Source organism: Mercenaria mercenaria, unplaced genomic scaffold (assembly GCF_021730395.1).
Source record: "Mercenaria mercenaria strain notata unplaced genomic scaffold, MADL_Memer_1 contig_4911, whole genome shotgun sequence".
Lineage (NCBI taxonomy): Eukaryota > Metazoa > Mollusca > Bivalvia > Venerida > Veneridae > Mercenaria > Mercenaria mercenaria.
This window is the reverse complement of record NW_026463179.1, coordinates 1-72,089: the sequence shown is the minus strand read 5'-3', so window position 1 is coordinate 72,089 and position 72,089 is coordinate 1. Positions and strand designations below refer to the sequence as shown.

General features: G+C 35.3%; 3 protein-coding genes across 4 annotated transcripts; all 3 read left to right on the top strand.

Annotated features, from left to right (window-relative positions):
* Positions 1-25,801: 25,801 nt before the first annotated feature.
* On the top strand, positions 25,802-29,347 carry LOC128554294 (calmodulin-like). The gene is made up of 4 exons (XM_053535551.1): positions 25,802-25,919; positions 26,925-27,100; positions 27,906-27,969; positions 28,156-29,347. Exons 1-4 carry the CDS (start codon positions 25,820-25,822, stop codon positions 28,182-28,184), a joined length of 369 nt encoding a protein of 122 aa, XP_053391526.1. The 5' UTR covers positions 25,802-25,819; the 3' UTR covers positions 28,185-29,347.
* Positions 29,348-36,418: 7,071 nt separating this feature from the next.
* Positions 36,419-57,336, top strand: LOC128554295 (uncharacterized). Of its 2 annotated transcripts, XM_053535552.1 has the most exons (7): positions 36,421-37,159; positions 43,360-43,491; positions 44,619-44,750; positions 45,381-45,713; positions 46,052-47,140; positions 47,624-47,882; positions 55,418-57,336. In XM_053535552.1, the coding sequence occupies exons 1-7, from the start codon at positions 36,883-36,885 to the stop codon at positions 55,611-55,613; spliced, it is 2,418 nt and encodes an 805-aa protein (XP_053391527.1). In that variant the 5' UTR covers positions 36,421-36,882; the 3' UTR covers positions 55,614-57,336. The 2 variants fall into 2 exon arrangements, with proteins under 2 accessions (XP_053391528.1, XP_053391527.1); XM_053535553.1 differs by lacking the exon at positions 44,619-44,750 and having other exon boundaries at positions 36,419-37,159.
* A 13,222-nt stretch (positions 57,337-70,558) lies between these two features.
* LOC128554296 (uncharacterized) lies at positions 70,559-72,083 on the top strand. Its single transcript, XM_053535554.1, has 2 exons — positions 70,559-70,852; positions 71,349-72,083. Exons 1-2 carry the CDS (start codon positions 70,675-70,677, stop codon positions 71,648-71,650), a joined length of 480 nt encoding a protein of 159 aa, XP_053391529.1. The 5' UTR covers positions 70,559-70,674; the 3' UTR covers positions 71,651-72,083.
* Positions 72,084-72,089: the final 6 nt, after the last annotated feature.

Sequence of the window (72,089 nt, the reverse complement as noted above, 5' to 3'; positions counted from 1 at the left end):
AATTTGAGCCGTGCCATGGGAAAACCAACATAGTGGGTTTGCGACCAGCATGGATCCAGACCAGCCTGCGCAGTCTGGTCAGGATCCATGCTGTTCGCTTTTAAAGCCTACTGCAATTAGAGAAACTGTTAGCGAACAACATGGATCCTGACCAGACTGCGCGGATGCGCAGGCTGGTCTGGATCCATGGTGGTCGCAGAGCCACTATGTTGGTTTTCTCATGGCACGGCTCATTTAGTAATAAATACCTGCTACACTTGTATTTATGTTTCTGTATGTACAAGTTAAACATATTTACAAACTTGCTGTATAGTCAGACAGTTGGCTTGACAATCAACTGTTTTGTTTGTACTATGTTGTTATATGTTGACATCAGTGATCTGTACATTTGAAGCTCACAATCTATACTGTTCTGTCTAACAGTTAATGCTTAATGCTATATCATGTGTTGCACTTTAACCTTTACCCTGCTACATTTCTAAAATGGCCTAGTCCATCATTCAATTTGGGCAGTACCACTTATTATCCAAAGGGGTGTTCAGTGAAAATTATTGACTGAATAGTGAACAGTGCAGACTGATCATGGTCTGCATTGGTCGCAAAGGCGGAATCACTTGCCACCAGCAGGCTAAAGGTTAAATTCTCTATAGTATTTTTGAGTGTATTTCCCGGTTGAGTTATTTTAAACATAATATCTGCTATATTTATCATAACATCAAGTTGTATTGTTTTTGTTTATTTTATTCATTTGTTAATGCATTTTTATCAGAAAATTTGTAAATTTTCATTTTGACTTATTTATTAATCTCTTTGTGTGATGATGAAGAAAATAAATTATTGATATATGCACATTTTTAAATTATTAGAGGTTGCTGTGGCAAAAAAACTGACAAGAATATGACAGAAAAATGGATCCTTTGGTGTTTTAAAGGGAATTCCTATAGTTTTTAATGCGCATCTTTCTGCGCAGCCGACACTTTCTATGGAAACTGAACTGAAGTCAACATTTGTTGAAACATGTTACAGACAATCTTAAATATGAGGAATCTTGAATAAAATAACATTTTTGATAAGTTATATCAGTAATCAAATGTTGATACTGGTTTATGTTGTACTGACAAGTATCATGCCTGACAGGTATCTTGCTATTTTTGTGGTTGTGTTTTCACATCTCATTTTAGTATAAAGACAGTGTTGTTCATATAATGTAAGATAATTGACTTAGTACTGATAAGACAATATCACCTTTCAGATTATTTAGTATGCAATTATAGAAAGAATTAAGAATTTTTAAAACTTTTTTTAAACTTTTAGCAGACATACATGTAATCAGTTTGGGCAGGTTCGTGCCATTTCCGTCCGAACAGGTGTTTGTATTCTAGCGGTCTTAACATAAAATTTAGCCTGGTAACCCATACATTTTTAGCCATTTTTATGCTGACAATACAATTATCTATACACAAGAAAAAAAAGAAAAAATTCTATGAAAGAGTTTTTTACAAATTTAAAAACATATTCTTCACTATGGGTTTTTTTCATTGAAAAAAGTTCACAAAAGTAAATATGAAACAATATTTTTTTTTCATTTGTACCCATCATTGTAAGGATAGAGTATTACAAATATGACTATGATATCAAGTAAGTATATGATAAAATCTGTAATAAGAAAAAAACCGTATTGTGCTGCCTGGATGTATATTTTGGTTGGTATTTATAAAAAAGCAGAAAATTATGAAAATGTTCAAAAATCGCTGGCAGTTTCAGCAAGTGGGTGTGTTCAAAGCAATTTTTCACAAAAACAAGCCTGGTGACCTATTATTTTTATTTGTTCATTGTTTTCAGCACACATTTTCCTATCATATACATGAATTTGAAAAAATTCTATGAAAGGAAAAAAATTATCGGAATTCTCTTTAATGAGTACAAGAGATTGTTTGATAAATGGTATATAGATAGAAGAAATGTAAAGAATGTACACATTACATTTTTTGACTGTTTTCCATTTATCTGTCTGTCTGTCCATTCATCAATCACAAAAGGAGGATTCTTTAATATCTATAGAAGAACAAGAAGTTTTTACATGAAACTTTGTTAGTAGACAGAAGAATATAGGAAGAATATGCGCATTATTTTGACTGACAGACAAATGATCAAAATATTAGCTCAAAGAACAAAGGATTTCATTTCATGAAACTAGGTTCACACATTGAAAAGAACATGCACCTTATTTCATTTTATTGATACACCTACAGAGTTGGTGAAATTGATTGTCCAACTTGCACAGCTGGTTCGGTCCCAGAGCACGTATGGTCAAGTAGAATTCACATATTTAAAAAATTCACATATTTTACCATATATCCACGGACAAGTAGAAAGTAGCCCATGGATTTTGCCAGCCCTGGCTTATTCATTCATCAGTCTGTCTGTCTGTCTGTTTAACCTTCAGTCACAAATAGATTTTGTGCAAGAGTTTAATTAACAAAAGTTAGATTGCATTGAGTAGGGAGAATAATTTTACTGCTAAATTTAAGTTGTGGGTGCTATAGCAACCAAACTTATTTGTGTAGAGGTGTTTGATTCCTGCACAATAGCCTTGTTTTGATTGTTTTGAGTTATGAAGATTTTATAGAATCTCAGATTGGATGTGGGTATTTGTTTCGTTTCCATGTCCAGCATGTCCAAAATTTAACAGATTTACTATCACTTTATCTACAAGCTTCATATAGATTGTACATCCATTTTTCTATACACTACAATCATAATGGTTTAATGTCAGAACAAGATGTCTTTCATTTTAATACCACTTTATTTTTTCTTTTCTTGTGTATAATACATAAAGGTGGCTATAAACTTGATAGTACACATGTAAATCATTAAGTATTGTACTAAAGTTCTACGTTTGTTTGACACACAGTGCATGCACATGTTATGTAAATGTACAGTTGATGTCAAACACATATATTGTATATATATATATATACTTTATGTGATTACTATCTATATTTTTATCTGATAATCAAATGATCTGGCTTCCATGATATATTTTCCTCAAATTGAGCAAGTATTTTGTTAAGGTTTATTTTTATTTTAAGACTAATGTAAGTATCATGTTTATGTATTGATGAACATATTTACATTGTAGAACCATATATGAGCCGTGCCATGAGAAAACCGACATAGTGGGTTTGCGACCAGCATGGATCCTGACCAGACTGCGCGGATGCGCAGGCTGGTCTGGATCCATGCTGGTCGCCAACCCACTATGTTGGTTTTCCCATGGCACGGCTCATATTTATATATGTTTATCAACTGCGATATCTGAAGTCCATCAATATAGTGTTTGACCTTAATGTTTTTAAGAAGTGTAATATGCATATGTTATGTTTGGTAACTTTTGTTGTAAACTGTGCAAATAATTTATGTTGCCTTGGTTACATAAAAGCTACGAATGATGTTTTCAGTGCTTTAACTATTGTTAATAAAAGTTTACAAACAGAGTATTGTCTTTCATAATCCAGGTAGAATGCATTGTAAAATACTGTTTGTTTTTATATAGTCACTATTTTTCATGCATTTTAAGTTTCTGTGATTTAAATAAAATCTTACACAGCTTGCTTAGTTGGCAATTTATATTACATTACAAAAAAATTAATGTGTCAGGGAAAAGTGTAAACAGAATACAGCCCCATGACAGATAATTTTAAAGGAAATAGGGTCAGCATAAACAAAAAGTGCATTTTATGATGTTTATCGATTTAGCTTTTAAACACCCATTGTGCATGTAATAGCACGTATTCATTTCATGTTCTAACATCGACAGAATCCCGCAGGATAAGTTGGTACCCTTGCCCAAACAGGCTTTGGCACAAATCAATCCCTTGAGATTTTGCAGATGTTATTACGTGGTATCCATACAACATCATTTGAAAAATGCAGCATTTTAATCACTGCTTGATGTAGCAGTAGTGTTATGGAGTAGATGGTACCCCTGGTTATATTGTGTATGTATTATTCAAAGCTTTGTATGACATTGCTACAATTTGGGTTCAGGGTTTTGGAATGTCATTAGTTTAGATTGTTATAATTTAGATATATCTCTTTGTTGGTTTTGTGTTTTTTATGTTTTTGTTTATTGCTAGAGTGTTTGAACAAAATATTAAAACTTTAAAATTTGTAGGTGTGCATGTGTGAACTTGGCTTTTTTTAAAAATATATAAATGATCTGGAAATTTTGTTTTTGAGTTTTATTGCTCTTATCTCAATACTAGGTCATACTACATTAACTTTACAACAATCTATTAAATGAAAATATTTCCGGTCAAAAACAGTTATTGTATATATTTAATTGTTATGATCTGATAAATGTTGTTTATGTACAATAAATATCTGTAAAAGTTCTTCTTTTTCATTATTTATGTAAGAAGTAGTTGTTAACTTACCAGTAGTGGTCATGAATTCATTGTTTACGTAATTTGGAAGTTATTACGAGAATCTTAAATAAGCAAAAGAAAAATGACAATTATTTCGGAACAAAATTCTTTCATTCCTGTAGCTTCTTTGCAAACTATTCTAGAATAATCAGAGGAACAGGTACATGCCTGTAGTATAAATGAGCTTTAAAACATATGCCGGTAGCCTGATGGAGCTTCATAGCAACTTTAGTACATAAAATTTTAGCTTGACTATTCAGTAGGTAGAGCTATTGGGTAGAGCTATTAACTCACCAGTGCGTCAGCGTCGGTGTCCCTGTTTGGTTTTTGTATGTAAGCTTGTTTCTCAGTTAACTCTTCTGGGAATGAACTGAAACCTCACACACTTATTCCCTGTGATAAACATACTCACATGCACAGATTCCATAACTCTATTTTGCTTTTTAACAAAATTATTCCCCTTTTTTCAACTTAAAAATTTTTGGTTAAGTTTTTGTATGTGAGCTGGTATCTCAGTATCCACTATGAATGGGAATACACTGACACTTCACACACTTGTTCACTGTGATAATCTCATATGCATTGTACAGGTTCCGTAACTCCGGTTTGCATTTTTACAAAATTATGCCCCTTTTTCGACTTGCATTCATTCAATTGACGAGGCTGTTGAATCGTCGAGCGTTACTGTCCTCTGACAGCTTTTTAATCCCCCGCCGTGGCGGAGGGATTATAGGAATGGTCTCCTTCCGTCCTTCCGTCCGTCTTTCCGTCCGTCCTTCCGTCCGTAACAAAATCGTGTCCGGTCCATATCTCCTAAACCCCTTGAAGGATTTTCATGAAACTTGGGTCAAATGATCACCTCATCAAGACGATGTGCAGAACCCATGAGTCAGCCTTGTCGGTTCAAGGTCAAGGTCACAACTCAAGGTCAAAGGTTTGAGCCTGCCATTTTGTGTCCGCTCTATATCTCCTAAACCCCTTGAAAGAATTTTATAAAACTTGGGTCAAATGATCACCTCATCAAGACGATGTGCAGAACCCATGAGTCAGCCATGCCGGCTCAAGGTCAAGGTCACAACTCAAGGTCAAAGGTTTGAGCCTTCCATTTTGTGTCCGCTCTATATCTCTTAAATCCCTTGAAGGAATTTTATAAAACTTAGGTCAAATGATCACCTCATCAAGATGATGTGCAGAACGTATGAGTCAGTCATGCCGGCTCAAGGTCAAGGTCACAACTTAGGGTCAAAGGTTTGAACCTTCCATTTTGTGTCCGCTCTATATCTCCTAAACCCCTTGAAGGATTTTCATCAAACTTGGGTCAAACGATCACCTCATCAAGGCGATGTGCAGAACTTATAAGTCAGCCTTGTTGGCTCAAGGTCAAGGTCACAACTGAAGGTCAAAGGTTTGAGCCTTCCATTTCGTGTCCACTCTATATCTCCTAAACCCCTTGAAGGAATTTTATAAAACTTGGGTCAAATGATTACCTCATCAGAACGATGTGCAGAAATAATGAGTCAACCATGCCAGCTCAAGGTCAAGGTCACAACTAAGGGTCGAAGGTTTGAGCCTTCCATTTGGTGTCCACTCTGTATCTCCTTAACCCCTTGAAGGATTTTCATCAAACTTGGGTCAAATGATCACCTCATCAAGAACTCATGAGTCAGCCATGTCAACTCAAGGTCAAGGTCACAACTGAAGGTCAAAGGTTTCAGCTCTGTATCTCCTAAACCCCTTGAAGGAATTTCATGAAACTTTGGTCAAATGATCACCTCATCAAGACGTTGTGCAGAATTCATGAGTCAGCCATGTCAGTTCATGGTCAAGGTCACAACTGAAGGTCAAAGGTTTCAGCTCTGTATCTCCTAAACCCCTTGAAGGATTTTCATCAAACTTGGGTCATATGATCACCTCATCAAGAACTCATGAGTCAGCCATGTCAACTCAAGGTCAAGGTCACAACTGAAGGTCAAAGGTTTCAGCTCTGTATCTCCTAAACCCCTTGAAGGATTTTTATGAAACTTTGGTCAAATGATCACCTCATCAAGACGTTGTGCAGAATTCATGAGTCAGCCATGTCAGTTCAAGGTCAAGGTCACGGCTAAAATCAAAGCTTTTACCCTTTCACGATCCATAGCAGTGGCGGGGGATTTAGCTGTCTTTCAGACTGCCTTGTATTTGAATAAAACAGGAAGTTTAGATTAAAACTTTTATGTCCTTCACACTTAGTTACAATTTTTATTGGCACAATATCTCGAACAAATTTTATAACCATCAGAATTATCCTTGAATTACTTAGAATTTCAAAAATTGACAATTTCCATGTTATAACTAAGGCAGTTGTTATCCAATGTTCACCAAACTTAGTGATTATTGGCATATTATCTTAGCCAAGTTTGATAAACAGCCAGATAGTGTATTTGGCTCAGGAGTTCTGGGTCTTGTATTATTTGAAATTGAGAGAATTTAAAAGTAATCTGCTCAGTAAGTAGAGTATTTTAAAAGTGAAAAGTCGTTTGTTGTGTCGGAAATATACTGTGACAGTTTGGCACTGGTGTTTGGTATAGTTTGTCTAGACTGCTTCATAGAATTGAGCAGCATCCACCTACATGCACATTCTTTATGGGTTTTTTGGTTGAATGCTTTTAGTTGAGTTTAGAGGCCTTTGAAATAAAACATATTATATATCTCTATGCTTACACTCCAGCATCATCATATTTTATGAAATCCTATACAAGGGATCGTGTATATTTAATCAGATCTTGTGTAAGATTAATTATGGGCCAAAACAGAGTACTAGTAGTAAGTTCAGAGTTTATTGCCCTTGTTTGATAAAAAATGCAGTATTTTACTGTGTCTACTCCAGCACCTTCATTTCTTAGCCAATTATCATTATATCCAACTAGAGTATGTATACCAGTGAGGTCTCTTTCAAGTTTGATTATGGCCCAAATATTAAGAGTTACATGCCCTTGAATTTTAAAAATGCCATTTACACTCGAGCTCCTCATTTCTAAACAAATCTTTAACATGAATTTGTGCAATGATTGTGTTTACTTGTTAAATCAATGTCAAGTCTAGAGTACTTATGAAGTCAGACCTGTTGATTGCTGAGTTATGTGCTCTTGATTTTAGTAATACTTTTCCATGTAGCATTCAAACGCCTAGATAGCCCAGTGGTAGTGTGTCTGCCTCGATGTCATGGGTTCGATCCTTGGTCGCATCGTACCAAAGACGTGAAAAATGGAACCAGTAGCTCCCTTGCTTGGTGCTAGGCATTAAAAGGGAAACTGGCCTCTCTTCTCTCATACCCTCGTGGCAATGGATTCCATCAGGAATAAGGTGTTGAGAGTGGTTAATATAAGTTGTAGAACTTGATTCAAAATTTACCTAAAATAAATTAGTATAAACTATGTAGCAAGCAATAAATTCATTCATGTTCACACTTCAGGTTGAAAATTTTAATTTGATATAAAATGTATGTCCTGCAATGTGATGAAAACCAGTACTGAATACTAGAGCTGGATTTTGAAAAAAAGTATATGTCTTCCACACAGCTTCAGTTAAAAGGCTGGAATAATTGATGTATACAGTATCTGACCCCAACTCGAAAGCATTTGTTGAGAAAAAATGTTAAGCAGTGAAATGTTTGTGACGCAAGTATTTGGGAAAATAGATATTGAAATCATTAGATATTGTATGCAACCATAATTACTCAACAACATGGTGGCTCTCTATTATTCACCTGAGTACCATTGCTTTTACTTGGGCTACCAAAGTTTAAAATAGAACAGAAAGCCGTGCCGTTACATGACTGAAATACTGTTGAAAAACGGGGTTTAACCCAAAACAAAAGAACAGAAAGCTTAAAACGATTGATTCACATGAACTGCTGGATAGATGTTCACCAAACTTGGTCAGATGCAAGGTCAAAAGGTATGAGTCAGGTGAGAAACTTGGAGCCTCTTGACCTTGGATTTGCAGTAGATTGTTTGTACTTTTCCATAATTTCCATGATTTCCTTATAAAATTGCACATACATACACATTGGAAACATTCAACATATACTGGTCCTATTTTGGAAGGTGGGAAACATTCAACATATACAGGTCCTGTTTTGAAAGGTGGGAAACATTCAACCTATACTGGTCCTGTTTTGGAAGGCGGGAAACATTCAACCTATACTGGTCCTGTTTTGGAAGGTGGGAAACCTTCTGGTCCTGTTTTGGAAGGTGGGAAACATTCAACCTATACTTGTCCTGTTTTGGAAGGCGGGAAACATTCAACATATACTGGTCCTGTTTTGGAAGGTGGGAAACATTCAACCTATACTGGTCCTGTTTTGGAAGGCGGGAAACATTCAACCTATACTGGTCCTGTTTTGGAAGGCGGGTAACATTCAACATAATTAAACTGGTCCTGTTTTGGAAGGTGGGAAACATTCAACATATACTGGTCCTGTTTTGGAAGGCGGGAAACATTCAACCTATACTGGTCCTGTTTTGGAAGGTGGGTAACATTCAACATAATTATACTGGTCCTGTTTTGGAAGGTGGGAAACATTCAACAGATACTGGTCCTGTTTTGGAAGGTGGGAAACATTTTAACATATACTGGTCCTGTTTTGGAAGGCGGGAAACATTCAACCTACACTGGTCCTGTTTTGGAAGGCAGGTAACATTCAACATAATTATACTGGTCCTGTTTTGGAAGGTGGGAAACATTCAAAATATACTGGTCCTGTTTTGGAAGGCGGGAAACATTCAACATATACTGGTCCTGTTTTGGAAGGCTGGAAACATTCAACCTATACTTGTCCTGTTTTGGAAGGCGGGTAACATTCAACATAATTATACTGGTCCTGTTTTGGAAGGCCGGAAACATTCAACATATACTGGTCCTGTTTTGGAAGGTGGGAAACATTCAACCTACACTGGGCCTGTTTTGGAAGGCGGGTAACATTCAACATAATTATACTGGTCCTGTTTTGGAAGGTGGGAAACATTCAACATATACTGGTCCTGTTTTGGAAGGCGGGAAACATTCAACATATACTGGTCCTGTTTTGGAAGGTGGGAAACATTCAACATATACTGGTCCTGTTTTGGAAGGCGGGAAACATTCAACCTACACTGGTCCTGTTTTGGAAGGCGGGTAACATTCAACATAATTATACTGGTCCTGTTTTGGAAGGTGGGAAACATTCAACCTATACTGGTCCTGTTTTGGAAGGCGGGAAACATTCAACATATACTGGTCCTGTTTTGGAAGGTGGGAAACATTCTGGTCCTGTTTTGGAAGGTGGGAAACATTCAACATATACTGGTCCTGTTTTGGAAGGTGGGAAACATTCAACATATACTGGTCCTGTTTTGGAAGGCTGGAAACATTCAACCTATACTGGTCCTGTTTTGGAAGGCGGGTTCATTCAACATAATTATACTGGTCCTGTTTTGGAAGGCGGGAAACATTCAACATATACTGGTCCTGTTTTGGAAGGCTGGAAACATTCAACCTATACTGGTCCTGTTTTGGAAGGCGGGTAACATTCAACATAATTATACTGGTCCTGTTTTGGAAGGCGGGAAACATTCAACATATACTGGTCCTGTTTTGGAAGGCTGGAAACATTCAACCTATACTGGTCCTGTTTTTGAAGGTGGGTAACATTCAACATAATTATACTGGTCCTGTTTTGGAAGGTGGGAAACATTCAACATATACTGGTCCTGTTTTGGAAGGCGGGAAACATTCAACTTATACTGGTCCTGTTTTGGAAGGCTGGAAACATTCAACCTATACTGGTCCTGTTTTGGAAGGCGGGTAACATTCAACATAATTATACTGGTCCTGTTTTGGAAGGTGGGAAACATTCAACCTATACTGGTCCTGCTTTGGAAGGTGGGTAACATTCAACATATACTGGTCCTGTTTTGGAAGGTGGGTAACATTCAACATATACTGGTCCTGTTTTGGAAGATGGGTAACATTCAACATATACTGGTCCTGTTTTGGAAGGTGGGAAACATTCAACATATACTGGTCCTGTTTTGGAAGGTGGAAAACATTCAACATACACTGGTCCTGTTTTGGAAGGTGGGAAACATTGAGCATTTGCTGGTCCTGTTTTTGGAAGGTGGGAAATATTCAACATATACTGGTCCTGTTTTGGAAGGTGGGAAACATTCAACCTATACTGGTCCTGTTTTCGAAGATGGGAAACATTCAACATACACTGGTCCTGTTTTTGAAGGTGGGAAACATTCAACCTATACTGGTCCTGTTTTGGAAGGCGGGAAACATTCAACATATACTGGTCCTGTTTTTGAAGGCGGGAAACATTCAACCTACAGTTGGGAAAGTTAGTCATTAAACATATATTACTGGTCCTGTTTTGGAAGACATATTATACTTGGCCTGTCTTGGAAGGTAGGTTTTTAGTAAAAAATTACACTGGGTATAATTATATTTGTGATATTTAAGAATGTTATTGGTCTTTGTTTGTTTATGATATATGAAAAACAACCTCGTTAGTTATTTGTCTGTTTCTGAAATATGGTCTTTTGTATCAAAAATGTTGTTTTTGCTGTCGTGTAAAATGTGCTTATTGAAAAATAGCTATTTATAATAAATCTTTCTTGTATTTATTAACTGGATGTTTATTTGTTGTCCAAAGAACTGTCTATATGTATGATGAAGTTGAGTACCAAATGAGGCTAAAGTGGTATGATATATTTAAGCAACATGTTTCCTTATTGTAAAAAAAAACAACAAAAAAACAACTGTTTAAAGAGTAGAAACTATTTATATAAACTAGAATTCCAAACGTCGAAGTATGCTAGGGCAAAATAGGTGTTATATTAAAATTTGTTGTTTATCTAAGCAAATTATTTCAAAAACAATACATACACAACGTTACAAACTTTTAATTGCTTGGATGTTACATGCAACTTTATCATAGAATACAAAATGTATTAGACATAGGCTGCAGATGGGATAAATCTATCAGCAGCTTGCACGAAAAGGTGGTACATAGTCAATCAGTTTTAGCTTACGATGTATATAACACCCTGGTCAGTAGTCAAGACTCTTATTCGTATTCATTTTTTGACACAAAAATAATTTCCGAAGTCTCTTAATAAAAAAACATTCAAAAAAAATTTCTTGTTTCCTGTAACATGCTAAAAAAAAATTAGGGTAGGTAGGTCGGAAATTTTTTTTTTTTTGAATGTTTTTTTATTAAGAGACTTCGGAAATTATTTTTGGGGTCAGTAAGTCAAACATCACATGGGTCTGAACCTTGAAAACACTTTCTGTTAAATAACTTGAGAACCACTTGACCCAGTACATTTAAACATGGTAGCAGGATTGGGCTTATGATGTAGATGATCCTACTGTTTTGGAGGTCAGTAAGTCAAAGGTCAATGTCACAGGGGCCTGAAGCTTGTGAAAATGGTTTCTGCTCAATAACCTAGAACCACTTGGCCCAGAACTTTCAAACTTGATATCACGATTGGGCTTGTTATGTTTGTCCCCAACAGTTTTAAGGGTCAAAGGTTAAGGTCTCGGACCAGAACATTGAAAACTGTTTCTGCATGGAAACTTAAGATCCTCTTGACCCAGAACCTTCAAACGTGGTAGGATGATTGGATTTATGAAGTAGATGATCCATATTGCTTTTTAAGGTCAGTAAGTCAAGGGTCAAGGTCATAGGGCCTGAACATTGAAAACGTTTTCGGCTCACTAACTTGAGAACCACTTGACCCAGTATCTTCAAACCTGATATCATGATTGGGCTTGTGATGTTTTTAGGGTCAAAGGTCAAGGTCTCGGGGACCTAAACTTTGAAAACTACTTCTGCATGGTAACTTAATAATAACTTGACCCAGAACCTTCAAACTTGGTAGCATAATTGGACTTATAAAGTAAATGACCTCTTAGTTTTTTGGGGTTAGTAGGTCAAAGGTCAAGGTCACAGGGCCTGAACCTTGAAACAGTTTTCGCTCAATTACTTGAGAACCACTTTACTCAGAACCTTCAAACTGAAAGCATGACTGGGCTTGTGAAGTAAATATCCCCTATAGTTTTTGGGATCGACAGTTGAAAGGTCATGGTCTCAGGGACCTGAACATTGAAAACAACCCGTCATAGGGAGCACATATGTATTACAAACAGCTCTTGTTTTTAAATTTTTGACTTCTATGTGTTCAATGTAGACGGATTACATAGCACAAACTATAGGCTGGTGTTTTATACAAGGAGTCGTGTAATAAAACAAAACATATCAAGATGATATTGAAAACACAGTTGCATAAATCTGTAGAGCTTACAGACATGGGCTGAAACTGAAGTCAATTTAATGTAAAGCAAATAATTTTAGGTTGTCAAGCCATTATAGCGACACGATATGTTCATGTAGGTTGTTCATACAAGGTTACATATTGTTAGTTCGATGTGAGCTATTGAGGGTCAGATCCAGGATTTTGGTTGGGGATGTAAGTTTAAGGGGATCCAGGGGTTTTCCCCTTAGGCAGACTTGTGCCCATTGGTACAATCTGAAGTATGTTTGTGCATACGTATTTGAAACAATGCTCTCTTTTAAATTGTAATTGTTCAAAGTACTTTGACTCAAATAATGTGTCATTCAGTCCCTATACTTAGCAATTATACATATTTGTGATACATGCTTTTAGAGCAAAGCGAGCTGAAAATGCAGTATTGAAAGTGTTACGTTCCTAACCATGTAATTATACATAACACCTATTTGAACAGATGTTTCATCTGATTTTAACATAAAATTTAAAGCCTTTTGGAACTTTAAATATACACTGAAGCACAGCACTTCAAGCGGACATTCCACTGTAATAGATTACCGTACGGTTAATTTGTACAACTGTAGAAGAACATGTACATCGATGCTCTGCTATCAAAAGATAACATTGGCATGTTTGTCTAGTACATAACATGAATGAAATATTTGGCAGATGATTGCTTCACACACTTCAGCCTCAATATTCAGAGTACCAGTCCAGAGATTTCAGAATCTGAGCATGATTAATGTGCTCCGGAAACACCGCGTCTAGAATCATTCGTCCCCCTGTGCACACCCCTCTTCTGTTTTTTTACGGAAGTTGTCAGGAAGACACTGATACCGTACTGAAGACTTCTAACAGAACAAGATATACTATGTTTGTATTTAGGCTTATTTGTACTCTCCGCCGGTAACCCATACGTGCGACTTCCTCCAGAGGGCTATTACTGTGTTAGGCCTAAAAATTTGTCCATTTCCGGTATCCCGACCTACCCTAAAGAATTGACACGACCCTATTAATTAAATGTTTTTATGGCGTTGGATTTTTTTTCGATATCTTTGCTATTTTTTTTATATAGATCTACTTTTCGCTTTGTGTTTCTCTTTTTTCATTGTAAAAAATCCATGTGCATGTTACCGGAAACAAACAATATTTTCTAGGCCTTAGTAATTTAGTAGGAGGATATAGCAAGATACTTAAAGGGTAGTGCAAGGTACCAGAATCGTACTGTATCAGGTGTAAAGACCCATTAACGAGACTATTTTTGTTGGAGGAATGGGAGTTAAAACTCACGACCCCTGGGTTCGTAGTCAGACAGTGTTACTACTAAACAAATTGCGTCGGCTCAAAACGTACAAACAAAACATTTTTATGACATTTTGTATACGTGTATTGTTTTATAATGCCAACAAGTACACCGGCATTTGATTTCATTAACAACAATTAAAACACTGATTTTCTCTCTCTATACTGGTAATGAGCCTATTCGTGTTTCTCTTGGCTCGGGAAATTCTACAGGTATAAACAAAAACGAGGGTTGTTCAATTTACTCGTGTAGATTACACTCCCCTCCGGCAGTAGTATGGAAGTTAGAAGACACAAAATTTCCGTTGCCCGGGCAGCCGGTTGATCTTATCCCTTACCTTAGCAGTTGTGCAAAAAAATAACAAACACATCAAATAGCAAAGGCTCAGTATCCGATAAAAGTGCCAACTTGGCTTATTTCCAGTCTAATCAATCAGCGGCGTTTACGCTCTACCCCAGCATCCAGTATAGGCCGAAACTGCTAGAAACCGAACACTAGTCTTGGACTGAAAATCGAACCTGTTCATTAACACTGAGGTTCAAACTTGATCACACAGTACCACTAGATTCTGGTTTATTTAAGTTATTAAATTTCTTCTTTTGGTTTTTGTCATTACGTGTATTTGAATTATCTACATATTTTCTCTTTACGTCTTTTTTATCATTATCTAGTGTAAACTGAAGGTCTTTGCACTGCCAGTAGTAGAACATGATTTCTTATAAATACAAATTGGCAAGCCTGGAATCTTAGTGAGGTAAAGCATTTTGTAAACGACCCTCTTTCTGTAAACTCAGTTTCACATATGTTTCATGTATAGATAGAGAAAAACTTTATTTCATTATTTATCTTTTTCATATGAAATTCATCATCGAAGTGCTTAGGAGGAGAAATTGTGAGTGTAATTTATAAACTGTCAGGAATTTTTTGTCTGGTGAAAGTAAAACGAAGAGAAGGTTAACAATGATGTGATTACGGATTACAGATTATGTGATTACAGGAGACTTGGAATTGTTCTATGTTTGAAATGGTGAGTCATATACACATTAATTTTGTAGAGATACAGCCACTTACATATTTTATATATATATATTTACAAACTGTAACAAGAACCCTGAGGAGCGAGTTTAATGTTTCATGTTTTTTTGTACATACCAGTCTAGAGGTAAATATAATAAGTAGGGTGTTTGAGTACAAGCAATCCTCTTTTCTTGGGATTTTTTCTCCAGTGTCCCGGGGGCATTTAATGGACCTTAAAGTATCTTGGAATGCAGGGATTTGTTGACATTTATTTGATTATTCTTATAGAGGGATTACGTAAAACCTTCAGAGAGGGACTATATTAATATTTGTATATACAAAGAAAACAGCGCTGTTGCAATGAGAAAGGGGAGAATATTCTTTAAGCCGAATATAGTATTGATTCTAAGAAACAGCGGCACTAAAAAACAAAACGAATGTTAATTTGTTTGTAAGTAAGCTGAATCTAGAACAGATGTAGTAAAAGATCAACTAGAAATAAAAGAGCTGTAAATCGGTTCTATAAATGTTTTCTGATTGATTCTCAGCAAAATAACTACATTTTATAGACGAAAGTATGTATTTGAATTGCTTATCACTGTTTCATATGTCCATAATTTCGTAATAGGCACTTAAAGAATAGGTAGAAAATTTAGGCGGTTTTCCAGACCTATATAAACACAGACGGCACGCAGCCAGACAATATGTATAAACACGATCGTGACCTGAGTTAAAAGCTCTGGAACATGTTTGGAGCAGTAAATAATGATGTATTAATTAATTCTTCGTATTCTAAGAGAAACACTGGATAAGTCGGAATAAGAAATATACCAAATATTATTTAATGCACATGGCAGAGCGCACTGAATTTTAGCCAAGCACTACTAAGTATATCTACCGATCTCGAGGGGTCCTGTTTTGCCACCACTTTACTATTTTAATTCTTTTCAAATTTTAGATTATTTTGAAAGAATTCCTAAATTCAAATTACATACTGTAAAATCATTTAATTTCGTGGGCATGAAATTTCGTGGTTTTGGTCAAAACTACAATTTCGTGGGGATATGAATTCGTGGATTTCAACCTTTGAACATAAAATGAATGGGAATTTTACTTGTTCGTTGGGATTAAATTTCGTGGATTGACTCAACCACGAAATCCACGAAAATTAGTCCCCCACGAATATTAATGATTTTACAGTATCTATTCAGTCCAGTCTGGTACTGTCTGACAGCACATTTAATATGTTTAATATGTAAAGTTCATTTAATGTGTGTAACAGGCTAACAAAAAACATGGAATTGAACGAAAAGGTATATGGTTGAGGGCTTAGTCAGGTAATATAACAAGAACAACGGAAAGACTGGTGCTGACCTATCGGCACTTTTACTGAACAGATTGTTGATGGAAAAATAACACAAAACAAACAGTAGATACTTATCAACATACGGATCGCATTCCAAGAAAAAAATGTTTCTGTGATTGCGGCACATCTGTTCCAGAGGTAGATACATAGTTGTAACCTGCACTACAGAAACATGCATCTGTCAGGGAACAAATCTTCATGCTTTCTTGAATTTGTTCTATTTTAATGTTACTATTGTTTGTATCATTTGTAGTGAGTCCATTTTTGATTACATTTCATACTAGGAGCTAGTCTAGAATATAACATAAGCTAATTGGATAAAATCAAATTATTGTGTTTCAACAAGAATATTAACTTTGTCATTAATAATATCATTTTATTGTGTTCTAGCACACATATCGTTACTACCGTTACGTTTTTTAAATAACATTTTATACACATTTGATACGTAATATATGTTACATTACTTTAATGTATTTCTATAAAGGTAAACCTACTTTAACAACAATATGAATAAATCTTTTTGCTGGGTTTAACGTCACACCGACACTGTTATAGGTCATAGATGATTTCCAGCTTTTCATGGTGAAGGAAGACCCTAGGTGCCCCTTCGTGCATTATTTCATCACGGACGGGTACCTACGGAATTCCGTTAGGGCCATCGCCTTTGAATGTATTGATAAGGAATACGCGATAATACGGTAGTACGATGATGATAATGCGATATACTGTCGCGTTTTCACCATCGTACTGTTATGTTTTCACCATCGTACTATTGTATTATCGCGTTTTCGTTATCGTAGTATCGTGATTTCGCAATATCATTATCGTACTGTCGCGTTATCATCATCGTGCTGTCGCGTTATCACCAACGTACTGTCGCGTTATCATCATCGTACTGTCGCGTTATCACCATCGTACTTTCGCGTTATCATCATCGTACTACCGCCTTCCGGTGCCCATGCGCATAGAAGTATTTCCCCTCCAGTGTTCTGGTTTCTATTTATCTTGTTATTTAAGCACTGTTGAAATTCAAAATGATTTCTATAGCTTGATAATGGGATGCATAACGATTTTCAGCTAAAACAAAATATGTACTTTGGCAAAATCTCTGCAGGTCAATCGCTTTGAGTTTTCTATATAGTATAAGATTAATAACAACAAAAAAGAATGTTATATTGTACCATGATCTGGGCGGGTTTTTTTTTAGGCCTGACATGAATATTTTTATGATTTTACAGGAATGATAAATGCAGTAAAATTATATCTGAACCTGTCCAGCGTTAAATTCGTTTTCTGTAAATGTCTCTTAAATTGACGAAAGATGAAAAAGCATGCAAAATGAATGGTTAATTATGTTTTGCTTTTGACTAACTAGCAGCTGAAGCTATAGGAGGATCATCAATAAAAATCATGATTTTCACACAGGAGCACCCGCGTTCAAATCTACATATCGCCCTATCGCTAGAGCAGGAGCTGTAGTTCTAAAAGCATAACTTCTAATCTTCTCATTTTAGCATGCAAATGCGCACCGGAAGGCGATGGTGCGATAATGATAACACGACAGTACGATGGTGATAACGCGACAGTCCGATGGTGATAACGCGACAGTATGATGATGATAACGCGATAGTACGATGGTGATAACGCGACAGTACGATGATGATAACGCGACAGTACGATAATGATATTGCGAAATCACGATACTACGATAATGAAAACGCGATAATACGATAGTACGATGGTGAAAACGTGACAGTACGATGGTGAAAACGCGACAGGTTATCGCATTATCATCATCGTATTATCGTATTATCGCGTTTTCGTTATCGTAGTATCGCGTTATCATCATCGTTTTGTCGCGTTTTCGTTATCGTAGTTTCGTGATTTCGCGTTTTCATCATCGTACTATCGAGTATCGCGTTTCAGATCAACACATTCAAAGGCGATGGCCCTAACGGAATTCCGAAGGTACCTTGATAGAACCACCAATCTTCCGTAAGCCAGCTGGATGACTTCCTCACTTGAAGAATTCAACGTGCTTCGACGAGAGCCAAGTGATTCAAGGTCAGCGACCTTAACCACTCGGCCACAGAGGTCCTACGTACTATATTTAACATGACTTTGATGTTACCTACTTCACAACTAATGAGAGCAGCTAAAACGTACCTACCAAAATGACGTGTTGCTCTCAGCTAGACCCACGAATCCATTACAAATTCACTCTGGCTTTCAGAATTGAAACAGGTACGAGTTGCTCGTGCACAATACACGTTTACATACATTTATTGGGTCACACAGTACATTGACCTATAACTGATTTTTTGTTTGAACCATGTGTAAAGTAAGGAAATACATATTTATGTGGTTGAAACGTGTCATTTTGCCTTACAGTCTGCGTTCAAACTTTTACGGAAAAAGTTTGCACAACACAGTGATGACGGGACTAAAACTGAACCAAAGCTTCAGAAAGGGCCCAAAGTAGCCCCTAAACCAAAACGTGAGAGCGAAGCGAATCCAGTAACAAACAAAGGAGCAACCGGCAAGGATATGAAAGATAAACCCAAAGAAAACCCCGTTCACAAGGATTTTGTAAATCTAAAACCACCGCCAGTGGAAAAGAAAAGAATTCATGTTACTGAAGAAAAGCATGCATTAAAGGAGACGCCTAAATCACCAACTGATAGAAAATCCAGCCTCCCTGAGGAAAAATTACAAGGTAAAATTTTCATAAGCAATACCTTAAGCAGGACTTGCAAGAAATTTAACAAAGACATTCAAAGATTGTTCGATAAAAAGGAACCGTCATTTCAAAGGGGTTGAGGATACACAGGGGTTTTGGTTTATATTTCTCCATAGAAAGGAGAAGAAAAAAATCGGTATCGCAACAAGAGGGTCAAGATGGCCCTAAGTCGCTCACCTGTGTAACACACCTTAACACTATAAACATGTTTTACCTAGTGTTTTCATTGAGACAAATATTCTGACCAATTTTCATTAAGATTGGACCACAAAACGTGACCTCTTGAGTGTAAACAAGCATTTTCTTTGATTTGACCTAGTGACCTAGTTTTTTACTCGGCATGACCCAGATTAGAACTTGTCCATAATTTCATGAAAACAAACATTCTGACAAAGTTTAAGGAAGATTGGAGCAAAAAAAGGGCCTCTACAGTGTATACACTTTTCCTATGATTTGACCTTGTGACCTAGTTTTTGACCCCACGTGACCCAGGTTTGAAATCGTCTAAAACTTCATGCACTCTGACCAAAATTTATGAAGATAGAATAAAAAATTTGCCCCCCCCCAGGGTGTAAACAAGCTTATTCTTTGATTTGACCTGGTAACCTAGTTTTTGACCCCACATGACCCAGATAAAAAATCTTTCGATATTTCATGCAGACAAACATTCTGACCAAGTTTCATGCACATCAAAAGAACAAGAGTGTTAACAAGCTTTTCCTTTGATTTGACTGGGTGACCTAGTTTTTGACCCCATATGACCCAGTTTCAAATTTGGCCTAGAAATCATCAGGATAAACATTCCGACCAAGTTTCATGAAGACAGGGTCATAAATGTTGCCTCTAGGTTATTAAAAAGCTTTTCCTTTGATTTGGCCTGATGACCTAGTTTTTGATCCGACATGACCCAGTTTCGATCCAGGCCTAGAGATCATCAAGATAATCATTCTGTGCAAGTTTGTATCAAATCAAAGCAAACCTCTATATGACTGAAAGGGCCAACAAAGAAAATTTTGCCCCTTTCAGGGGCAGTATCTCTAGAATCCATGATGGAATCTAGCCAGTTTTCACAAGGAACCGAGATCTTACTGTGACTTAACTTGTGTGTAAGTGTGGTTAAAGTCAAATAATAAATATCACTTCTATTATGTTCCCAAGGTAAAAATTACCAAACTTTGGCTCTTTTAAGGGTCAGTCAGGGGCCGTAACTCCGGAACCTATAATTGGATCTGACAGATTCATCATGGAATCCAAGATTTATTGTTGTTGAAGATATTTTGCAAGTTTATATCAAATCAAACCATAAATTAAGTCTCTATATGGCCGCAAAAGCCAAAATAGCAAATTTTGGCCCTTTAAGGGGCCATAACTCTGCAACCCATGATGGGATCTGGCCAGTTTTCGAAAGGAACTGAGATATTATGCCATTACAAATTGTGTGCAAATTTGATTAAAGTTGACTGCAAAATGTTGTGTATATCGTGTTCACAAGCTAAAATAGCAAATTTTGGCTCTTTAAGGGGCCATAACTCTGGAACCCATGATGGGATCTGACCAGTTTTCGAAAGGAACCGCGATATTATGCCAATACAAGTTGTGTGCAAGTTTGATTAAAGTTGATTGCAAAATGTGGTCTCTATCGTGTTCACAAGCCAAAAATGGCAAATTTGAATAAAATCAAATTAAAAATGTGGTCTCTATCGTGTTCACAAGGAAATTGTGAACGGACGGACGACGGACGGACGAAGGGCGATTACAAAAGCTCACCCTGTCACTACGTGACAGGTGAGATAAAAACAACCACTTTGGAGGGGTTTTCAGTTGTTCTTTGTAATCTTTATGTAACAGACTTTACAGTATTTTATCTCTCACATAATACAGGTACAGTGCAGCTTTTGTAATTGCAAAACACAACGCTAAATATATCATATATCTCACAAGAATTATCTACATCACGGCGGATGTTATCATACATAAACCTACATGTTGTGTTCTCCAAGAACATTATGTAACACTCATGTCAAATCTGGTATTATGTAAAACATGGCAGGAAATTACGATAGAACAGGTAAGTTATATGTTTAATGAAACCGTCATTTAGGAAATTGGAAACTTTAACCTGTTTCATGTTTCAAAGAAATCATGGAAAGGCGACAACTGAGACATGTTTGATTTGTCTCGGAATTTCATTCGCGAGCGCTGCAGTTAAATGCCTATGGAAAAAATACTGCTGTGCTTCACTCGTAGAGACTACATAAACAAATGAATTTGAAAACCGGTCCTGTAATTTTTTTTTTCACTGGGCCAAATTTTCTCCTAGATAAAGTGGATGATACAGTTACAGACTTGGTACGAATTATATGAATCCCTTAATATACAATACAAAAATCATTAAATTAATATTCAGTGATGAACACTAGAATTTTACATTATTTTGATTGTAAATTTTATTGTTTGTATTTGAATTATGTACATGATATATTAATAAATACTATTTAAACTAACATTAGAAAGTTGTGGCGACAAGTAATCAAGACAGCTCGTTCAAATTCATAATTTATTTCATAGAAGAAGAAGAATGTTTATTAGTCCTCTACTGGTTGAAAACCACTTTCGGGGACTACAGGAATGCACTTTTCCGTCATTCTGTCATTCCATCATTCCGTCCGTCCGCAATTTTTTGTCCGGTCCATAACTCTGTCATCCATGAAGGGATTTTAATATTACTTGGCACAAATGTTCCCAATGATGTGACGACGTGTCAAGCGCAAGACCCGGACCCCTACCTCAAAGATTAAGGTCACAATTGGAGGTCAACAGGGCTTTTCTCCTGTTCGGTCCATAACTCTCCCATCCATGAAGGGATTTTAATATTACTTGGCACAAATGTACCTCATAATTAGACGATGTGTCATGCCCACCTTTTAGACCCTTAGCTCAAAGGTCAAGGTCACACTTAGCAGTCAAATGTTAACATGGCATGAACAGGGTCTGCTTCGTGTCCGGTCCATACCTCTGTCATTCATTTAGGAATTTTAATATAACTTGGCACAAATGTTCCCTATGAGGAGACGACGTGTCATGCGCAAGACCCAGACCCCTAGCTCAAAGGTCAAGGTCACAATTGGAAGTCAAATGTCAACAGGGCTTTTTTCCTGTCCGGTCCATAACTCTGGCATCCATGAAGGGATTTTAATATTACTTGGCACAAATGTTTCCCATGATGAGACAACTTGTCATGCGCAACACACAGACCCCTGGCTTAAAGGTCAAGGTCACACTTTGAGATCAAAGGTCAATAGGAATTTTTTACTGTCCAGTCTATAACTTTGTCATGCAAGACAGGATTTAGATATTAGTTGGCACAAATATTTTCCTGGATGAGACAACATGTCATGCATAAAACCCGGGCCCTAAGTCTAAGGTCAAGGTCACACTTAGAGGCCAAAGGTCAGATACAAAAATGACTTTGTAGGGAGCAATTCTTCTTCATGCATTTGATGAAACTTGGCACAAATGTTCACCACTATGATTGTCGTGCGCAAGAACCAGGTCTCTAGGTTTAAGGTCAAGGTCATACTTAGAGGTCAAAGGTTAAATTTAAGAATGACTTTGTCCAGAGCTTCTCCATGCATGGAGGGATTTTGATGTAACTTGGCACAAATGTTCATTGCCATGAGGCACCCGTGTTTTAAGAATTACCTCCCTTAGTTTTACAATAAATAGATTATATTGTTACTTTTTTATTACTGGCCGTAGGAAAAAATCGAGATCACTTTTCTGTTGTACAACATGCACGTTACATTGAATTTTTAGATGTATTTTGACCTATCTCTACCTGGCAAAGAGTTTTATGTGGACTTGTAATATATTTTTTTCTAATAGATGTTTTTTTTTTCTTTTTTTATTAATTTCTCTTTGTTGTTACTATAGATAACTTATATGATAACTTTTTCATAATTGGCCAAAATAAATCCGTATGAAAGCAACTATAGGTTTTTATGTATGCAAATTTTAATCCAAGTGTTTGGTTATAACATATTGTATATATAGTACAATATTGTTTATACTTCATTGACATATATCAATTCATTATGTTATACTGCAGTAGAAACAATAAGGTGCCTTCCAGTAGGGGACTTTGTATTGCATGGCAATACTTCATTCACTTGTTTGTACTAAAACCCTCAAAAGGATCATTGACAAAGCATCAATATAACATAGCTATACTGTGTTACAAAATATTCAGTAATCGTGAGTCCAGATTTTTTCTTACCGACTTACTACATGTATAGGATTTCCAAAAATATGGCTTATTTGAACCGCAACAAATTAGACAGTATCAGTAACACCTGTATCTATGTAAATATCATGAAAATGTTCTTTTTTATTTATTTTTTTTCTGAAAAGTTTGCTTTGTTTTTTGAGAAGCATAAACAGATGTTTTTGATGTTACACGTATATTTTCATATAACGACATAGACTTTATGACAACGCATTAGATTAGTTATCGGCTGTAGCTGATGTTAAAGAATAGACAAAACTGCATGTTTGGCTTCTATATAATATAAGTAAGAGAGAATAAGAAATTCGTTCTGATTATATAAAAATGTAATGAATTTTATAGCTCTTTTAATGTTGAAATTATCAATAGTCGAGAGAAATGTTCCACTTATAATGGCCTGCTGTATTAAGACATCTGTTTTTCATTTATAAGTTATTTATTCTTTCCAACCATCTTATCAGGTAACCTGACCTAGGTCTGTTAGCATAGATTGATGGGTCGTCGTACATCTGTCTTCGTCACTTGTCAACACCTTCTCGGAACTAGGATTAAAGCTTTAGGCGAACACGAAAAAATCCTTAACACTTTTAGTTTCTGTAAATAAATCTGAAACCTATAGCGATTAGATATCAGCGTATCTTTGCTAGCTCGCAGCAGAATGCATTCGCAAAAATATGATGTAGTTCAATATTTAGGTAGTTTTTTTTTATGTTATCGTTCGTATATATAATTGTTTCTCGTTATGTCTCTCGTCTGTTTTTGTTGCAGTTATTGTGTCAGTCACACTACACGTATAGCGATAACGGACACCAAACGTATAGAAAAATGCGACAGAAAGTTATCCGGTGACTAAAGTCAGCCCCCGCTGCTGCTCGGTGCTCTCACGATCGGAGTATGGGGCGCACAAAACGCACAATGACCACATAAACGCACATATACTGGACGAATACCGTTCAATTAACGGATATGACCGTACTAGTAACGGACTTGTACCGCGTAAAACGTTAGCGCAACGCATGAGAAACTGACAAAACGTTCTTGTCAATTATCGTCCGTTGAACATACGTTACATTCGTTGCAAGTCCGGTAGTAGTCCGGCCGTCAATCAGGTCCATCGGACAAGAACGGATGCGAACCGGACAAGTAACGCATAGGGAACGCACGAGTAACGACGAAACGCATATCAGCGCATTGCTACCGTACATCTAACGGACAACTTTGTCCGGTGGTGTACGTTCTAAATTTTGAACATGTTCAAAACCTTCCACCGGATGGAACGAACGTCGCCGGACAAGGAGCGCAGGCGCCGCATGAGAAACGGAAAAGAAACGAATGCAAACGAACACGAACGGATTGAAAATTTTGCTATACGTTGGACGTCCATTAACGCTATACGGCGTAGTGAGACTAAGACTTATAGTCTAAAGACATTATGAAAGACACAAAACCATTGACAAATCAGGTACTTACTTATATAACGTCCATTAAAGATGACATTGAGTTCATATGACGAAAAACTGGAATAATATATAATTATATGTTTTTCATAAGATATTTAAACGATGTCTTAAATATTTTTTGTGTTTTCTTTTTAAAAGAATTGCAGGAAGCGTTTGTGTTATTCGACAAAAATCAGGACGGTATGATAACGAAGGAGGAGCTAGGGGCGGTCCTTCACGCCCTCGGGCAGAGACCGACTGTCTCGGAGGTGCAGGCGCTTATACACTCAGTAGATTTAGATAGTAAGTACCCCAATATAGCAATAATATATAAGAATCAGGAAGGTAGGATAACGAAGGGGGAGCTAAGGGCGGTCATTCACGCCCTCGGGCAGAGACCGACTGTCTCGGAGGTGCAGGCGCTTATACACTCAGTAGATTTAGATAGTAAGTACCCCAATATAGCAATCATATATAAGAATCAGGACAGTAGGATAACGAAGGAGGAGCTAGGGGCGGTCCTTCACGCCCTCGGGCAGAGACCGACTGTCTCGGAGGTGCAGGCGCTTATACACTCAGTAGATTTAGATAGTAAGTACCCCAATATAGCAATCATATATAAGAATCAGGACAGTAGGATAACGAAGGAGGAGCTAGGGGCGGTCCTTCACGCCCTCGGGCAGAGACCCACTGTCTCGGAGGTGCAGGCGCTTATACACTCAGTAGATTTAGATTGTAAGTACCGCAATATAGCAGTAATATATAAGAATCAGGACAGTAGGATAACGAAGGAGGAGCTAGGGGCGGTGCTTCACGCCCTCGGGCAGAGATCCACTGTCTCAAAGGTGCAGGCGCTTATACACTCAGTAGATTTAGATTGTAAGTACCGCAATATAGCTATATTATAAGAATCAGGATGGTATGATAACGAAGGAGGAGCTAGGGGCGGTCCTTTACGCCCTAGGGCAGAGACCGACTGTCTCGGAGGTGCAGGCGTTTATACACTCGGTAGATTTAGATAGTAAGTACCGCAATATAGCAATTTTATAAGAATCAGGATGGTATGATAACGAAGGAGGAGCTAGGGGCGGTGCTTCACGCCCGGGGTCTCAGTGGTGCATGCGCTTATATACTCAGTTGATCAAGATAGTAAGTACCCAAATATAGCAATGTTTTAAGAATCAGGACAGTATAACGAAGGAGGAGCTTGGAGCTTCACGCCTTCGGGCAAAGACCTGTCTCCGATGTACAGATATTTTTTTTCTGTAGATCTAGATAGTAAGTACCCCAATATAGCAATATAATAAGAATCAGGACAGTAGGATAACGAAGGACGAGCTAGGGCAGTGCTTCACGTCATCGGACAGAGTACCACGGTCTTCGAGGTGCAGGCGCTTATACACTCAGTAGATCTAGACAGTACGTACACCAGTGTACCAATATTGTAGTCAATTTTGAGAATAAGTGGCGGGGTAGATATAATTAAACTACTGGGATACAGTTTTAATGCGATCCAGTAAATATTCAAAGTCACCTATATAGTATCCATTTTTTTCAAAAAAGGTGAAAGGACTTTGTCATAATTAAAACTACCAGGTAACATTTATAGTGTGATAAAAAAAAGAACCATCGTAAATGCACTGTATTTTCAAGGGTTTGTTTTACTTACTTTTGAACGTATACGTCTACGAAGGACATTTGTTATAATAAATATTATGGAGAATAGATGTAAACTTCAAAGATGGAAAACAGTCTAGGCGCTGTAAAATAGTAGTCAGATTACTGTTATAGAATAAAGATATGATAAAAATTCTGTTAAGCACTAAAGAGTTGGTACAGTAACAATTTTACAGACAACATCATGACTTATTTGTGGCTGGAGTCCTTTTTGTAAGCTTGCTGATAACATATTATTACAATCGCCGTTATATTATTTTTTTTTGTCTACTGCGACATGACATACGAAATGAAAAAAATCCAGTTTTTCATATAGAACTGCTGTCATTGTTCTCTGATATACTTGCAGAGTCAGGTACTATAGACTTTGATGAGTTTGTGAAGATTTTCTCTACGAAACTCTCAATTGACCCAGAAAAGGAACTTCACGAGGTGTTCTGCATATTTGATGAAAACGGGGATGGATTTATTTCCTCAGATGAATTATACTCCATGTTGCATAAACTCGGTGAACATATTACAAAGGTAAGATTTACATTACACATTTGAAAATAAATTCTGATAACCACCGCCACAACAGCAACAATTCTACCAGAACAAATTCGATGAACATATTACGAAGTCGGACGTGCGTCAACAATTTAAAAACATTTTTATATGGACATTTAATTACAAAAACAACAACAACAGCAGCAGCAACAACAACAACAGCTCTAGGACTGATTACACCAAACAGGAAGTGACTACTCAGTGAAGTAGTCCAAAATGTAGTTCCATGCTGTTGACGAAATCTGGTATGATGAGACATATGAGGATGTGACAGTTATATTATTGCTTAATGTATTGAGAAAAGATCTAGACCATTTTCATTGTGAATTTACAGGTATAAGTTTTATTCTTAGAGAAAATGTCTACATACGCGTAATTGCAAAACGGCTATTTTCATGGGCGCATTAGGGTGATGTTGCTCAGAACAGATTATTTTTCTTATATTTAACATAACATGTCATTTTTCTATTTTTGATAAGAAGACATGCCATACTAAATGACCATATATGGTTTTCATATCATTGAAATGCTCTAAAGTTCTGAAAATGAGGTCTGAATATTTTATTGTTTATATGAAATAAAGAAGGAACTGAATTGGTAGAATGTAACCTCTACCAGCACATCTGCCAAAACAGTGGTAAATAGAAAACAAGACAAAAGCATCAAATAATTCTTTATTACGTCTTTTTCTCTCTGTCATAATGAATGGTTAAACATGATACCAGTTTGTTGGCTAAGTCTAACATGTTCACGTGAATTAAGTTTTATTTCATATTGGCAGCATGAAGCTCAAAAGATGATCAACGAGGCTGACCTAAACAGGGATGGCAAAGTGGACTACAGAGGTAATTGAAACTATAATATTCTCTAAAGTAACTTTTATATATTAACTAAGAGACGAGATATTTTGAAAAATCGAAGTAACTTTACGTTATCAAGATAGTACACCTGTATGCATACGTCTTAATGCATTATCATTACGTATCTAACTTCATATTTACATGTAAATAAGAAAATGTTGTTTATTTCAGAATTCAAAGCCATACTGAACGCAAGATAGCGGTCAGGAAGCCCCAGTCATCAATTATATCTTTGATGGATGATTGTTTGTGGTGAAGCTTAGAAAGAAATGTATATATGTACTAGCGCCTCGTAATAAAACGCGTGAAAACTGCATACAGTTTTTTACCATTTACTGTCGACTTTTATCGCCAGTGTATTGCAATCATAAGTAGTCATATTTTGTTTCTGTCATATCTTTTGAATCTTGAGGACAACTGTTTTTGTTTCAATACTGGAAAATAAGATGTAAATATTCTTTAGAATAACTGACTTATATACCATTGTATGGACTGTATGTCCATCTTCCATTAGTAATATCAGAAGAAGCATGACAGAAACCAGACAGAGTCCGGAGTAAATATTGGACAACTTTAACTTCTCCGGATTTATTCGAAGGATGACAGATATGTGATGCTTATCATTAGGGATTTCACGGAATTTATGCCACTTTGCCTAATATCAATGTGTACAAATTATATTTCTATGTTCTTGTATCTGACTGCTGTCGTTTTGAATACAGAAGTCACTGACCAGTGTGTTACAATGGCTGACAAAGGAGCTTCGAATACGAGAGAATAAGGTCCTGAATAACAATACGCTCAGAACTAAGATTGACAACATTTTGAATGCATAAATACGAGCTCTGCTGTATCGTATGACACTGTACATAGGTGGTAAAGAACTGGTGTAGACAAATACAACAAGCTGTACGACCAATGTCAGTAGTAACATGGTCACACTAACATCCAAAGATAACATAAAAGTCAATGATCATAATTCCTACAAGACGCAAGATATGTCCCGAATATTTCATTATCAAGCTTCTTTTGAGGGACATCTTTTGACAGTGTTTCCGCGGTATACCCAGATCAGCCTATGATAATTCGCAATACTTTCAAAGGTTGAAGTAATCGCCTTAAATTAAGAAAATTTGACATCAATAACCATTACATTTCTAATACTAGTACTGGCGTTTATATGATAATGCTTTAACCTTTGATGTGTAGAAAATATGAGAAATGTCTAATGTTTATGATATGAGTTGCTTATGTATATATAAATGTCTAATGTGTTGCTTCCAGGATCGTATGATACATCTCAAAGTCTATATGTTACATCTATGTAGCACTGTTGTGAAAACTTATAAATCTTACATGCAAACTTCTCTGTATCTTTATTTATTCCTTCCCACAAATACGCCTCAGGTTTTACAACTGTTTTCGAAATTCTAACAGTGCTTTCCTAAGTTTTAAACATGGTTATTCAGTGTGCTCTTTGTATAAAACATGCAGACAGTGCTTTTATTCAGGGCAGTATATGTTTAGAAAAGCTTTCTACACACAACGTAAAAATCTTCAACGCTCGTAAAATAGCACTTGAACAATACTGATTTATGGACTTTTACATTTCAATATTCAATTGCTTTATGTTCATAAAGCTTGTGAACATTTGATGTTTGATGTGAAAATATCAACAGTTTTTTTTTGTTTATATATATATATGTATGACACTTGATGCTTCACTCGTGTCATGCCAAGAATGCATCGGGAACCGAAATGTGAAACCATTCTTCAGTTCGGTTGAAGTGTTCTTACAACATAAAATTGTACTGATACCTGTGTCCTACTGCAAGTAAAATATGAGGTAGATATGTATAGATTCATGACAATCGCTTCATATCTTTTTTTCCCATTAAAACGATTTTTGCGCAAATGACAAAAAAGTTAGTTTACACACAAAAGCGTTACGTAAATGATACACATTGTTATGGCAGATAATACATGTACTTTGTTTATTAAGACTTTATTTAGTTTAAACATATATCTAAACTTAGTTATTCAAGTATTTTTTATAAAGCTGCGCGATATTTCAGGCACCAGTGGGAGCCGCCTGGGTAGAAGCACCAACCTTCTTCCTCGAGCCAGTTCAGTGGCTTCGCAATTGAAAATTTCCAACCGAAAGAGACAATATCACTTGTTTTCAATATACTTTGATATTCTGACTCCTTCTTGAACCTTGGTACGTATTGAAGTTAATAGCTTCTCTTCCACTTATGAGTTTCTGACCCACCTGCTTATTGTGCGATTTCTGAAACAGCATTTTTTGTACACGTGGAATGCACAGCTTCTCAGTAATTATAAGACCGATTGTTCGAAACGTTATTACTACTTTGTCATAATTAATCAATTGGCAAATGAATTATTTTATGAATTACGGAACATACATTATAAACATTTATTCCCTACATCGTTAGAAAACTGTTAAAATTTGTTCACAGAAATTATCAAATCGATAAGCTAAAATCATCACCATGAACAGAAAGAATCCCTAGTGTTACTGTTTCGGTGTGTTGCCACATTTGCTATTCTTTTGTTTTGTTTTTAAATGGAGTTGAATATTAAAAATATCAGCTAATGCCACAGTTTCCTATAGTAACATTTCTAAAATCTCAATTTAAAATGTGAACCTGCAATATATTGTTCAGGGATTCTTTCTGCTGTCCACCAGGAAGTCTCTATGTTAGATACAGGCTGTTCACTTTCCAGATAGAAATAAGATATCTGGAAAGTGTATAAAATTGCAGGTTTTTATGTGACATGAAATCACATTCTTCACGCGCAATTTTATCAAACATGGGCAATTTTTACTTCTTAATACTGCTGGGTTATGAACTTTGAAATGTATGCTATCAGGCTCGTTTCCATGGATCATATCGGAAACGGCTGACGTTTATTCAATTACGAAACGGTTAAGGAGTTGTTGCGATAACGCCGTTGGTAGCTAGCTCGAATTTGTTGTTGCTAGGAATTGTCGCCGTTGACCTCGGTCAGTGACAAGAAAAAATGGTAATTTATTGTAACTATGGTATTGTCTTTGTGTTAGGATTTCGGGCCTGGGACTGCCTGTAAACCGTTCAGCAATAATTACGTGCCCCTTTATTTGCAATGCGAAGCCAAGAAAGATTGTAACCTTGTTGTTGCAATATAACTCTAAGAGACAGCTGATCAAAACTGAGATTTTTGATGTACAAAAATAATGTGTGTACACTGCTGTCTTTATTTGTCAAATTTTACCTATTAACTGCACGTATATCAGTTCCACAACTGAATGGGAACACTAACTGTGCAATAATAATGATGATGATGATAATAATAATAATAATAATAATAATAATAATATAAATGATAATAATCATGATGATGATGATGATGATGGTGGTGGTGGTGATGATGATGATGATGATGATGATGATGATGATGATAATGATAATAAATATTACGTATATAATTATTTATAAGAAGTGTTCTCATTTGGCACCTTGTATTGTTTAAGGCTGCTCACCAGTTCAATGTCACATTTCAAAAGCCTTAGTGTCTTTGAAATGCATATGACATTCTAAAATATAATAACTTTCATTTGTATTTCTCCAACTCACAAGGTCAAGTAGAGCACCATCAGCAGCATTAGCATTAAAAGCAGTGCTGGTGGTAGTTGTAGAAACCCCAGGGAAGCTGTTTGACAAGCGAGCTTTATGTAGTCTCACAATGCATAACAAGACCTGAGAATAGTTCTAGATAATGTCTCCACTTTAATTCTACTTATCAACAGACTTCAACTCAAGGTGATGTTAGGGTGTGTGAGGGGTGTTACCTTTCATGAACAGACTCAATCAAACTGAGTCTGCTATTATTTTGCTGTTTCCAAAGAATCTTCTTATAATATATTTTTACTATAAAAAAGTCCTTTTACTCAAACAAAAATTAAGCGGAAATAGCACGGAAGCTTAGTTTAATACCAATCACTCATGTCAGGTGTTTTGGAGACAGATGGACGGACGGACAGACGTCGAAGGTAAAACAATTACAATTTCATATATTCTCCTTACGACGACGACGATGATGATGATAATGATAATTATGATGAAAACATGATGCTATTGACTATAAGGCGTGTACAGATTTGTTGAAAAATGTGATTTTCTTGTTCATCCCTCTTTCACCTTTTTATACAAACACGTATATGTCACAATTGAAAATGTGGAGAATATGACTTTATTCGTCACACGTGAGAAAATGTGAGGTCCTGCAGAGCTATTATGGGTTCTGGGCATTTGCTATCTTTAGCTTACAGGTCTTTGCGATGATTTGATTGTAAAAGTCTCTCATGTAGATGGGGATGTACCCCGGTCAAAATGTTATGGGCTATCTTGATTATATTACTCAGTTTGTTAGATTTGCTGGAGCGTGTGGTCATGGGTTTACTATTGTATAAATTCAGATATGTTTTAAAATTCAATAGTAATGCCAAAATACTTCTACCACAATACCACAGCTTGACTTTTATGGGGATATTATTTACAAACTATGTATGGTTCTGGTAGTAACAATTTTCCAGTTGAATCAAGAGATATGTATAGAATAACCGTGTTTTAACGTTATTAATACACGAGAAGAGGTTATACGTTCGCGTAATAATTTCACGAGAGTTGCCGAGGGAATTATTCTGCCGGATTAGAACTGATTTTGAATGTATTAATTTAAATCAAACACGATTTTTCTATACATTATTTCGATTCTAATATGCCCTTTGTCTAAGACAGTAGAAAAAAATATAGTAGCGCTTTTTCTTTGGTCGCAACAAAAACATTGACGTCATCGCAAGTTAACGTGACGTCATTTAATTAAGCGTAAGAACAAGCATATCAGAATTCGGTATAAGAAACGGACTCATTTGCATTTCAGGTGTATCCATCATTTCCAAAGCATGGTGGGGTTCAAGTGGAAGGTTTTGTGCACCACTTTAATACCGGTTTAAACTGCCTAGTGGTGCTTCTGCCACTGACGCTCCGAAAGTGGCGCTTTGTTCCTGAAAATATGATTTATCGTAGATCTATCCGATCCGCAAATAGATAACATTTCAATGCCTGGTGACCTCGTTTTTTTTTATATCTTTTGAAAGAGTTGTGCCTACTGAACAAGAATCGTTAAATAAGATGACCATAATAATATGCACAAACCACTTCAGTTATGTTTTTGACTGCGAAGTCATAAATCGTAAACTGTAATAACTGGATTTCTGTTGAAGTGTCATTGAAAACTATAAAGTAAACAATAAAAATCCTATAATATAATTATGTTTGCCACGTAATTTATATTTTCTTATTCAGTAGACAATACACTTTCAAATGATACCAAACTATATGAACTTACCAGACATCAATATATGATATATTTTACTATCACTGTTATGTAGAACTTGCTTATTTGTGGACCGGATCCCTTAAGGGGATTTCTACCCGTTATATACTGAAACAAATGGAAACGATGGGTGCACCTGGACCGCGAATTTGCTTGATGGGTTATTTTATTTCGGACTCTTGTGTAATCTTCTAACGATCCATACTTAAACTGCTGCAGAATTTCATGTTAGGGATGGTGCATTCTTGTATCATTATTATTCCTGTTGAATGAATGAAAATGTAAAAAAATGCACAATCCATATCAGCACCTTATTAAAATTTAAAGGCAAGTTATTGACAAATATCCATGTTTGTTCAGTTTTACAAATTTTGTTAAAGGCAGCAGGGTATAAATTGACATAGGGTTTAATTCCAAGGGTCATGCAGAAGTGTACTCTTTTAGATATAAACAACCACTCTTTAACGTTTATCAAATTTATTAGGTACCATAGGCTCATTGGATGGACACATCACTATCAAGAGGCAATATAAAATAAACATGTGTTCCTTCAATTAAAAAGAGTAAATTGGTACTGCTTAAAGGGCCGTGGATAATATCATCCCTGGGTACATTTTGTCTTGTTTGTTTCTCATCACTACTTGTTAATGCCCTGTCTGAACATTCTCAGTGAATTTTCTTGCCAAAATGATTCTTATGAATGAATTGAAAAGCACAAAATAAAATAGGAATAATGAAATAAATACGTATAAAATTGAATGCATCCTTCATTTCTGAATGCAAAACAAAGTGATAACAGGCATGGCATTAATCAAAACTGATAAGAAACAAACAAGACAAACTGTACAGTCCATAAAATAAACAAACGTGTTTGTAAACATGGACGGATCCAAACAGAAGGGGAAGAAGCATTTTATAGAAATATTTCGATGGCAAAATACAATACATATCGTAACCCTGACCAACCTATAAACTGGGCAGTCTATTTTATAAGTTGACCCATTTAAACGAGTTGTATAATGGACGCAACTTGACCCCGATGGTTGACCTTTGTATTATAATACATAATGAGGCACAACCTATTATTGAAAAGGAGTGTACGTAAACACACGAGCTGCACGAGAAAATGAAAATATGAATTTACGGAAATATAAATTAATGTATTGGAAAGTTTTAACTGATCAAATGCAAGTACAGTGAAACACCGCTCGCTCGAGCATCGATGACTCGAGCACCCGTGATCGCTCGAGCAATTCATGTAGTCCCGGTCGATTTTCTTCTATTTTCAATGTGAAATGACCATGGCTGGGTCGAGCATCGATAACTCGATCGCTCGAGCATGACACCTGGTCCCTGTGTATTAATTTACTCTTTGTTGCTTATGGCAAACTCGAGCAGAGGTGTCAAAAAATTTCACACCTTCGGCTGTCAAAATGTATCGGTTATTTTAAAACTTTCGCACGCCGTGAGAATTGCATGGTCTATTCCCCGACTATCTTAAATGTTTGTTTGTCGGTATATTTGATCTGATTATGAGATTAATTATAATAATAATTGATGAAAGGTTGAAGAAAAATTTTATTGATCCAAACTGTTATTATTACATTTTTTCTGCGGGATCGAGAAGATAATTATGAGATCTTAATATTTTGTTCAACAGTTGTTTGCATGCAAATAAAGGAAATAATATAGCCTTTTCATAAAGTTGAGACGATAATTACGACATCTTAATTTGGAGAAAAAAAACTGCGAATTCGATTACAGTATTTCAAATAAAAAAAATAAGATGTCTTAGCTGTTTCTTCACATGTGTCATTTACGATCTATCATAAATAACGTTTGTAATACGTTGTTTTTTTTTAATGTCACGAGTGTGTTATTATTACGCATCACCGTTTCCTCTGCAAATGCTCTCGATGACAATTGGTAAAATAAACTTCAATTTTCTTCGTATGTTGGTCAATGTTTGGGTCGCTCGAAACCATGGATAACTCGAGCATTTTGCTCATCCCCTTGCGACCTCGAGCGAGCGGTGTTTTACTGTATACATACTTTGATACTGCTCTGTGCACAAACTAATTCCATATAAATATACACGGCTACCTTAAACACCCCTTATTTCTACAATGAAATAATCGATATGAATAATCAGCCTAAGGTCAACCATCGCGGTATCAGTCCATAAAATAAACATGGACGGATCCAAACGGAAGGGGAAGAAGCAGTTTATAGAAATATTCCGATGACAAGATACAATACATATCCGTAGCCCTGACCAACCTATAAACCGGGCAAGTCTATTTTATAAGTAATCAACACGGCTGACCCATTTAAACGAGTTGTACAACGAGATGATATTATCCAAACAAACGCCAGATCTGCGCTTTAAACAAATATTGGTGTGTCCATCTAATCAACACACAGATCCTAATAAATTTGAATTTGAAAAAAAAGAAAAGAAAAAAAAAGGAGTACTTCTGCATGATATGTCAATTATGCAATTAAAAATATACCATGTCGCCAACAACAAAACAAGCATGGTTAATCCATATATAGATTCATTTGTGATCTAATTTAGAAGATTGGATATGTCAAACACCAATTTGTTGTTTTCATATGTTTGACAACATATTCATGCAGCAGTCTTCCAAGTACTGGTCTTATACATTAACTCATTGAAAGTGCATGCAGGACAAACCACTTCAATTCCATAAACAATCCCGTTAATTTGTAATGATTTTGTTTTTCAATTATACTGTCATTTCCATGTGTAAATAATAAAAGAAAACACAAAACAACAATTTATAGACTCGTCTGACGATTAGGGAAATCAGCATGATTTACTACGCGTTATTTAGGTAAGAACCACTAAACACTACCTAAATAACGGACCGTTAGAAAAACATCGCTGAAACCGAACTATAATTTGTAATGATCTTCTTCAAAATTGTCATAAAACAGAGTAAATGTCAACTTAAAGTAGCTTTTCATTTTGTAAGGTTTACAAATACATCAAAACATACATATACCTCCGTTTTACGGATGATTGAATATAGGACATGCGACCTTAACCTTTTAATTCTACGAAAATGATAATTGTTTAAATCAATACACTTATACTTGTTGATACAAGTGTAACGGTTTGAATACAATAACTTTGGATTTAAATTGACCTGTGTGCAAAGCGCTTTATTAACCTGACATAATATACGCTGCACAAAGGTTTATACATTAATGTAAAAAGTGCATAAATGATGATAAATAAATACAATGCATGAATGATAATGCACATTACGTATACAGGGACTAGATATAGGCTTCATAATGGATGTTAACTAGTACCCAGTTAAAATCAGAATGTAGATGTATTGATTTGAAAACTGGATTATACATTTATGGATGAATTAATCGAGGTTTTAGAAGCGCTTGTTAAATACGATAATACAGTATAATTGTTAAGTTGTTTTGTACAAACAGGAAGTGTTTGTACGAAGATAAATGGATCAGTCGAAGTCCAGACCAGATACACTACCAGTTACAGCTGAGACAGAGCTACCTGGTGCAGGTTTTCCTAGGGGCTTTGGACATCTGTCCCCTGGAACTGTTGTATTTCACCACACAAAAGTGAAATATGTCCCATTATTTGCACAGAGGTCTTCTGCAGACACGAGAGACCAGGGTTCTCAAGCTGATACTGAAACACGCATTCATGCTTCATCAAACACACAGATAGAGTGTGAAACCGGTAATACAAGCAACGAAGAAAATATAACAGGTAAATATATTGGTAAATGCTAGTATAAATCAAAGCCTTGAGAGTCTGGTGGTTGCGGGTTTTGCTAGAGTTATTTTCATTTTAAATGCCAATCTATAAATATACATGTATAAGAAACAAATGCTAATGTGCCCCATATCTAAGATAAACTCTGCCTGACTTTACATGAACAGCTGGAAGTCAGTGATGTAACCATGGGCTGGAATACCTAATCATTGACAGACAAGACAAGACAAGACAAGACAATTTTATTGCAAATCATTTAGGCTTAAAAGCCCATCATGACATAAATATTACATAATGCAAGACATACAGCAAACAGTGGTGCACATCACGATATAAAAGTTATTATACAGAGTTATATAACATGAAGACGAGCGACAGAAAAGACAAAGTCTTAACCATAAAAACACACAAACAAACAAAACCAAAAACGGAGAAGGTCATCTTTGACAAGTTTACAAGAGTTGTACTACTTGACATAGATCTATTCAAATCAACAAACAGAAGCATAATTAATGCTTAGATAAATAGCTTCAAAACAGAGGCAATCAACCAAAAAATAGACGCTATATATATGGACCGTTTAACAATACATTTAAATACAACATATATAGAACAATCAGTTCAATCACAGCCTTGTCGAAACGAAATACAAGACCTGAAAGAACACACACATTTAACTACAATCATAACATAAAACATAATAATATAGAGTATTAACCCGCCCGCTTAGCTCAGTAGGTAGAGCGTCGGTCTACGGATCGCGGGTCGTACTAAATAGGTAAACAGGCCCGCCCACTTAGCTCAGTAGGTAAGAGCGTTGGTCTATGGATCTCGGGGTCGCGAGTTCGATCCTCGGGCGGGGCGTATGTTCTCCGTGACTACTTGATAAACGACATTGTGTCTGAAATCATTAGTCCTCCGCCTCTGATTCATGTGGGGAAGTTGGCAGTTACTTACGGAGAACAGGTTTGTAGTGGTACAGAATCCAGGAACACTGGTTAGGTTAACTGCCCGCCGTTACATGACTGAAATATTGTTGAAAACGGCGTTAAACCCAAAACAAACAAAACAAAAGAGTATTACAAAGTAGACTGTCTAAGTTTAAATGCATTAAATATAAATATTCCTACATTTTGTATTATTTTCTTATTTTCAAAGTTCAAAAGTTCTATAAATTTAAACATATTTGGTCTAATCCAGTATTTTCTTGGTATATATTGTTTTCTTAAATCATTATACAAATCACATTCTATTATAAAATGGTATTCATCTTCTAATTTTTGACAGATAATACATTTCCTTTCATCTAATGGTGTACTAACTGGTCTTAACTGGTCTTACCCATCTTCCAGCTTCTACTTGTAATTTATGAGAAGATACCCTTAAACGTGTAACAGATATACAAAATTTATTTACATTAAAATATTCAAGATGGCTGAAATCTAAAAATTGAAATTCTCTTATACAATAAAGCTCTAGAAGAATTATTAATTCTTGAATTCCAATTTTGTATAAATTGATCTAATCTTTGTTTAACCATATATAAAAACATATCAACATTACCTACGCCTTGATATATCCAAGCATCTGTTTTTTAACAATGTGTATGTAATAAAAACATACTTGTTATGACCAAGTTGTAATATTTTTAACCAATATTTTACTACATTATACATGTGAATTGTTCTGTAAGATACTCGACCCAATTCGCCATATATGAAGTCATTTTGAGTTACCATTTTAACTCCTAAAAGTTTCTTGCAAAATTGCATGTGCACCCTCTCGACGGATAAATCATTTACAAAACCCCAAACTTCGCTGCAATAGTTTAAAATAGGTGACACAAGCTTATCAAATTATTCCAATTTATGTTTTGGTGATATATAAGTAAACTTATACAAATATTTATTTAAGGTATTGGACCCGTAATGGAGTACCTCCTTTTTGAAGAATATTCAACTCCTACCATAAACCTACTTTGACTGCAATTTTCAGGGGGGCGTAGGTTCAAGCCCCACTGGGAGCAAATTTTTTTTTCCATATTTTCCTTTTTTTCTAGTAAATTTTTACTTCTTTCAAGGCTTATTATGGATATATTGTACAAAAGTGGAAAATTTTCGTTTTATAAACGATTTCTTGCTGTTCAAAGTGAATTTACCTCTGAATCAGGAGGGGTAGAGTTTGACATCTTTAAAAATACTGAGTAACATGCGGTAAAAGTTTTCTATTTTGCCTTCATTATTTAGATACATATTATGGAAGAAAAGTAGGTAGGTTTAATTCTGCCCCAAGGTTATTTTTGAATGAAGTGAGCAAAATTCAAAACAGACTCACAGGGTTCGACATTAATGTTTCAGTGTTGGAGTTAGAATTCTGTCTCATTAAATCTGTTTACTTGAGACACCCTAGAAAAAAGTGATATTTACAGTTTTATTTTGTGTTTTATAATTGTTTACCAATAATTTTATGTTTCTTTTATCAAAATTAATGCTGTAATGAATTCTCTACAAACATTTTAGATAGTGGCCATCACATTGAAATTTGTCTCTACTTCAGCTTGAGAAAATACCATAATTTATACAAAATTTACAAAAAACGGCACGGTAAAAGTTGTTTAAAATTTGTAACACATTGCAAAACATGGTCAGCTTTAAGAATATACCAAGCAATTGCCATTTTTTAAACATTACTATTACGGGTCCAATACCTTAATTTGAATATTGCTTTTTGTGCTTGGCCTGCTAAAGTATTTTGGGCTGTACTCAGTGACCCTCCACAAGTAAATACTATACCTAAGTAACAAAATTTATTGACAATTTCAATCCTAAAACCATCATATAGAAATTCTATGTTTCTTGGAATACTACCTCCTTTTTTAAAAACCATTATTTTTGTTTTTGTAACATTCACCTTAAGTTTCCAAAGCATGCAATAATTATGTAGCAGATTAATATTGTTTTGTAATTCTTCGGCAGAATTTGCAAATATAACTATATCGTCTGCATACAACAATAAAAATACTTTAAACATATTAACATCTATTCCAACTGCATCACAATTAATAAATACATCTTCCAAATCATTGATAAATATTGTGAATAAAAAGGGAGATAAACACTCCCCCTGTCTGACCCCTAACATGCAAGAGTACTCTTCGCTTAAGGTATTATAATATTTAACTCTAGACATAACTGATTCATAAATTGATTTTACAATATCTAAAATGTTACCTCGCAGTCCTAATTTTATTAATTTATACCATAGATTATCTCTTACCACATAATCAAAAGCCTTCGTGTAATCAACAAATAAAGTATACAGTTGCTTCCCTTGATTAAAAAAATGCGATATTAAACCATTTAATACAAATACATTGTCAACAGTACTCATTTTTGACCTGAACCCCGCTTGGGCCTCAACATATACATTGTAATTCTCAGCCCATAATTTAAACCTATTATTTATTATACGGGTGAATAGTTTACCTACACAGCTTAATAAAGTAATGCCACGATAATTTTCAACGTTATTTATGCTTCCTTTTTTTGTGTAACGGAATAACGTAACCTTCTGACCATCGCTCAGGAAAATAACCTATTTCAAATATTTTATTGAACAAAGAAAACAAAACAGGCACTATAGTACGTTTACCGTTTATAAAAAATTCATTAATAAGTAGATCAGGACCGGCAGATCTGTTATTTTTCAATTCTTTAATCGCAGTATTAATCTCATCTATGCTTATTCGACAATTTAATTCTTGAAACATTATTTTAAATTCTTCGTGTCCATAACGATTAACAAAATTCAAAATGTCTTCATCCGGAATGAAAAATCTGTCTTGCGGGTTATTTACCGCTTTAAAATACTGTTCAAAAGTAGATAAGGGAATACTTCAAAATTTGATTGTTTAAACCACTCGATTCCTTTAACATATTCCAGTATAGACGAGCATTCTTATATTTGGCTTTCAATAGCTCACTAGTTTTTTCTTTATCAAAATTATATCTACATTTTCTTAACAAAGATTTATAATCAGATCTTGCATTCACCATGTATATTCTGTTTGTATCATTCGGGCAGTTCCTGTATTTATTCAGGCACTTATAAAATATTTGCTGCTTTTCATAACATTCCTGGTCATACCATGGCTGATTGAAATCATAGTTACGTACACTAGACTCATTATCTATTTTTATTTTCTTCATAAACGGGGAGGCAATATTACTAAAAATAATTTCTAATTTCTGTATACAATTATCAATGTCACAACTTGAACTACTTGACAAAATATCATTACATAATATGTTGAAGGATTCTGTATATTCTCATCATTTGACAATAATTCAATGTACTGTTCTTTTAACTCAGATTTCCAAACATATTTATAACTAGGACACATAAATTCATGTTGCGTATCGCTATTTCTGCATTCATCCTCTTCCATTCTTTTGAATGAAAAAGTGACAGTCAAGAGGCAGTGATCCGAAACTATATTTGGGCAGTCGACCGAAAATTTTTGTATATTCTCAAACATACTAGATTTACATAACAAATAGTCAACAACGCTACAACCTCTGTTGAGCCCGCCCGCTTAGCTCAGTAGGTAAGAGCGTTGGTCTACGGATCTCGGGGTCGCGAGTTCGATCCTCGGGCGGGGCGTATGTTCTCCGTGACTATTTGATAAACGACATTGTGTCTGATATCATAAGTCCTCCACCTCTGATTAATCATGTGGGGAAGTTGGCAGTTACTTGCGGAGAACAGGTTTGTACTGGTTCAGAATCCAGGAATACTGGTTAGGTTAACTGCCCGCCGTTACATGACTGAAATACTGTTGAAAAACGGCGTTAAACCCAAAACAAACAAACAAACAAATACAACCTCTGTTATTTAAGGACGGATTACACCAAACCGGAAGTGACTACTCAGTGTTACATGTGAAGTAGTCCAAAATGTAGTTCCATGCTATGGATGAAATCTGGTATAATGAGTGACATGAGGAGGTGGCAGTTAAATTTTTGGCTTATGTTTATTGCTTATTGTATTGAGAATAGATCTAGACCATTTTCATTGTAAATTTCCTGGAATAAGTTTTATTCTTTGCGAAAAATGTCTACCTACGCGTAATTGCTAAACGGCTGTTTTCATGGGAGCATTTTTAGAGGGTGATGTTTCTCAGAACAGATTATTTTTCTTATATACAACATAACATGTCAATAATTTTCTATTTTTGATAAGAAGACATGTTATTCTAAATGACCATATATGGTTTTCATATCATTGAAATGCTCTAAAGTGCTGAAAATGAGGTCTGAATGTTTTGTTATTAATATGAAATAAATAAGGAATTGAATTAGTAGAATGTAACCTTAACAAAAGTATATTTCCCCAGATTTACATCATCACCTTTTCGGCCATTTATAATTCTATAACCTGTTTGTTTGCAAAAATCAAGCAATACTCTTCCATTATTGTTAACATGTCCATGGTCCTGTGAGAATCGTTTTAAAGTAAAATCTGCGGTATAATCATCAGGTAAAATATCATTATTACCAACATTTAATGTATCATCTGTTACAAAATCTGGAAGTGTAGAAGTGCGGGCATTGAAATCGCCAAAAAGCGAATAGTAACAATTATCGTTTGAAATATTTTCAACATGTATTACTGAGTCAATCAACCGATCAAATGTATTATCCTCTACAACAGTCTGTCTACTACTATTATCTGGGATAACATAACAAAGACCAATAAAAACATCTCTATCCAACGATAACTTATTTCCTGAAATCTTAACCCAAATAATGTCATCATGAGAAGTAAATATCAATATATCATCTGACACTAAATTATTTTTAACGTATATAATTACACCACCTGAATTACGTGTCGCAGTGCTTTTAATATCAGTTCTGTGCAAAACAAAATGTTCAAAACCATCAACCTGTAAATCTTTGTTACAAAGAATATTTTGAATCGAGGCAGAGTGAAAACACAGCATGAATGCATTATTTGTACACATTTATACATGCTTTTTATTTTATTTTCATATGGTTGTTTTGTATTAGTGAAGATATAAGCTGTGTTTATTATATCAAATGTCATGCCCGAGAGGGCCCAAAATTCTGAATAATGTCTGATCTCTTGACCGGCATTGATTCCAGTGGCTTAAGATCGCTTTTATATTTCAGAAAAAGAATGTCCGGCTGATGAATATTCCAGAGAGGAGATAATCAGAATAAACCTGGAACAACACTTGATATACATCAGTCATTGTATCAAATCAGACGATCTGATTTTACATCTGCACTGCTTTTCTGAAGGTAAATTAAAATATTACTTACAATGTATCAGCTTAGTGTGATCAGCTTTTCCCCTTGGATCTTTGGTCATGAGGTAAATGTAGATCATATTGTGACTACCTGCTTTGAGGACAGAAAAAGAGTCTAGACTGTGTTGAGCCCTAGCCACCTGGGTACAGCAACCGATCTTTCTGCTGGCAGGGATATCTACTTCAAATGAAATATTTCTAAAACCACGTTGATTCAAAAGTACCCTCGAAATTTTTCATCTTTAATATCCATGACTACATATTATGTACGTTGCTCGTCTTTTTTATATGCAAGTTTACCATAACAAGATATCAAAAGAATTATAACAGTGAACATGAGTGACTGTTAATTTAAATCTCAGTACAAAATATGTATTGTATGTATTTGAATTCTCAGCTCATGTTATAAAGCTTTAGGTTTACAATGAATATCTTGAACTTCCAAGCAAGTCCATTGGAGAATAGTTCGACCTGTTGAGCTAGTGAAATTCGTGTCATTCTCGTGCCCGCCCGCTTAGCTTAGTAGAGAGAGCGCAGATCTACGGATCGCGGGGTCACGAGTTCGAGCCCTAGACCAGGCGTTTGTTTTCCGTGACGATCTGAAGACATTTTGTCACAAATCATTCTTCCTCAACGTCTGATTCATGTGGGGAAGTTGGCAGTTACTTGCGGAGAACAGGTTTGTACTGGTACATAATTCAGGAACGCTGGTTAGGTTAACCTCCCGCCGTTACATAACTGAAATACTGTTGAAAAAGGCGTTAAACTCAAAACAACCAACCAACCTGTCATCCTCATTAACAACTGGATTAGTGCGAGATAAATCTATGTGACTATACGTAGCATATACATAGCATATACTATTGAAACTATTTCAGTGTCAAATAAAATAAATTCAATTCCATTTTGTCGAACCACAGTATAGTACGGTATATAAGAAACAAAATTTATATCTTTTACAGTTAAATTGACTTTTGTTATAAGAAAAATTAATGAATTAGTATCCAAAATTTACTAGTCTGACAAGTAGTTCAGTGTTTTCAACCTGTGGTCTATTTTTGCATGACATTATAAAAGCACTACTGGAAATTAAGTCTGATTATAATGAATTTATTTTAGAACAAAAGTCAGATATTCTCTCGGAGAAAAATCTTATAAAGGCATCAAGAAAGGCCCTAGAAATGTTATTACATAATGTTGAGGAACCAGGAAGATTTGTTGAACTGAGGGATGCTCTTTCTGAAAATGATGGTAACACCTTTGGCACATTTATTGAAATTGACCGATATTTAGTTCATCACTAAATTTTGTTTGGCTAAAGTCAAAACTTGACTTGAAGAAAAAACAATAAGACTTATTTATTATATCATATTACCAGTATGACACGCTTATTTAATGGCTTGCCTTTCAGTTGTCCAAACCACTGGTTTTGACAATCGACCGGCGTGTATAAAAAGTAAATAGCTTTTAACATGGCTATGCTGCAGTATCATATCCACTTTTATACCAGTGTTGAAGAAATTAAAACTGAAACGAACCCCAAAACCAAAACTCATCTTACAATGCATTTATTTATATATGAAACAATATCTCTATCGCCTTTTTACATATCTTATTTTATATGCAGCATACCTATGATTTACGTTAAAATGGTGTTCTTTATAATCAATATGAACAACACTTTTACAAAAATGACAATTTTATGTGCTGACTTTTTTATACGAGTAATAATTTGACATGACAATGCATCATAAATATTTCAGTTTTTTACTCCTTTTTTTTTTATTTTCAATTGTAAATTTGATTCTATGTACTAGTATGTGATTTATGTACATGATATATTGATAAATGCTCTTTAAATACTGTCTTAATTAATTGTAGGTTATCCAAAGATTGTGAGTATCCTGGACGGCGAATACAACCCAGAGGATCAGAACTACGTCAAGGTTGTAGAACTCTTTACACCCGAAATAATCGTGCGTCTAGAACCATCAGAGTTATTGCCTCATCTACTGCAAAAAGGCGTTTTCAAACAAATGGATGTAGAAGAAATAAGAGCGGAGGAGAAAAACCATGGGAAGATGAGAGCTGCTTGTGTTTTACTGATGTACTTACCACGTCGCACTGTGGACTGGTTCAGATGTTTCTTGCGGGTCTTGATCAATTGCGACCTTGAGGATATTGCTGAAATGCTTGATCCAGACATGTTCAAAGGTATTAATGTACTGTTACTCTAAAATGCAGTTATTCTCTTTATTTTACTTTTTGAAGACCAGTTAAAATGTAAGGCATAGCTGTTGTATTTTATATCTTTAAATAAATATTAAGATGCATAGCTTTTATTCATATATTGCAAATTTCAATATTTATAAACATACGAATACGTGAACTTTACAATCAGATATTGAACCCACACAAAACTTGCAAAGGTAATATACTGTAGCTATATTTAATGCAAAACTATTAATATGTCATATAACTCAGCTTTTTGAGAAATATAAATTACGGCTTTCAATGATTACTCAGTAAATTTAGATATATTTTATTTCCAGATATCAAACAGGTACAGACAAATGTACAAAGCCGTGAAATAACTTCCATTAAAAGTTCAAATGAATCCAGAAGTGCAAAACCAAAAGTAGCTCCAAAGCCTAGGTTTAGATGGCGGCCAAGTAAAGTGAATAATAATACAAGTCAAACGAAGGACAGTTTGAGTTCAAATGCAGAATCAAATGAAAACGCTGAAACGAAAATTTCCGAAAAAGTAGACGACGACTTGATGAAAGCTGATAAGGAAGAAGTAATTTATTCTCGAAATAACAAGACAAAGAGTCCTAAAGCCGAAGAAGCATTAGAAAATAGTGATGATGTGGTGATCATTTCGGACTTCAGTGACGAAAAATTAGATTACCTCACAGATAATGTTGCCGAAAGAAAGAAAATAGACAAGACTATGGCAGACTGTGATGCCGAAATCCTTTGGCCTGATAAAAAACGAGGGAAAACTCAAATTCTTTTGCGATCTATTTCAAAGGACAAAACGGACGCCACCACATGGTCAAGGAAAAAGAAAGTCTGGAAACTTAACGTTATTGTAACATTTAAAAAGCTATTTTATCAGGTTGCTGTGCCTGAAAACAGGTCTAAGTGTGCTTTGTCAAGTGTAAGCAAAATCATGTGCCGAAAAACCACAGCATGTAAACAACACATTACACCGGGAAGGAGTAAACAATTATATGGTAAGAGACAAACCGCCGAAATACATGAAAGCCCCGGTACGACGAAGTCAGGCACATGTTTTTCATATGCAAACGTTGGGACGGCATTAGAAACAGAGTCGAGTTGTATGAGTAGAAACGCTAAAACGGCATCCAAAGAAGAACCAAATGCATCAGAACTAGAGTCAAATCTTGAAAATAGAAATGATCAAACACTAGCAAATGAAATGATTCATGAATCAGAACCAGACGTATTCAGTTCAGAGGAAATGCAAAGATATGCAATATGTAAAATGACCTGCGGAAGACGTATATCAGTTATGAAAGGATCACTAGTGGATCTTAGAGTAGATGTAATGGTAAACACTACAGACAAGGCTCTTTCATTAACAACAGGGCTTGCAGAGACCATAAGTGAGAAAGGTAGACATGCAGAGTTCTTTATCAGACAGGTCTTGACATTAATTAAAACAGCAAAATCCTGATATTACCCTTATGCTAGAATATCAAAGTTGAGATTTAAAACACGCATGCCAGTGTATTTTGATCAGAGTCTAAAACAAGAAACCTTTTATTTTTGCTTTTAGGATTGGCCTAGGAAAAACATAGAAGATATAATTATATTTTCAAATTATAGGCGCAATTGTCTTACGTTGGGGTTTCACACTTTTTCGTATCGTACAGTTTTACATTTAATGACACTTCTGTTTTATACTATTTCTTCTCTATTTAACTCGTCTATATTATTATGTTTTTAATAATGAAATCTTAAAGGTTTTCTTTGTATTGAAATGGCTGGTAAAATGTCGGGCTCATGTTAAATGTTTTAAAATTCAGATACTTTGAAATAACTTTGCTGTTTTGTTGCATATTCTTGGATATGATTCTTAAATAATATTTTTATAGGAGGAGAACAGATAAGGACTGCGTGTTACAAGTATTTTCAAACACAAGGAAGCATAGATGAGGGAGAAGTATTTGTAAGCGAGGCTGGCAGTCTTCCTGCTAAACATGTGGTGCACGTAAATAGCCCAATTTGGAGAGAAGGGCCAGCAGATGAGCAGCACAAATTACTCAGACAAACAGTCAGGAAAGCTATGATGCAAGCTTCAGTTAGAAATGCACAGACAATTGCATTACCAGCAATCAGTTGTGGAATTTCTGGGCAAGTTTGCTTACTGTATATACACTATGCTTTAAAACAAAGTCCGTTATAAAAATAGTTCTATTTAAAAACCATGCAATTTCAAGCACCTCGTACCTAGAACACTTGTTGGTAGTTTTTCCACTAAATATTAATCTACTGTTTGTCCTTAAAGCTGAGAGCACTTTGCACGAGTGCGGCTTCAAAATGAAGACCAGGTAGAACAAGTAGAATTTTGCTGCTATGCAAGTTGATTTTGAAGTAAAGAAGTTTTCTCTTCTCTTAAAAATCTATTTTTTTTTTTCAGTCCGAATAAACGTCAGTTTTCTGGCTCCGCTAGAACTATTTAATCAGGAAGCTGGACAGTAATAAGGTCCAATTGATATTTGAATCTAACTGATTATTTTTCATGATGAGTAAGTACTATGAACACTACACTGGGTACTTTGAGCACATATAACAAATATTCATATGTAACATATGTAAAAACATACATATAATATATTTCTTGTACAGCCAAAATAAAGCGAACACTGCATTTATAAGTCTAAATCCTATTTAACTATTTTAGGTAAACGCATTCTTATCCGTGACATACTCTTAGCTAAATAAGCATACTTTCTTAGTATTTTTAGATATTTAGTAAGTAACATGTTAATCTAACTGACTATTTATTGGTTTCCTATACTAAAACTGAAGTGCTCGAAAGCGATGCAAATAATTCTGTAGATGTAGATATATGAAGTTAGAGAGGAAATTAATTAGTATCCCGCAAAATACTCCCAGCTGCATAAAGAAACTCCTACTGTTCCATCCTACTGTATCATTAGAGATAAGTTGGTAGTAAATGGCTGGACTTATAATCTAGAACTGGATAAATTCGAAAAACCGAAAAGTCAACCACCAACAGTGCCGCCACAAAATGTCTCTGCAGCCCTGTCAGGACCATCCCAAATAGATCGGTCCAGGCCACCCATCCGGATCAACAGACAACGAGAAGCGTCTCGGAGTCGATCTCCGTTTATTGACTTTCGAACTCCAAATTCGTATGAGCAGCTACGCGATCTCGATGATACAGTGACTCGGAACAAGCAGAAAGCTCGATCACCTCTTGAGGATGAAATACAAAAGCGGCCGCGGGACGAAACTCAACTGAAACAGGTGTATTATGAAACCCCGGAAGCGCCTCTCTCTGACAGTTACGCAGCAGATAATATTTCTTTGTGCTCAAACAATGGTGATCAATAGCCCCGACAGGGAGAGTTCCCGTTAACTAACAGTGAAAATTCAAATTACCGTCAATATAGAAATGCTATATATTGCGATATAAATACAGGCAAACAGAATTTGTCTCACCATTTAAAAATAAATATTTTATCGCTGAATGTTTGCGGATTGAAATCGAAGCAAATAGTTCCCGAATTTAACTCTTTTTTGAACAGTTTTGATATTATCGGCTTTCAAGAAACAAAAATGGACTCTTTAGATACTGTTGAATTTGAGAATTATAAACTTTATTTCAAACACAGAAAAACAGTTGCTCGGCGTAAATCGGGCGGATTAGCCCTCGCTGTAAAGAAAAATATAGATCAGTACATAAAGATAATTGAAACTGACAGTAGATTAGTTTTGTGGTTCGCAATATCAAAACGATTGACAAAAAAGGGTGATTTTCTGTACGGGGTTGTATATTTGCCACCTGATAATTCGGAATTTTCTATTGAAGATCCGTTTTTAGAGATTCAGACTGAATTAAACACATTATCCGAGAAATATTCATTTATAGGACTGTTTGGTGATTGGAATGCACGAACAAAATTAATGCCAGACTTTGTTAACGTAGACTTCGATATTTTTCATGAAACTGGTCTCGATGATCTTTATAACTTGTGTAAAAACGAATTATACAGTTTCGAAACAGGAAATGTTAGACTAGAAAGAAATAACTGTGATCAGGGTGTAAATAATTATGGATATAAGTTGATAGACTTTTTACAGTGTAACGGTTTATATCTATTAAATGGACGCACGAAAGGTGATCTTGAGGGCACGGTCACGTGTAAAGATGTTAGTCTTGTGGACTATTTTATTTGTAATTCAAATATGTTTTGCACAATTGATGAATTACATGTACATGATTTTTGTTGTATATTATCTGATGTTCATTGTCCTGTATCATTATGTTTGAACATGAGTATCACTAGCACGGTTGATAGACAAACATTAGAAACACATGTCAAATACTGGAACGCGTCACAAGGCCAATTGTATATAGATAATATGGACGAACTTAAAGTTGAAAACATTTACTCTAAACTTTGTAATATCGAAAGTATGACCTCAGTCACTGAAAACGATGTCAACAGTGTTGTAGAAGAATTATCGGCTTTATACATCGAATGTGCCGGTAAAACTTTTGGATATAGTAAACCACATTCAGAAAATCCAATTAACCCCAGCAATAATAAAAAATGGTTTAATTCTGCTTGTAAAAACGCACGAAAAAACTTTCATCGAGCGAAGCATTTATATAAATTGAGAAAAACTGATGAAAATAAAAGAAATCTGAGAATGCATAGTAAAACATATAAGGCTACATTAAATTCGAATTTCAAAAATTTTCAAAGAGAAAATGCACGGAAAATCTCAAAAATTAAAAGTACAAAACCTAGAGAGTTTTGGAGAATCCTAAATGGGAAAAAGGTTAACAGAACTAATGCCAAGCTTGAAGATTTGTATAAATACTTTAAAGAAATGAATTTTGTACAAGACGCCGATGATAATGATAATGTTGATGCTGTATTTGTTGATGTAAACAATGTATTGAATCAACCAACTACTTTGTTTGAAATTGACAAGGCAGTTAGGAATCTTCAGAACAATAAATCCAGTGGTACTGATTGTCTGTTGAATGAACATATCAAGTATTCTTTTCCAAAGTTAAAATATGTGTTGCTTAAATTATTCAATATCATTTTTAATACCGGAATTGTTCCAAACTCCTGGACTGTAGGGAAAATTATACCAATTTTTAAAAATAAGGGAGATAGTTCTAATCCATGCAATTACAGACCAATAACACTGTTAAGCTGTTTGGGGAAAGTTTTTACACTTATTTTAAACACTAGGTTAGAAACATTTACAGCAGAAAACAATATAATAAATCAATTTCAAGCAGGATTCAGAAAAAACTACTCGACAGTTGATAACATGTTTGTTTTAAATACTATAATAGAATTATTGAGACATAGTAAAAAGACCCTTTTTTGTGCCTTTTTAGATTTAAAAGGGGCCTTTGATACAGTGTGGCGAAACGGCCTGTGGGCAAAACTTATTCTAAACAATATAAATGGGAATTTTTTACGTATTATTATGAATATGTACAACAAAGCGAAGTCGTGTATTTTTTCTAATCGTATGACATCTGATTACTTCCCTTGCAATGTTGGTGTAAGGCAAGGAGAAAACTTGTCTCCCCTGTTATTTTCACTCTATTTGAACGACTTGCATAAATTTATATTAAACAGCAACCTAGTACATGGTGTTAGATGTGACAAACACATATTAGATAATAACCTTGTAAATTTTGTTAAACTATTTGTACTTTTATACGCAGATGATACTGTGATTTTATCTGAATCTGCTTCAGATTTACAATCAGCACTCAATGTTTATGCGACTTACTGTGAACAATATAAATTAGTTTTAAACACGAGTAAGACTAAAATCCTTGTATTTTCTAGAGGAAGACAAAGGCATTATAACTTTACCTATAATGGCGAAAACATAGAAATAGTATCAGAGTTTAAATATCTTGGTGTTTTATTCAACAGATCTGGTTCTTTTTATAATACGAAAAAAGAAATTGCGAAACAAGCAACAAAGGCTATGTATAGTCTTATTAAAAAAGCCAAGTCCCTTTGTCTACCTATCGATACCCAAATCGATCTATTTAGTAGCATTGTTAAACCTATATTGTTGTATGGTTGTGAAATATGGGGATATGGAAATATTGAAGTTATAGAACGTGTTCAACTCAAGTTTTTAAAAACTGTTTTAAAGGTTAAATCTAGTACGCCAAATAGTATTGTGTATGGTGAAACAGGTGTAAAACCTATTGCTATTGATATTAAGACAAGAATTATTTCATTCTGGGCAAAAACTGTATCATGCAACGATGTAAAACTCACCAAGGATATGTATTTATTACTGTTCGGACATTATAAGTATTCAAATCCAGTTGCAAACAATTCAAGAAAATTTCTTTGGATTAGAAATGTTCAGAATATATTTATAAGCTGTGGAATGTCGAACATTTTTGAGTCCCAGTCTTTTCCGAATTTTAAATGGTTGGTTATATCTGTCAAGCAAAAGCTATTTGATCTTTTTTTGAACGATTGGCATTCAAATTTAGAAAATTCATCTAGCTGTAGGACATATAAACTTTTCAAACATGAATTTTGTTTTGAAAAATATCTTACCTGTACAGATCATAGATATCTTAATTATATCATAAAATTCAGAACAAAAAACCATAAACTTCCTGTTGAGACAGGAAGCTGGAATAGAACTCCATATGATGAGAGAAAATGTACCCTATGTAATTCAAATATTGGTGACGAATTTCATTACTTACTTGAATGTTCTATATTAAATACGTTAAGGAAAAAATATATCAAACAGCAATTCATTCGTTGTCCAAATATTATTACATTCTTTAGAATTATGAATACAGATACCAATAATCATGTTCTTTATAGAAAGTTTTGTCTATTTGTAAAAGAGATTATACAGATGTTTCAACATTGACATTTCATATGTACAAATATTCAGATCCGGGTCCTACTCCCGCTTTGTAACGATTTACTATTTTTAAACAGTGAATAACACATGCCTCACTATGTATTTGTATAATTTGGTACCTCATATTGTCATGTATACCATGAAATGAGAGAAATAAATATTGTATTGTATTGTATTGTATTGTATTGTATCCAAAATATACGTAAAAAGTGTTTTGAACCAAAGGGTATCCGGGTGGTAGTAGACACTTCTTTGAGTTCTATAGTCTGATGTTACGTATAATATGAATGGCTGCCTAAAATTCTGACGAAATCACGGAAAAATGTTTTCAGGCAAAAGATGATTAAACAGTAGGTCAGTTCTTGAAAGCAAAACTTTATATTACTGTGTTTTTGCTCACAAAAATGTTTGATTTATGTTAATTCGTATTGAAATAATTATACTTTGAGATACAATACTGTAAGCGCTTTCAGGGAAAGTAAAATGCAGTGATTGTGACATTATTTTGACTTTTAAGTGTGACATTGACTTTGGACCTAGTGAACTGTGATATATACCCTGCAAGTCATGTTGATGAGGTTGACAATAATTGATGCTAGTTTTATGAAAGTTCTTCCAGTGGTAAAGATGACACTGAGCGGTTACAGATTTAAGCTGCTTGAGCTCCGACTGAATTTCAGTATCCTCGAAAGTTACCTATCATACCAAGTTTGGTCGCAGTTTCTAATTCCTAAATGAATAATTGATTGAACCGTTTTTCTATATTTAGTAACAATGACCTTGACGAAATCTACTAATTTACTGATCTAAGTGAAATTTAATTATTTACCAGGTTTGGGTTATGCATTTCATTCCTAAAATAAGTTAGTGATAGATACCCATTTTTCTTTTTTGGTCACAGTGATCTTGATCTTGACCCAAGCAACCCAACATACAATTTAAATCTTAGCCTTCTAAATTTCCAAGTTTGACTGCAGTAACTTATTCGTTACTGAAATTGTTGAACAGAAACAATTTTCTATTATTGATAACAGTGACCTTGCCCTCAATGACCAAGCTTGATCATCAATACTAGTATCCCATGGCAAAAATGGACGTTTGCAAAGATATACTCTATAAATATTATAGTGCATATCGTATCATAAGTACTGATGGCCATGCCTCTTGTGTTCCTCAAACAATTTCACTGAACCTTGTAGGGCCACATTCCCATTTAGCAGTAAATATCTGTACCATGTTTTATTGAAATAATTCAAAATATGACTCCAGTTGGACGGAACATTAAATGCAAACACTATATATGTACCATATATGTATGAATACAAAGGCCATGGAACTTGTCTTCCTCAGGCAGGCTGACTGAAACTTGAATGGTGGCATTTCTTCCATGTTTTATTTAAATATTCCAAACCATTTCTTAGATATGACTCCGGACAGACGAACGGACGGACAACAATAAAACTATATTTATTTTTGTCGTCCTAGCCTGGATAAAAAGAAATGGCCGGAAGAGGCGGATTTTTGTCTTACCTTTCTTTTCTTTACTCTGTCTTGTCTAACTAGTTGAAATAACTAGTTGGGAGGTTGGCATGCCCCAAACGCGTTTAAACCCACCAGTTTTCTTTATACAGGATGCTGGCTGTTCTTAGGTGATGTCCATATTTTCAACTTTTATACCCCCTTTTACTTACTCCGCTTTTTATCCTGCCACTCCATTTAACTCTATCCCTATTTTATGCCCCGAAGGTTGTCATATTAAAATCGCACAGTCCGTCCGTGTGTCCGTGTAAATTTTTGTCCGGACTGTAACTCTGCCATCCATAAAGGGATTTTGTAATAACTTGGCATAAATGTTCATCATAATGAGACAACGTGTCGCGCAAGAACCAGACCTCTAGCTTCAAGGTCAAGGTCACACTTAGAGGTCAAATGTTAACATGGTCTGTTTTTTGTCCGGTCCATATCTGTACCATTGATGAAGGGATTTTAAAATTACTTGGCATAAATGTTCCCTTTATTGAGATGACGTGTCATGCTTAAGACCCAGACCCCAAGCTCCAAGGTCAAGGTCACACTTATAAGTCAAAGGTGTTTCTTGTCTGATCAATAGCTCTGCCATTTATCAAGGAATTTAAAATAATTTGACATAAATGTTAACCATATTGATGAGGTGTGTCATGCTTATGACCCGGGTAACTTAGGTCAAGGTCAAGGTCACGAAATGATGTGGTTTTATTTCTGAGACAACTATAGCATTCTTTGGCATGCTTCGGGGGCATTTGCAACAATAGTGACAGCTCTTGTTATATCTTTCGTACAATTAAAATGCACATGTTGATGGGTATTTGAAGCAACTCGTCTGCTGTATATTTCCGCTACATTTTCTATTTGTGTTTGATCTGAATATCTGTGGACGTGTTTGTTGTGTTTAGTGCTTCAAGAGAGTCTTACTTTTATTTTTTTATTGATATTTGACGTGCATGCTTCCACCTGTTGTGATTTAGGTACAAGTATAACCTACATTTCTTATCCCGACACAGTATCAGCTAAATCATGTAAGAAGCACAGTTTGGACGATTATGCAATGAAAGGCATAGGTTGCTATTCGAGGATGTACCAACATCATGTGTTAAGAAAACAAGTCAGCTTTGTTTTACCACCGATCTTAATATATAGTACAATTAAAATACTTTTATTTGCTTCTTGTTTTTATTTTATCGTTGTCGTAATCTTCAAGTGATTTTGTTTTATAGATTTCCACTGAAGACGGCGACAAGACAAATAGTGTGTGCAGTGAGAAACTTCTTCCGGGAGGAGCAATCGAGTAGCTTGAAGCATGTTTATCTTGTAGACATTTACCAAGATATTGCGAAAAGATTTCAAGAAGCTTTGTACAGTGAATTTAAAGATGACACGAAATGTGTTGTAGAGGCGGTGAAAGAATCTTGATAAAAAATAATATATGCAATGTGCAATGCGAACGTACTTGTTAATAATGTCCATTTTGGTGCCATATTGTGTTCAGAAAAAGAGTATGAATAGGTGGATTTCCGCGTACAAAGGAGTTAACAGTTGTTTGAATGTGCAATCTTCTGATTGGTTAATTGATCTAATTCATGAATTTAGCTAGACATGCTGGAAGCCATCATAGAATAGTAGAGCTATTGGACTCGCCCATGCGCTGGCGTGCGCGTCCGCGTCCGCGTCCGCGTCTGCGTCTGCCGATTTGGTTAAGGTTTTGTATGTAAGCTGGTGTCGCAGTAACCACTTGTGGGAATGGATTGAAACTTCACACACTTATTCACTGGGATAAACAGACTTACATTGCACAGGTTCCATAACTCTATTTTGCTTTTTTACAAAATTATGCCCCTTTTTTGACTTAGAAATTTTTGGTTAAGGTTTTGTATGTAAGCTGGTATCTCAGTAACCACTTGTGGGAATGGATTGAAACTTCACACACTTATTTACTGTGATAAACTGACTTACATTGCACAGGTTCCATAACTTTATTTTGCTTTTTTACAAAAGTATGCACCTTTTTTCGACTTAGAAAGGTTTGGTCAAGGTTTTGTTTGTAAGCTGGCATCTCAGTACTCACTAATGGGAATGGATTGAAACTTCACACACTTGTTCACTGTCAAGGTCTGACATGCACAAAGCAGGTCCCATAACTCTATTCGTTTTTTATTTCAAAATTATGCCCCCTTTTCGACTTAACAGTTTTTGGTTAAGTTTTTGTATGTAAGCTGGTATCTCAGTATCCACTTAAGGGAAAGGCTTGAAACTTCAAACACTTGTTCACTGTCATGATATGACATGCAGTGCAAAGGGTCATTAACTCTACTTCGCATTTTACAAAATTATGCCCCTTTTTCAACTTAGGAGCTTTTGGTTAAATTCTTATATGTAAGCTGGTATCTCAGTACCCACTAATGGGAATGGATTGAAACTTCACACACTTTTTCAATGTCATGAGCTGATAAGCACTATGCAGGTTCCATAACCCTGTTTTGCTTTTTTACTAAATTATGACCCTTTTACGACTTTTGTATTCATTCAATTGACAAGGCTGTTGAATAGTCGAGCGTTGCTGTCCTCCGACAGCTCTTGTTGTTATGTGAAGTTCAGGTTGTTCAGTATAACAGCTTGACTTAATTTAACAACAGTTAATATTTTCAAGATCAATGAAAGGTACATGGTCAAACAAACTCGTTATGTTTGGGAACATGTTTGAATGTTTGGGATTCTAATCTACGTAGAACTGAAAAACTTCTATACTATTACTGTTATATTACAATAAGGTATGTTTTTGTACATAATGGCTTTTATTACATTACTCCATATTTAAGTCGCAGGTCCATGGCTATATGACTGTTTTATATTCAACAATTGTTTACTGGGCCAGTAGGACAAACTGTTAAAGATAAAACTGAAAAATTACTTTTAGATATCATGAAATTGACTTGCCGTTCCATAGTCAAAACGTCGGATCTCGGGCAGTAGTTTTGACTGCGATTACTGTATATATCGCATCATAATCGTGTTATTATTGCATGACTTAATGTATCAATCGCCGGGCCATAGGTTTTGCTGTATGACCGGTCTATATTTAACATATGTTTACACATCTAATAAGTAAAAAATTTAAAAATAAAACTGTGAAAATTGATTTCTCATGTCGTGTAATCAAAACACTTATCAAAAGGTTTGACTGTCATTAGACAACACTATTGGCATATGACTTATACCTGTGTCGGTGCGACGTTAAGCCCAACAAAAACAACACTATTGGCGAACGGACCTCGGGCAACTGACGGGCAAGTCATTTAGAAAGTGTATATTATATAGGAGACGATGGAAAGGTTATGTTGTTTTTTTTTTACAAAATTTCAGGTAAGCTTCTACAAGAACCAATTTGGTTTAAATATTCATTTATAGGGCGTAGATATATGTTGTTGCAGGTGTGCATTTATTAATACGGTAAAATGTAAAAATAAACCAAAAACATGCCAGAAATGTTCTGGCATTAAATCCAAATAAATATACCCGTTACTTACAGATTCATTTTCACTCTGTTTGAAATACGACGGTCATTCTAAAAGTAATGACAATCGCCTGCTTCCGTAGAAGTTTGACACGCAGTATATTTATGATTTAGATGGATGATACATTAATGATTCTTTTACAATCCTGCAAAATCTTATCATTTTTTTTCAAAATTATCATTTATTTAGATATTTAGTTTTGTATCAGGTGTAGTCATATACACTAAGCAAAATACCTGTAGCTATGAAAAGCGAACAAAAACCAGAAATTAGAGCGTACATGTACATCAGAGTACGTTGTTCTTTAGAAATACATGAAAGGCAGATACTCGGTGAACTGCATACTTTATATGACAAGTCTGCAGTATCAGAGGAAACTGTTTACAGATGGGTACGTTAAATAAAATAATGATCAGACAGTCCTGAAATATAGAGCACGTCCTGGCAGGCCCAAAACAGCAGTGACGTCAAAGAACATTGTCACTGCATGACGTCTGGTTAATGAAGACGCGAGGTAGCATCTTTTGTTGGCATATCAACTGAGAGAACTCACGAGATTGATTCTCACCAAGCACTTTGGTTTAAAAAATGTTTGTGCCCGATAGTTTCCTCACATATTAACGGCGGAGCAAACACCCATTATATCAATTGTATTAAAGAAACGCTGAAAAAGTCACAGCTCCTAATGGGAGACGAGGCATGGATATACTTTAATTAGCCACAGCGTCGCGTTGACAACAGACAGTAACCGTAGACCAGTTTTTGAAAAAAAAACAGCTAGAAGTGTCAAAGAGTTTCGTATTCCATCTTCTTTAACTCAAGAGTAACTCTTCATCATCATCGTCATCTTCAGTAATCGCCTCACTCTAGAAGAGTATACTCGCGACTTATACAAATTCCTACTCCTCACTGGAACGTTTTATAGAGACAAAGTACTGAAAGCTGTTAAACAATAATACAAAACAAATGTGTCCGAGGACTGGTCTTCGCGGTCTCCAGTTGTTCCATGACAACGATGCGGCTCACAGAAGTGTCATCGTTGAAAAGTTTCTGAGAAATGAAAAGTGGTACAAATCAATCATTCCGCTTATTCACCAAACCTGGCCTAAGTTATTTTACTTTTATGTTCTATATAGACACTGGACACTATTGCAATTTTGCATGCATTGCAAACGCCCTGAAATATCTGAACTCGACAGAACTATTCAAGAGAAAAATTTCAAAAATTCCAGCCACCATAAACATGGGGTTGACCGGCTCTTTTTTCCACCATTTTGAACCAAATCACATGCGTATGAAGGATACTCTCTAGATGACCGCAAACAGGCAAAACTTGACCTATCAAAAAGCCATGTTATGCATATTCTGATATGTATCCACTAGTTCGTATCTCCACTATTCAATTATGCCATTTATTGCAGGTCTTTCACTCAAACATTCACCAATATTCACCATCAAACAGAGGAATTTTCCGCGAAACCACTTCCTTATGGTGGTCAACCAAGGGTAAATAACTGTGATATTGTGCCATCTGAGTCCTTGTGACTTTTTCCTGTTTCTAAGTCTGAAAAAGTGCTGGCTGGGTGCAAAAATTTATTGAATAAAGCACTTGGGAGAGGTATTTTTCACTTACTTAAGAACATGCCAAGGGGAGACTACTCTGCAGCGTTCATCGCATGGACTTCTCGACTGCTGAATGCGTATATCAAAGCGAATTCTTTGAAAGGATAAACTAAATTTGAAGTATGAACATAGACTGTGCACCATACTCCAGCAGATATGTTATTATCTTTAGAATGGCCCTCGTATAGCACAATATACTGCTAGCAAACAATGTTTCATTTAGAGTCTTATTTGGGCTGACTGCGGTAGGTGAGCTGACTCTCAACATTGCACGGAAACCTAGGTGAAAACCTCCGCAGTACTCGAAAGCTTCAGTCTGTTTCATTGTTTCTTATTGTAAGACAGACACGTCAAGACGGACAGACTTGAACCATTTGCTTACTGTATAATGGTAGCGGTCAAAATGAAAACTTATAATTCAGTTTGAAGACCTGAACAGACTACTCAAGTTTAATTAAGATGTACAACTTTATCGGCTTATTAGCTTTGAATAACGAAATAGAGAATAATAGGTAAGTGCCGTAGATGAGAAAGTTTATCTGGCGAGGTGGAGGAGGTTATCGGGTGAGCCGAAGGCGAACCTGATAACGTCCGGAGCCGAGCCAGATAAATTTTCTCCATCTTAGGCACTAACCTATTATTCTATTTATCTTGTCATTACTTCTTTTTCCGATATTTGGCAATTTATTTTACAAAAATAAGTGTGCGACAACCGCTTTAATGACGTCATATTCGTAATGACGTCACTTATATAATGACGTGATTACCGGCAAAATCGCAATAACTTCTTCGTTTTTGAATAAAAACTCATTATTTGACCAACTCATTTTCTTAGTTCGGACATTTCCAACACAATGATGATGGTTTCGTTGCAAAATTTCTTATGACAACAATATCGATCATAAGGTCACATGATCAACTGACCGTATATCACTGGTCACATGATCAACTGACGGTATACGACACCCTGATATCGGGTCGAAAATACTGCAAGTGACAGGATAAATATTTTTAAATGGGTTACACTGAAAAAATAAGTCTGGCTTTCATACAAGATAAATAAGCCTTCAGAAAACCTCTACCCCGCTCCCTCCCAGAAATTGAAATGGTCAGTTCCTTATAAGAATCACACTTTTGCATTCTCTTGCTCTAGAAAATCTTAACATATTACTTGATTTATGTGAATAATGTTTCGATTATATAAAAAAACAACAACAAATAATGATTTGTTATTTAACTTAACATACTTAAATATAAATACTGCGTTTAGTTATTTTCTATCCTTGTAATAATTAAAAATAAATTGCACACCACGGTCTCTACACTAAGTAAGACCAAAGGTTAAAATGTGTTGTTTTCGACATAAATGTGAAAATAATAGTATTTGCCCTCTTTTTGTAACATTATGATTGATTTCATCATGCCATATTGCCTTGTTTAAAAGTTCATATTTCTATTATTATTCTAAACAATAGTTTACGTCCTTTTTATGGTGCGTATGTTTAAATCTTTTTAATATCTGCGGCTAAAGTAGCAAAATGTGCACTGTTTCCAGAAATATGACTGGATGCTGGAGAGGTGAATATGACACTTGCTGTGGGCTCAGATAGAACTAAACTGATTAGTCTTCTCACGCTAAATAAGGAACCTTAAACTAGTGAAACACCTAACGGTGTTCGATTGTAGTGTCCATTTACACATAATAATGTTTAATTTACCAACCCGTCTTCATGATAAGTTTAGCACAAGAACTATTAATACTTTAAATTGGTTTTCAAAAATTCAAGCTCAATATAGACTTAACATAAAAAGACGTAGATGCACCCTAAATATTCGGAATGAATCCATCTACTTGTTCCATACGTTCTTTGAGAGGCAGGCGAATTATTTTCCTTGTTTTTACTAATTAACAATGTTTATAGGAGCTGGTAGGATTCCCAATTCCGTTATTTAATTTTCAATGACAAAAAGCCTTTAGACAAGCAGTCTCAATTTCTTTGTTTCCAGTGTAAATGAAAACTATCACCATCTTCAGTTAAATTTCTAGTAGTGAAATGCAGAAATGACAAGACGACAATCAAATTGGGAAAATTACGCTTTGCATCATATTTGTATCTCTGCTGTGCGTATTTGGTACTCTTAACATGTTTGGTATTGCTTCTTTCCATGCCGCCCAGTTTAAATTCTCTTAGTTTAGCTCTACTTGCGGTTGATGTAGACCCTAAAAACATTTGAACATATACTTTTCTTTGATATAAAAATATTGTGTTATATATGTGGAGACTTGATTATGGTGGTGTTATGATTTTGTTCCTTGTTATTGCGTCAATATCGTGCCGTGTATACGTAATGTAATAAAAATTGTCGACACCGTTACAGTCGAAACCGTTATGTGTCCAGTCTTTTAGTAACGGAGTTGTCAGTGTCGTAAATGGTGTCACTAGTTTTGTAATTATATTTAGGCGGCCAGTATACCTAACCACCGTTCCTGGGAAGAACCACTTCTAGACGCCAAACCTCCATAAGAAACTGCCAAGGAGGTTTGGCGTTTAGTACTTGTTCTTCCCAGGAACGATGGTTAGATAAACTGCCCGCCTAAATATAATTGAAATACTGTTTATAATTATGCAAAGTATATTAAAACAACTTTAGTATCGAACAATCAGGTCTAAAAATTATCCATTTACTAGAGTTCATTTTACAAATGTTTAGAACATTTCAAAATTGTATACAATTTATATTCTGAAATAATAATAGTTTGTCGAACAATTACGTCTTGTATCAGATCAGTTGAGAGTAGCACATTTTAAACATGTTTAGAACATGGACTGACGTGTTATAATTTATAATCAGAAACTACGGCAGTATATACATCGAACATCAATGACTGGTATCAGTTAGCTGGTATCGTAAATTCCTTTTTATACACATTTTGAGAACATTATGCAGAGGTTGGGGGTCTTGTTGGTTCCTCCCAACTTAGATCCAGTTGTAATATACAGTCAGTCGCATGTGAAAATAATGATGTTTATAAAGCTTCAATATCTTATCGTTCAGTAGCATGCTTTTCTGCATTAGCATAAGTTAACGTTGCGGTTAATTTGTATCAATTAATATAACAGAGAAATTTTCTAATATTCAAATCCGACTTTGAGTGCTGTACAAAGCCTACTCTCCTGGCTAGTATAATGAAATGAGCATTTGTTTGAAACAAAGTAATAACTGTTTTATAATTTTATATAATCAACACATCTTAAAACTAACGATTTAAACAACAAACAGAAACTTCAAAATTCGGACTAGAAATGTAATGTATGAATGGATAGGCTTGTGATTTTTTCAACATTTCAGCTAACAACAGTTATAGAAAAGGCGTTGCCAATACAGGAAATAATTTTCAATTTACTTCATGCCAAGCGTTCCATAATATCCCCCTTATATATATTTTTAGTAATAACTTACAAAAGAAGTGATTTAGTATGTTTATATATGAGCTTTTGCTAAACACGGAATGGAACATAATCAAATAATCACCGACATGGGCACAGTGGGACAATTAACTTGACACTTGCCAGAACGTCCATGGCCAAAGCATACTGTTCGCTAACGGTGTCTCTAATTGCAATAGGCTTAGAAAGCTAACAGCATGGATCCTGATCAGACTGCGCGGATTGTTTAACAATTTCAGTAACGAATAAGTTATTGCAGTTAAACTTGGAAATTCAGAAGGCTAAGATTTAAGTTGTATTTTAGGTCGTAAATGCGCTATGGTGCGGCTCATATATTGATTGAATGTTTACTCATTCAATATATAGTAAATGGGTACTGGATTTACGTTTGAGTCCTGACTGTCTATTGATGTTTTTTTTATCATACATAGCATCATTATTGGCCAAACAAATAATTATGACGAATGTCTATGATTGTTATCATATATTTTTCGGCGTAGCTGAATAACATGGATTTTGACCTATATTCTGTAGTAAGCGGGGCACGGAACAGGTGCGCGCTGAAAAGATAAACCAATTATTACTAAGTCTTAAATAACATTGAATATTGGAAGGCACATATTAAATAGAGGATATTTAGTCATTTTAACCCAAAACTAAAATGATTTATTCTAACTTTAAAGCCTTTAGTAATTTATCATCTCAAGAGAAATCGAAAGTACATTTCTTTCCCCGTTGCGTACGTCGCTTTCATTCTCAAATGAAAATGTTTTCCTTTCGATTTGCAAAATTTTAAATTTTTATTTTATATGTCTGCTCTGACCAATAAAATGGCATCAGATTAAACAACACAAACGAGAAAAATAAGTTTCACTAGAATAAAGAAGCAGGAAAGAAATCAAAGTGCAGAAAAGAAAGCAATTTATATCGGACATCACTTTGAAAATTCCTTTTCAGTTTGATGAATGCGTCAGAAAGAAGGTTTCTTTTTTCGTGTGTTATAATTTTATTTTCTATTTTATGTTAAATATTGATTTTTTATATTGTTTGCATTGTTTTTGCCACATTTATTATCCATGATAGGGGGTATAGATCTTTTATTCCAACGAAATTCCGGAAACTGCTTTAAGTTAATTTATGCTAATTTTTAAACCTTTTTATTGTGTTACTTTTATTGGTACTGTATATAAATAAGTTATGTACGAGTTAAACTGTATATATATAATATATATCCGTAAAGATTGTTTATCTTTAGTTTTATTATCACTAATTGCGACACCTTTTCGGTCCAGGGCCTTTATCAAGTCACATGCACAATTCTTAGATTACAGAACAGAACAGAACAGAACAGATAATTTATTTAGATTTAAGCATTACAGCTTATCATCTGTCTCCATAACATATTAAACAAATGACATGCAAAAAGATAATGAATGGCAAGTACAAATATATATACATATACATGAGAGTGTAAACAAAGTGTTGTGTCATTTATACAGGAACATTTATACTCCTATCCCTAAGTTGAAATGCCTTAATGATATAATTTGATAGTCGATGTAACAGTACTTTATTATCACTATTCATCAAGTTTATGAACTTAAACATACTAGGGGAACTCGTACATACTTTGCAATTATTCTGGCTAACAAATACATAAGATAAGTAACGTTATATGGAATCACGGAAGTGACGTTTACGTAAAGAATACAATCGACGTACTTCCGCCAAAATTGGGGTACATACTTCTACTTAAAAACCTGCGCTACCTATAGAAAGTTCTAGGTTTCCACAAGAAAAGTCTTATTTAAAAATTAAAAAATAATAATAAAGGGAGGTAATTATTCAATGATGTATCTGAATTATTTTTTTGAAAAACTTTATCTTTTTATGTAAGTCTTAGATAATCGTTAAATTTATCATTATTATAATAGGTGGGCCGGTGGTCTAGTGGTAACACGCTTGACTGTCAATCCAGAGGTCTGGGGTTCGAATCAATGGAAGTTTCTGAGATGCTCTTGAGTGTCTCCCACCTAACTAGAGGCCTGTACTGGTTCTTCCCAGGAAGGATGTCTTCGCGTGTATCGGTGCTATACACCGGGCACGTTAAAGAACCAGACTGTCTATTTGTAAAGGGCTAGGCTAAGTTAGCCGGACACGTCTGTATCTAAAACGTTCTCTCTGTCTGTTCTGGGGGCTTTATCTCACTCTGTCCCTCTGGTCAGATCGCTCTGTGTCTGTACTAGTAGAGGATGAATTTCGCGCCCTGTGTGGCTGCGTTTGCTATATGTAAAGCGCCTTTGAACGTGTTTATCATAAAAAGGGCGCTATATAAATCTGGTATAATAATAATAATAATAATAAGAAGAAGAAGAAGAAGAAGAAGAAAATGAAAATTAACAGGAAAAAAAAATAGATAAAGGAGACTTGCGTTTTTGTATTGATAAACCGGTATAAAATCTACTACTCTTACCAGGTTGCATGATTTGCTCTATACATAAAAGACTTGAAATTGTGTAACATTAAAATGCGTATTACAAATGTATTCTTTGATATAACAGAAATAAATAATGTCATCGATATTTAACTGTGTGTTATTAACAACTAGAACATTTAACTGTATAGTTATTACCATAGTTTTTACTAATATCATCAGCCTTTAATTAACACATTATATTTGAAATCTGAGTGGGAAAATGCACATATTATCCATAGGGATATTATTTTGTTTAAACATACTACATTACTCTTTCGGTAATCAACACCAACCTTATTACACAGTACGTACGTCTGGAACACAAACATCTGTAAACAGTGTCTTATATTTTTAGGCTTTATACATTGATTTTTTTAAGTTAAGTATTTATATGCTTGATGTTTGATATGCATAATTATAGTCAAACCTTTTACAATTGTCACCTAACAATAAGGCAAAAAACTGGCCTTTGAACCAAGGTGACTTGCTTTCTAAAGTATCCTTGCTCAATTATCTCAATGTAGGTTCTTTAGCAATATTAAAACAATGGTCTTTCTTGAGAGGTGGCTGATTGCACAACATTGACCGTTTGTCCTTCCAAGTTACCAGTTGATCAGTATATGACTGTATAAAGGGGTAAAGGTGTTTATAGTAGTGAACTGTTCAGTCAATATTCATTGCTGCGTATTCAGAAGCTGTTCTCCTAAGAAAACAGCAACAGCAACAATACTCTCTAAGTAAGTACACCATTGTAATCGTCAACATATAACACTTGGGTTCCTTTTAAACTGTGAGTTGCACGCCCCTAGGTGGGATAAAATGATGTTTATTGTGTTTCATTCATTGTACATCTTAGTCCTTCCTCATCATTTAACTTGAAAGTATCAAATAGAGCCCACATTCCTGATTAGACATTTTTCAGAATAATGGTCTTGATAACATCTGAGCTAAGTAAGAAACTCGGTCATTTCGGATGAACAACTACGTAAGTCTGATTTCAAGCACAACCTGTCGTATACAATACATTTCAGATCACATACCAAAACTTAGAAGTCAATTTCGCATATGGGTCATGTTCAGTCAATAATTAGGTCACTAATTACAACAATAAAAATCCTGCTCACACTATAAAGACAATGTTTTTTCTCCAACATTCATGAAATCCCATCAGACTGTCTGTTTGCTTAGGGTCTGCAACAAAGACACCAGTATCGTTATCTCATCTCCTGTTCTATCTGTACTACATGTATATACACTGCTTTGTTTGGCGCGGAGTTTCCTTTTGCTGCATCTTGCAGCAACTTTCGTACTTGTATGAATGAGTAGTGGATGGTTGTAACTGTAGTCTGGGTCGAGATATTGTACTAGTGGGTACTTTTGGGGGATTCTGACCCAACACGAAATTATTTCAGAATCAGCACAGGACGTCGAATCATTTTGACCTTCTATCACTTAAAGGATACATATTGATCATTTAAGTTTGCTGCTTAGTTGAAATATTTGCAATTGAGTCATGTGTTCATAGATGCATATCCAAATCTTTTCTGTCTGTACATCCTGTTTGATTATGATTTTTCCATGCGCCAAGACATTATTACCTCTACGCCGTTTGTCTTTTTTAAAGACATTTCTTGTTTATTCATAATTTGACACCTTTTCTGAGCATTCTTCTAAGCAATAATCTCTTCTACATTAAGTCATTGAAAATGAAAGCAGGCATGTACAAAAACCACTTCAATTACAGTATTTAATAAACATAAATAATCTCGAAATTTGTAATGATCCCGTGATTTTATTACTGCCATTTCATTGTGCAGGCCTAAATAATGAATAAGGCACTTAATCACTGTCCAATAAGAATTTTCGAAACAAAATAATATAATTGTCATAAAACAGAGTAGTAGCTTCCAGTTGCACACTACATCTAATTTGACTGAGGACTGAATATAGGACATGCGACCTTAACATTTTCATTCTACGAAAAGGATAATTGTTTAAATCAATGCATAAACACACGTTGATAGAAGCATGATAATTTTGGGTTAAAACACTTAACACAACGAGGACCTGTCTGCAAAGGTGCTTTATCTAACCTTAACTTGATAAACGCTGCACAAATTTTAATGCAATGGATGTATAATATGAATAATGCACAATGCGTATGCAGGGCCTAGCCTCGTGATATAGGTGGCTTAATTGGCCTAATAGTGGATGTTAACGATTTGAACACTGGATTATAGATGAACTTATCAAGATTATAGAAACACATGTTAAATACGATTAATAAAGGTAAAGCTGTTACAGTTGTTTTGTAAAAATAGAAAGTGTTTGTACAAAGATAAATGGATCAGCTGAAGTCTAGACCAGACACACTTCAATTTACAGAATCTGAGACAGAGCTCCCCGGTGCGGATCTTGACATGCCACTTCCTAGGGACTTTGGACGTCTGTCCCCCGGAACTGTTGTATTTCACCACACAAAAGTGAAATTTGTCCCAGTGTTTGCACAGAGGTCTTCTGCAGACACGAGAGACCAGGGGTCTCAAGCTGATACAGAAACACGCATTCATGTTTCAACAAACACACAGGCACTGTGTGAAGTCGGTAATACAAGCAACGAAGACAATGTAACAGGTAAGTAAATCGGTAAATAATAGTATATAATAATTGAATATATTGTAATACACAAGAATGTTTACGCTTTAAAACATCATTAGATCTACGTTTATTTTGTTCGGGTTAACCATAAGAGCTCAGCACATGCTGAGATTGATAGAATTTTTTTACGATAAAAATATGCAAAATCTAAACCGACATGAGTGGATTTTTGGTTCAGATTATTGGATTTTGATGTTCACACCAACATAATTTAAACAGTTACAGGTGGCTAAAAATTCATTTGTATTTGTAAATAAACGTATATTCACAGACCACGGATAACAGACTGTAAATATATTTCAACATAATGTCCTATGTAAACCTTTTTCAATGTCAGAAATATCGAATAATAAACCTATATTGTACATAGTCATGCAATAAAATTCAGAGCAAGCGTGGTACGGAAAACAACAACAACAACAACACCCACCCACCCTAAAAAAAAGATTACTTTTACTTAAAAGCTTAAAAGACGATTTTGAATTGGATTGTACCGTAAATAGTTATCCCCTCTGCTTCGTATATCACACTGGCCATAGCTTTCGCAGAAGCGGTGGTTCCTACGCAGCGGCGGTGGAGGATTCGTCGCAGAAGCGGTGGAGAAATATGGCCGACTGACTATTTATGCTGTCATCGGCACGTTTTCTAATGACCTTTTTCACGTTTGACTGAAACGACCAGTGAGACAGGAGCCCACATGTGTACTCTTCCAACCAGAAACACTTGTTCCGTGCAATTCTTTGTCATTAATGTAAACACTTCTGTACAGTTTGACGAGGGACTGCCGTTTTTGTAGAATTCGCATTAAAAATGGTAAAATCTTGTACAAAACGACCCCTGAGCACGTTTGCAGCAAATCGTAAGTACGGCCCTGTCAAGCGAAAACTATTTCTCCGTAACAGGTGAATTTTCATGACACGCATATGAAAAAATCGACCAAAAATGATTCCAACGCAGTGTGCGGTGGGTACAATTGCAACGCATTACGGTGGATCTTGTTTCTTTAATGTTTGTTATGGACTTTTAACTTAAGTAAACAGCATTTTCCTGGGATTTTGATAGGGGCAGGTCCATGAAATCACTTTGACATCAGCAACAGAAACTTAATGTTTAGTAAACTAATCATATACTATTGATTTGCACTTCAGTTCTGTTGAATGCACACACGAAAATCTTTATTTTAAACCACAATTATTTTACTAAATCAACTGCCAAATAATAAAGCCATGTTCTTTCGTACTAAATACACCCCCAATTATGATGATTGATATTAAAGTATGTAGGTTTTCTTCATTTTCCTTTTCCCTTATTATATACAAATATCAACTGACAATTTCTATTGTTTGATTAAATGCTTACCACATACGACATCATAGAACAGACCAACTTATCTGATATACAAACTGACAGGGTTTTTGCTGTCCCTTTGTTTTGGCCACATAATATCGAATTCGGGTTTGCATTGGAGTGGGGGCAGGGGAGTATTCTCCAACACACTGCACATGCTACAACCATTTGTCATTTTTATAAGTTTTTAATCATGTTTTAGCATATTTAAGTATGTTCCCAGCTACAATTTTTCTTCAGTTTTTATAATAAGAATAACTGAAATGAGATGATTTCTTGTCGTTCTCTTGGCACTAGAACAAGGAGCTAAAGGTCTCTTAATATGTTTGATTGGCGCTGTGACAGTTTTCAGAGGAAATTGAAGTTTTTGTCTTTCATTTTTTGTAACATTTCTTTCTGCTTGTCCGTTGTTAGTGATTTGTACTCTGTTTCTCCGTTTATCTTTCAATGTTAAACTTAAACTTAGAATCATCAAGATAAACATTACTGAAGATAAGGAATGAATGTGGCGTATGGCGTTAACAGGCTTTTCTTTTGATTTGACCTGGTAACCTAGTTTTTGACCCCACATGACAAAGTTTTGAACTTGACCTAGAGATTATTAAGATAAAAATTCCATGCACAGTGTGTCTAATCATGTGATCGCGCTACGTCATTTTGAGCTCGAAAGTGAAAGTACAAAGGTAAACAAAAATTGAAAATCAAGGCGTAATTTTTTTAATCTATATATTGTGTTTATATCGTGCATATGATTCGAAACCTATTTGAAAGAGCTATCCCCACGGTTTCCCCACCAAAGGCTTTTTGTTTTAATGCTATTCCTGTTCAGTTGACTTGCACATTGAGCGCACGCCCAGATTCATTATTTTTGTTTACGTTTCCACTTTCACTTTCGGGCTCAAATTTAAATCACGTAGCGCGATCATGTGATTGGGCATACATATGCAAGTTTGTATCAAATCCAAGCATAAATGAAACCTTATATGACTGAGAGGGCCAGAATAGAAAATTTGCCTCTTTCAGGGGTAGTATCTCTCTCTTGCAATCTGACTAAAGTACATATCCTATTACGCTACGCTTAGAATCTGAACACGAGCTATTGATAAACACGTTCTGACGACCCTTCAGCAAGCCAATCAAAAGCTAGGTTACAACATTCTGCAAGCCTTGGTTTTTGATATCTACAATTCTTATGTCGTATGATTCTACGTATGTGATTTATGTACATGATATATTGATAAATGCTCTTTAAATACTGTCTTAACTGTAGGTTATCCAAAGATTGTGAGTATCCTGGACGGCGAATACAACCCAGAGGATCAGAACTACGTCAAGGTTGTAGAACTCTTTACACCCGAAATAATCGTGCGTTATTGCCCGATCTACAGGAAAAAGGCGTTTTCAAACAAATGGATGTAGAGGAAATAACAGCGGAAGAGAAAAATCATGGGAAGATGAGAGCTGCTTGTGTTTTATTGATGTACTTACCACGTCGCACTGTGGACTGGTTCAGATGTTTCTTGCGGGTCTTGATTGATTGCGACCTTGAGGATATTGCTGAAATGCTCGATCCAGATATGTTCAAAGGTATTAATGTACTGTTACTCTAAAATGCAGTTATTCTCTTTATTTTACTTTTTGAAGACCAGTTAAAATGTAAGGCATAGTTCTTGTATTTTATATCTTTAAATAAATATTAAGATGCATAGCTTTTATTCATATATTGGAAATTTCAATATTTATAAATGTAAGAATACGGAAACTTGACAATTAGATATTGAACCCACACAAAACATGCAAAGGTTACTACTATAAATTGTAGCTAAATTTAATGCAAAACTATTAATATGTTATATTACTCAGCTTTTTGAAAAATGAGTCGTGCCGCGCAGAGTGGTCAGGATCCATGCTGTTCGCTTTCAAAGCCTATTGCAATTAGAGAAACCGTTAGCGAACAGTATTGATCCTGGTCTGGATCCATGCAGGTCGCAAACGCACTATGTTGATTTTCTTATGGCGCGGCTCAAATATAAATTACGGCTTTAAATGAGTCACAGTAAATTTAGAAATATCTTATTTCCAGATATTAAACAAGTACAGACAAATGTTCGAAGCCGTGAAATAACTTCGATTAAAAGTTCAAATGAATTCAGAAGTGCAAAACCAAAAGTAGCTTCAAAGCCAAAGTTTAGATGGCCGCCAAGTAACCTGAATAACAGTACCAGTAAAACGGAGGACAATTTAAGTTTAAATGCAGAATCAAATAAAAACGCTGAAACGAAAATTTCTGAAAAAGTAGAGGACGACTTGGTGAAAGCTGATAAGAAAAAAGTGATTTATTCTCGAAATATCAAGACAAAGAATCCAATCGTCGAAGAAGCATAAGAAAATAGTGATGATGTGGTGATCAATTTGGACTACAGTAACGAAAAATTAGATTACCTCACAGCTAATGTTGCCGAAAGAAAGAAAATAGACAATTCTATGGCAGACTGTGATGCCGAAATCCTTTGGCCTGATAAAAAACGAGGGAAAACTCAAATTCTTTTGCGATCTATTTCAAAGGACAAAACGGACGCCAACACATGGTCAAGGAAAAAGAAAGTCTGGAAACGAAACGTTATTGTAACATTTAAAAACCTGCTTTTTCAGGTTGCTGTGCCTGAAAACAGGCCCAAGTGTCCATTGTCAAGTATAAGCAAAATCATGTGCGGAAAAAACACACCATGTAAACAACAAATTACACCGGTAAGGAATAAACAATTATTTGGTAAGAGACCAACCACCGAAACACATGAAAACCTCGGTTCGACAAAGCCAGACT

Excerpts from the sequence above, each read along its gene's own strand:
- LOC128554294 (XM_053535551.1), top strand. The coding sequence starts at position 25,820 with ATGATAACGAAGGAGGAGCTAGGGGCGGTCCTTTACGCCCTAGGGCAG. Across the intron at positions 25,920-26,924 it reads ACACTCGGTAGATTTAGATA|AGTCAGGTACTATAGACTTT; the intron begins GTAAGTACCGCA and ends ATATACTTGCAG. Across the intron at positions 27,101-27,905 it reads TCGGTGAACATATTACAAAG|CATGAAGCTCAAAAGATGAT; the intron begins GTAAGATTTACA and ends TCATATTGGCAG.
- LOC128554295 (XM_053535552.1), top strand. The coding sequence starts at position 36,883 with ATGGATCAGTCGAAGTCCAGACCAGATACACTACCAGTTACAGCTGAG. Across the intron at positions 43,492-44,618 it reads TCTGCACTGCTTTTCTGAAG|AACAAAAGTCAGATATTCTC; the intron begins GTAAATTAAAAT and ends AATTTATTTTAG. Across the intron at positions 44,751-45,380 it reads TGCTCTTTCTGAAAATGATG|GTTATCCAAAGATTGTGAGT; the intron begins GTAACACCTTTG and ends AATTAATTGTAG.
- LOC128554296 (XM_053535554.1), top strand. The coding sequence starts at position 70,675 with ATGGATGTAGAGGAAATAACAGCGGAAGAGAAAAATCATGGGAAGATG. Across the intron at positions 70,853-71,348 it reads CGATCCAGATATGTTCAAAG|ATATTAAACAAGTACAGACA; the intron begins GTATTAATGTAC and ends TCTTATTTCCAG.